The 72,089-nt window shown below is 40.2% G+C and overlaps 1 protein-coding gene across 1 annotated transcript; it reads right to left on the reverse strand.

Annotated features, from left to right (window-relative positions):
• Positions 1-24,411: 24,411 nt before the first annotated feature.
• On the reverse strand, positions 24,412-40,973 carry MED30 (mediator complex subunit 30). Its single transcript, XM_065752650.1, has 5 exons — positions 40,918-40,973; positions 40,367-40,572; positions 39,244-39,402; positions 35,834-35,944; positions 24,412-24,664 (listed from the first exon to the last, which is right to left on the reverse strand). The coding sequence occupies exons 2-5, from the start codon at positions 40,538-40,540 to the stop codon at positions 24,569-24,571; spliced, it is 540 nt and encodes a 179-aa protein (XP_065608722.1). The 5' UTR covers positions 40,541-40,572; positions 40,918-40,973; the 3' UTR covers positions 24,412-24,568.
• Positions 40,974-72,089: the final 31,116 nt, after the last annotated feature.

Genomic DNA, 72,089 nt, shown 5'->3' on the forward strand with positions numbered 1-72,089 from the left:
GTAAAGGCCTTCTTTCTCACCACAAAGAACTAACAGTAGAAAACCTCCATTCTCCTTACATTTCTGTTGGATCTCCATTCATTTAAGTGGATCACACTGGTTTACTGTGGTAACTGGGTGCGGGCTCCATTCTTGTGGTATATTTTTTAGTCTGAATGAAGATGAGTAACATCTCAGAACTAGAATGGCATACGACCAGTCTTCTCTGATTGTGATCTACAAAAGCTTCCTCCTCACTTTATATATGAATATTCTTCCATAACATCAGCCCATGCTATTACAGAGAAGCCTGATGTACCTTGTGGAACATTAACCCAAGTATATCTTTTGAAATAACAGAGATTGGTTCAGAGGAAATACGTGTATCTTCAGATGAATTTCTAGAAAGAGTTTTCCTTCATTCCAGCTTGCAAATTTTGTCAGGTCTGTAGCCTGCATGTGTTCATGGTTCAGGGATTAGGGAGGTGATCAGGGTGAAATGTGAAAAAAAAAGAAAACAAAAAAATCAAAAAACACTAAGTAGGAAGGAAGCTATTGGATATGCAATCAGATCCATGTTCTGGCTCATTATTATTACTTGCAACAGCAAATGTTGATGTAAGTACTGCAGAGAGCCAGTAATTAGTAGGCATGCCTCTCCAACTGCTGCAGCATGTGGTCAATGAGTTCCTGCCTCCAAGAGATGTGCTGTACTGTAAGAGAAGAGATTTATGCTACCGATAAACATAAAGAGAGATTGAAATACAGCAAGCACCCCTGCCTATATGCCACATTAGGAATGAGATTTCTTCTACACCTACACATTGGGATAAACAATCTCAGGCTGGAGTCCTGGTTGAAGGACCTTGGCTGCAAATCAGAATATAATTCTCTCTGGTTTCTCCCCTTCTTGCTCCCAGTAATTTGTTCAGCTGCATCCAGAAGAAAGAAATCAAACCCACGTAACTTGGAATGCTGTCGGGTGGCTCAGTGACATTCATTTATGCGTGTCCAACAGCACTGTCATTATGGCTAATGTCCTCCGCAGATTCCACTTATCTCTTGTAGAGAATTCTGTTATCTATATTTTCAGTCAAGTTCTTTCTGCTACTTGTAGTCTATACTCATTTTATAAGCCCATTAAAGAGGGCATGAACAAAGAAAATGATGAAGTAATGGAATGAGATGGAGTGCTGTGCCTCTTGCTAATGTGGTGTCATCTAAGCAGGGGGTGACACGTTGGCAGGCTAAGCTGGGGCAGTGGTGGGTCTGTGACACGTTGCTTGGAGACTCAACCTGTTGTGACGTACAGGTGAAAGGGCCTAAATTCCCCTTTGTTACTAGCTAGATCCCCATTTGCCTTCAGGGCTGAATGTGGTTTTGTAGTGCAGAGCTACCTTATGGCACATAGCTTTCCTAGCATACTATAAAGCTCAGCCCCGAATTACAGATTCTTCACTGCTGAATGAAGTCCTCTAGAACATCACGAGGATGAAGGACTACTTGTAGAGTTCACGCTCTGCTAGTCACATACCACAGCATAAGACACCCTCGTAGTGATATTTCAGTCAGTTACATTTAAAATAAGTTTGTTATTTTCTTCTGCTAAAATGTAGATCCAGAAATTAAGTCCTCAGCTCACTAGGTAGCTTCTTTCAACTTTTAGTCTAATTTTAGATTATCTTACAGACATGAGTTTTTATGCCAGCAATAGTCTCTACATTTAACTAGCACTTCTCCCTTGCTTGTGCTTGCTTCTCTGATATTTTTATAGAGGACAACCATCTTCTTTCTCAGCCTCCGTTCTGCTATGTTAAACAAGCCAACTTGCTCTAGCCTGCGCTCAAAATACAAATGCTAAAAATCCTGAACGTCCTAGTAGGCCTGCTCAGCTCCATTCTGACTCTAGGTACATCTCATCAAAGTCTTATTTAATGGTGCTGATTTTGTCTTATGCATGTGGGAACTACCTTGTTTGTATATAGTTTAGCATGAGCAATAAAGAACATGGGGCTACAGGCACATGACTGTCCTCCAACTATGAATAGTTACACATTTGCCTCTTATTCAACGCTTGACTAGGGCACCTTTTTTATCTCTCATAGAAAGAATTAGATTTTAAATTAATAGCATACTGACAAATATTTTAATAAATTACATTCTGCTGTTTTGCTTGACATTGGGAATGCACAACTTAGAGATCAGAGAGATTTTTGTGTATTCTTTGTTTGGCTTCCTATGAGCTCATGCTTATGAAAGCATATGCTGCGCATGTGTGCATGTGCTTATGTATATGTGTTACTAATAAATTTTGAACCTCTTGACTAATTTCAACCATATTTGACACGGGGATGGCAATCTCAGAGGTACTGAATCCCTAGAATTTTAATAAAAATATGCAGTCAAGTAGAAGAAAGAGATGCACTGTTATTTCTACTGAAGGGAAGACTACCGCTCCAGCTTTGTCTAACTCTTTCTTAGATGCTAGAAAACCATTATGAAAGAGGGACACTGTGGTAAATCATTACTTGAAGCTCACACATTTTTATGCGCTCTGTAGTCAAGCCAGGACACAAATTCGTAGGAAAACAGCCTCCATTAGTTCTGCTGCTCTGAGCTATTTGCTATATTTACATATTTGCTCTTTCTGAGAGGACTGGTTATCTCTGTAAATTCATATCCACCCTTCTCTTCCTGCTGCCTTGTGATGTGCCTGGAAATGGTGTATACAACAGATATATATTTGAATACATCACATGAAGGAAGTTCTGTCCTTCTCTCTCTCACACACATACCCGTCTGCATCTCTCTGTATTTCTGCTGTAGGAATGCTCCCTGTTTGCATTTTTTTGTCAGTCTACAGATCTTATTGGCAACCACACAGACAATGACAGTAACACCATTCACATCTTCTCCCTCATCACTGCTGGGGAGCAGACCTATAGACGGATAGCTGTGGCCATATACGGGGCACAGAAAGAATGTCAAAATTAGGAGCTTATATACACTGGGGAAGCAGGTGATTTTGTGTCAGTGATCACAGCTACAGCATTGCACTGTTTGTAGCTACCACAGAGGTTCTTACTAGAGGCAAGAGCTGGCCACAAGTCGTATATACTGTTAGTGATAGACATCAGTTAAGAAAGCATCAGGCCAAGTGACTTAATACAATAGCTCTCTAACTGCAGTACTGCATATGGTACTGAGAATCTGTTCCAAGAGCTTTAAAAAAGAAAATAACAATCCTTCCTGGGTGCTCAGTGTTTGCACAATAAAAGGCCATAAATAAAATGCTGCTAGTCGACTCCATTTTCCCTGATTACACAGCTACCTGCCCATCTGTCTATCAATCACACAGTAAATCTCTCTTTCCATGAAGTGTTTTACGTTGTGCAAAATCAATATGCTGTCAGAGCACTTCGCTGCCTTATTGGTGACACCAGCGCAGCATTTCCCCAAGTGAGTGCAACTTCACACAGGAGATAAAAATTCACTCTGACTGAGGGTGTGTTTGGTGGACGTCTGAGAGGCCACATTCCCATGGTCATTTTCTCTCTCTGGGTAGAATTTAGGCACCTAGCTTTAGTAAAAACAAAATACCTTCTGTAGCTGCGTGTGTAAAAATCACAATTTTAGTCCTTGCACAAAATGGAGGGTTAGGTAAGCTCTTCTAGTTAGTGCAGACTAAACTGGGACTTCTGAGTAGTCATGTTGAATTTTACTCTAAGATTTGATGCTTAAGACTATTCAAACTACGGGGCAGACTGAACTGAGCCAGGCTCTGTTTTCTCCTCAGATTGCACTCATCCATGCACTCCAAATTTTGCCCAGCTCTTCACATTATCAGCCAACCACAAGATGGGCTTTAGCTCCAACTGCCTTCTTGCTCAGGGCCCCATCACCCCTTCAGCTAACATAACCCATGGCCCCCACAATCTCATGTCTCACCAAGCTCATCTGGACTACGGTGATGGCAGCAAGCAGCAGTGAAAGAGCTCCTGTGAGCTCCCAGCTCAGCACTCTCAGTGTTAAAACATTTACTGCATGTGCAATTCTCAACAGCTCTTAACTCTGGCAAATCAAAACCAATTTTAACCGGAATACTCCAAGACACTTCTCTGCAATGAGGGCTATCTGTCTGACAAATTCAGACTTGCTTCCCCTAGCTGTTTTGGCATTAAAGCTGTTTAAAAAAAAAAAAAAAGAAAGAAAGAAAAAGAGTTGCAACAATTTTCTTTTTTATAGATGTGGAAAGGAAAAATCATTCTCTTCGTATCAAAACCTGGTGGTGGCCTCATGCCAGCAAGTCAAATGAGATTTCAATTGCAGGACCGGCTAGAAAAAAATTCTGCCAGATCAATAGACATTCACAGCGTTATCAGGAGTTAGCAAGAGGGAAATGGAATACAAAGGCTGGTTGGCTGAGCTCAACCACCACTCCCTAGTCCTCTGTCTCAGGGTATTCCAAACTTTTCAGGGCTGTGGGTGGGTATGGGTTTTGGGGCACAGAAATGTAAGTTGCTGAGGTCAGTCACGTTAGTCCCATGTGTAATGTCAGGAATGCAACCCAGACACCCTCACAACTTGTGGCCAAAGCACCCAGCAATTTTTTGAGGGCTGCAGTAAGCCTGAGACCTGTACAATTAGGCTATTGTTTTGTTTCATAGCTCCATTGCCATATTTGTGGGTTCAGTTTGCATACAACCAGGCTGTGAAAACAGCATCCAAACACAGGAATGCTCTGAGATCTTACCAGCAGTGGACTGGGATTTACTTCAGTGAGGCTATCATCCTCAATTTTAAACTGAAACAGGGAGCATAGCATGGTCATTTTATTGATTGGATTACAGAAAGCTTGAGCTGGCTGATCTGTGCGATGACATTATTGAGTTGCATTTGCAGCTATGACAGAAACAAAAGATTTTTTTATTGGATTATTGTGGGCACAGGGAGAAGAGGGGAAAGAAGAGGTAACATAGAGGTGAGTGGATAAGCTTGGTGCTTTTGTGCTTGGACTCTCTCACTGCTTGTCTGCTGTGTTGCCTACTACTGCCTTTCTAAACACCACCAAATATGTAACCAAATATACACACAATTAGTTGCAGTTTCTTGTGAGTGGATGCTCACATTACACTTTGTCAGCACTCAAATGAAATGACCTGAAAAAAAAACCTAACCAAAACCCAAATAATCAGACCCATTTGGAGACGAACACACTGTTTAGGGGGCATTTTATTTTCACGAAAGCCAGGTGTTTAAAAACTGTGGTGTTGCATGACACCTACTGACAACCAGGGCATATCACAGTCCATGGAATACGGACAGCTGAGTCACTTGATTTATTTTTACTGGTGATCTATTTTTACATTTCTTAAAAGTATATGATTGAGAATGAAGAAAGTGATGCTTTGTACCAGGTGAAGATGTGACAGTGAGTGAGTAACTGACATATATATATGCATATATATGTGTGCTCTACCTTACGTTTTATATACTTCTTTTACATGCTTAGTTTATAGACCAGTTTTAAAACCACTGTGTCCAGCAGCTTCACTGATTCATGGTATTTATGGCTGAGGAAGAATAGGAGTAGCAAATGTTGTAGTCAGCACAAGAGAGCAATCTACAGGTTATGCCTTTGAAATGATAATATATTTTATTTATATGGTGCTTGTCAGTCATAGAAGCCTCCTGTGAAATACTGCTGAAGTGAAACACAGATAAAACTCCATATTAAAATGACACAGTCTGATTCTCCACTGCCCTGCCTGCTGTGCCCCTGGACAGCAGAAGTCAAACCATGTGGAGGAGAATCTTGTATGGAATGGCTCTACAGAATAACATCGACAACATTTTGCATCTGATTTGCTGTGGTGTGTTTCGCCCTGCTAAATGGTCAGTAAAAATTCCGAGCTGTGGCTGCTCTCAGTGCTGAACTCCATCAGCAGGGTTTTAGTCCCAGATCGCACACTAATTGTTTTATCAGCTCTTCTGCAGCCCTGGTACGAGAGTTGAAGGACAGCTGATCGGGGGTTTGGAATCAGAGCCCCGCCGAAGACTTTCACCTTCCTCCCTCTGCCATGTGTCACGATTTCACCAAACAGTTCTTTCGAGATGAAGAGCTCCCACGTGACAGCTCAAACTAACTCAGCATGACAGAAAATGCAGAAGGGAATGTATCTTGTGAGGATCATCAGCACAATTCAAACCTTAAATGAAACCAACCAACAAACAAACAAGCTGCAATTTTATCAGGTGGAAACAGAAATCAGTGGAGCTATTAAGTCTGCAGCAGCTGGGAATCCACTCTTTAAATAATTTCCACAAAACCACTGCTACAACTGGAGTGTTTCTCAGCTCAGAAGGCAGAGAGTGGGCCCCATGCCCAAGGAAAGATATCAACACTGCACATTTTTGGAAACATCATTTCCATGCTGTGAAATTGCCCATGTGCTAGACTTGTATGGATTTCAATGGGAATGCGCACTGTCAAACTGCATGGCAACCAGCCCATAAAGAGCTTTGAAGTGGATACTAGAGGTAGTATCAAAATCACAGTGAAAATGAGTCCAGTGGCTAATGGTACAGCCTAAATTGGTCCCACAATTCGTTTACAGAACTGTCAAAACAAGGCTACAGCTGAAGGGATCTCAAGTGTCATTGTCAGCTGCACAATTTTCTTCTTCTAAGAAGGAAATACAATGGGAAAAAAAATGATTCTTGTGGACAATCCAGTGCTGAGGGGAAAAGATGCACAAAAAATTGCTTCATTAAAGTTTTGAAGCTGACACCTCATGCAAGTGAAGTCCATACAAAACACACAGCTCTCTCTTTAGAAAGGCAGAGCATCCATATGCAGTGGCAACATATTCATCAAAACTCCCTCAACAGCTCTATTTTCTCCAGCACTGAACGCCATCTATGTATATCCTATGCATTTTTCTGACTTTCACAGACAATGAGCACATTATATATATTGACATCCTTGGCTCTGCTGAAGAATAGGCCCTTGATGTCGCTTAAGATGACCCCAAATCAGAAATCCCCAGGCACACACAGCAGCTTCCTGCTGGAGAGCAGTGCCTCCTGTGACAACAGGACGCAGGCCAGCAGGCAGCCCCATGGTGCCCGTGCCACACTGTGCTAACTTTAAAGGCTCCCACTGACACACTGGACACTGGATGAGGTCTTCAAGGACACTGCTGATGGGATCAGGTCCCTACCACGAAGGATGCCAGTGATGAGACCAGCAAAGAGCAGCAGGACAAAGTCTGATGAGAGCAATGTGGACTGAACGTAGGTGGGACTTTCCACAGGTGAGGTCTTAATTGTGTGCTAGCAGAGGATTGTTGCATGAAGCAGGCTGCAGAGGAAGCAGAGCAGACAGATGTGACCTCGCCACGCTCACCTTGCAGGGCTCACCACTCCATCCACTGCACACGGCCACAGGCTGTGCACTTGTAGAGAGGAGCAGTCCTCAGTGGGCTGGGACAACATTAGGCCAGAGATGTGAGTGTGTGTGGGGGTGGCAAATCCCAGGTTGTTTAAAAATTAGACAGACTTCAGTTGTGGTAGTTAATTTAACTAATGTGTTTATTTCCTGGCTCGTTGTCTTCTTGTGTCTGGAAAAGATGACTCATCTGCTACCTGATCTGCTGGTGTTTATTCTGCCCGGTGGGCTCAGTCTTTTGGGGAGTAATGAGGTAATGCAACTTGTATCAGGCCTGTTAATGAGCACACTTTACCAGGATCAGGTCGCAGGCCAGCTGTAAATAAAAATATCCACCTCCTTGCCTGGAGCATTTGATGAATTTCAGGGATGTTCATGTCATCACAGCCTGTTACAAGGCTTCAAAGCCACCACAGCAGCTCCATCCGGTTTTCCTCAGGATAACATTTTAAGCACCTTATCCCTATTTTTAAAGGTCACAAAACAGAAGTGAGGGATTTCACTATTGCTTAGCAGAGCAAAACTCTCACAGGATTTTCTGCGGTGTACACTTGGTGCTGTTCAGGTTCCCTGTAAATTGCCTGGAGGTAGATGACAGTGAGACAGAGCGGGGCTGGCCAGCAAAGCAGAGGGTTGCCCAAGGTTGAGAAAAACAGCGAGAAAGTAACAGCATGCACAAAGTAATTTAAGATTAATGAGGCCAGCATGCTGCAGCCTGGTGGCCAAGCACCTGGTGAAGGTGAAGGACTCCTCCTCTGTCAGTGCTGTTCACTCCTGAATGCTGTTACAGTGCCTGTGAGTGTGTCTGCATTGGTCAACTACAATGTGCCAGGGAGCTTCTAGGGAAACTGATATTCAATTCCGAGCTTTTTTAAATCATCCAAATGGTTTCTGGAAAATTCTTTGACTTGTGCCACCTCTTGGTCTGCCTAAGAGCATGCAGTCTGGGAGCAGGAACAGACTAGGGCCCCTCCAAGCAGGTGAACTGCTTGTGGCATCCACCTCATCAATGCACGTCCCCTGGCGCCAGGCAGCCCCTGTGACAGGGAGCTTGTGGATGTGCTTCATTCACTGGAGTGGCTGTGATTTCTATATTCTCACTCTTATTTGGTGCTCTGCACCAGAGAGGTCTAAAAATTAGCTATTGCAGTGCTTTGCTTGTAGGTGTATTAATCTCACTCTTACTTTCCAGCTTCATGAATTTCATCGAAAGCTTGGTGCCCTTGAGGGTCTGTCTGGGCCTTGGATTTTAAATACCATAAAAATTAAGCATCTAAGGTCACAAGTAAGGTCCCTGCAGACCTAAATGCAATTCATAGAGTTAGTTAAAAAAGAAAGGGTGAAGATTTAACAAATGTCTCCCATCAGTGTTGTGCACTTTAGTATTTTCTGAACTTGTACCCAGCATCCACCAGGTATCTTTGAAAACCTGCCTATTATTCCAGATGAGGTAAAATTTGAAATGGGTTTTGATTTCTATAAGGACATCCAAGTCTGGCCTGAGAGCATTTCCAGAACCCTCCAGCTCTGGGACTGGGCAGTTGCTGGTCTCCACTAGCCAGGCCACTTTTGAGCCACGGTGTGGTCTAGCCACTGTCCCTGGCTACTATCTACTTGTGCCCCCAGTCTGCTCAGGCAGTGTCAGTGCTTCTCTTGCCTGACTTACTTCTTTGTTAATTGTTAATTTCAGGCACTCATGTGGCCCCAGACAGGCCAGAGTTGAGTGCCTGCCCCTTGTGCAGTTACAAAATCACAGAATCATAGAACCATAGGATCATTTGAGTTGGAAGGGACCCACAATGGTCATCCAGCCTAACTCCCCTGCAATGAACAGGGACGATTACCACTAGATCAGGCTGCTCAGAATATAGCTATTCATTGCTTTCCTTACACTAGGATACTACAATGTGCAATATAATGGGATAATGTGCTAAAATGAGATGCCAGGGCTGTCTCTTCTGAGGGGTAGGCTGCCAAACATTACACCCACTGGATGTTAAATGAAGGAGATGACTAAGTGTTCGCACAGCGGCTTTCTGTCACTGAAGAGTTTGGCAGGCTGACGTAAATTGAAAGTCTGCTGTGGGCAGATTTCCTCCTACTATTTTTGATTTCATGCAAATAGGAATTGCAGGACACTAGGCAGCTTCTACCTGTGACTGATATATTTAGTGTTGACAGTTACACACTGTTTTTATATCAGAAAGCGCTGATTTAATAATCCATGTGGGGCAGTTTTAGATTGCATATCTCATCCCAGACCCTTTTCCAATTTTGCTCCTTCCCAACTCCCAGCAGGCTGCATTCAGCAGAGCAGCACAGCTTGCTTTGACACATGCATGGCTATAAAGCCTTGCAGTCTGCTGCAGAGCTGCCAAAGAGAACACAGTGGTGCAATATTTTCTGCTAACAAGCCTTTGTCCTGTGTATTTCACTCTCCAGTTCCACTAGATAAAAGCTTTGCTGTTAAAGGATTAGGGGTAGGTTAGTCAAACAAGCATTCTCCATCTTCCGACTGAATCATCTGAGGATGTATATACTGCTCAAAAACGTTTAAGCTAATCTAAATGGAAGGAGACTCAACAGATGCAGTTCTGTGTGGAGAGGAATGGGGCACTAGCACTCAGTGATGGTGAGGAGCAGCTAGCACAGCTGGTGCAGGCTGCAGTGAGACCCATGGCAGCAGAAAGCAGGATGTGCATGAGACTGAAAAGCTGAAGTGCCAGCTTCATCCATCCAGCATTTGGGTATGTGTGGGTGCTAGAAAAATTGCTTGAAAGGGATCACAGCAATATCCTGGGGTATAAAACGTTCTGCTGTTCACTGTTCCATCCTGAGGCCAGAAGTGATGCAGATGATGCACACATCTGCCTACAGGCATCTCCAACAAGGAGCATGCAGCTCATCCAGTGGCGTGGTGTGGGTTACAACCAACAGCTCAGGGCTCAGCCTCCGGAGACAACAGGCAATACATACTCTAGCATATGACCTCAGCTTCCACTAGGATCTCTGGGGAAAGCTGAGCCTACTTCACGCAAACCCAGCTGTCTATGTGCACGCATCACAGGAATTCAGCCAAAGGATGTAGAATTTCAGTGGTTAATGCAGTGTGCAAAAGAAAACTGTAAAAACCATTAATGATCAAACTACTTATGCCTAGGGACTGATGGAAATATCTTCTTCATGGTTTCATAATTCATAGGATAGTTTTTCCTTGTATTCTTGAGATGGTCAACCTTAAAATAATGACTGAGGGCTAAAACCTCTGATGGCCGAAACCTCAAGAAATGTTTTCATTTTCAGCCCAGCTTCTGTTTACATTCTTCTCCTGAGCAGAGGACATCAAAGTGGGAAAGAGAAGCGGGTGGCCCATGACATGGCTGGTACTAATTGCAATTATGAAACTTCATAAGAATACACTTGACATTCAAACAGATCATCCACTGTTCTGTAGCTTCTCTAAGGAGTGGTGAGGATGCATTTAATAAAAATACTCAAGTTGTCTTTTATCACAGATACATTTATATTCCTTTTGTAAAGGAGTTTAGGACAAATTTCCAGTATCTCCTGAACAAAAATGCCACACTGGATCCAACATTTTCATTACTCCTTTTAATTCACTTTAATCTTCAAGATAAAAGAACATTTTGCACCAATTGCATCTACCACACCAGTGAAAAAAATGGCTGTACCAGGTCACCATGCTTCTCCTGGTTTGTGCAGGCTGTATTCTTCTTTACTGATACCCAAAGCACTGACAATAGTCAACCCACCTTTCCTCAGCTGTTCCCACTAGTTGGCCAACTTCCCTGTTTAGTACACTTTCTAGCACCTACTGCTTATTTTCAGGGCTCTTTGCATCACCTTATGTTTTGTTACATTAATATTCTTCATCTTCTGGCTTCAGTTTTATTTGTAGGCTGTCAGTACATTCCAGATTATTAGGGGTGAAGTGAAAGTTTCACCCCTTTCCTTTACAATTCATTCTATGAACTTGCCTGGTTTGGTAGTTTTGCTTGCAGAAGTTCGGCACACTCCTTTGCAGAGTAATGTAAACCACAAATTGCTCACATTCAAAAATAATACATGATAATTTTGTTCTCTTCAGAAACTGTCACTCTGCATTCACTAAAGGGAGATGAATGAACATTTTGTGAAGAATTGTTTGTCAATAAGAAGTCAATACAAAATCAAGACAGAATTTATACTTTACCTCTCCATAATGATTTATTGAGCTCTTGAACATCATTCAGAGAGAATCTTCCAGAGGCTGAAGAAGGAAGGTATTGATCTCGATAGAGCTTTCTACTTGCAGGGAGATGATAGTTCCTAATACTCATTGCTTGGACAGCAAGCACAGATTACCACTCCTATTGAATTTCTTTTTGAAATCAGGAAATCATGACCTTCTTTCCTTTTCCTTTCTATTTCTTGAGAAACTTCTGGGCATAGCAGCACTGAGCAATCTCTCACAAGGACTTCTGGACATTAATTAAATCTCCTGAGTCTTGTCTCTCCCTGTTTGAGACAAGATCCATCACTTTACCACGTGCAGCTTCCCTAAGGTTCAACCTTGTCATCCCGACAACAAAAATTGTGGTCACATCCTCATCATTTCTCCTCAGAACTAGTAGATCCTCCTCTTCATTTTCATCTGCTCTTTTTGCAAACTATTTCAAAGGCCTCAGTAAATCATCTGCCTCAACAGTGACATCTCTGAATTCTTCCATCATTTTCCTTCGGCCTCTTGCATTAAATTTACGCTACTCGAAGTTTCTTTCAACATTCTCTAGAACAATGCTCTGACCTATAGCACCAGCTGCAGTATTTCCTCCTCCCGTTCCCACTCAACCATTATATCATACCACAGTGATATCTTTATCATCTCCTCCATGCCCCATACCATTGGCAACAACTGAAATGTCTTTTTTTATGCACTTCACTAAGAAATGCACCTCTGTTTTCACACATCCTTTCTCAAGACACACCTTCCACTGTTGACTGATGAACTTATAGCTCTCCCAGCCCCAGTATAACATTGCCATTCAGATAAGGCCAAGCACTGCTAAATCTAGGCAGTGTTATTGTGTACTGACCACTCAAGAGCTCCAGGCTTCTATTTTTCATTCATTTTTTTACAGCCATGGGAGACAGCAGTGTTATTCATCGCACAGTGCCAACCTACTTCTAGACTTCAACAACTAATAACATGTAGAAGTCTACAATTAAGCACTATTATCCTTCACATTTTACAGATAAAACAGTGCTATGTTTTTCAAATCAGAGAAGCTTACCAGATGCAAAAAAAAAACCAAACAAACAAACCCAAAACAAAACAAAGTAACACAGAGTGTAGATTTAGGTCTCCTGAGAACTCCATAATCCCTAACCAACTTGCTAAGGCTAAGTCCGGGACACTTTCGTTTTCCTGACATAAAGCTTCTTCACATGATTGTTCCTAGCTGTCTTCTTCCCTTATTTAGACCTAGAAGACGTGGCACTGCAGGCTCATCCTTCCAAGGACTGGTGGAGGATCTCAGCCAGCTATTGGAGTCCTGTCAGGCATCACAAGTCTAGTGGCTTAGCCAAGAATGCTTTTTTCCAATGGTAACAGATTTTTTATTTTATTTTATTTTTTCCAGCTGCAGAAAATGTGAAAAACAGAAGCTTAGGTTTGCAATTTTATATGTGCAGCTGTTTTTATACAGGTATGTTTGTAGTGAAAAGAAGAGTTATAGAACTCCGCTTTTTATGTGTTGGTTCTGAATGCATGAAGAAAGTGTAAAAAAGAGGATGTGTAGTGTATTTATTTTCTCTAATGGAGTATTTTCTGACACTTTAGCAAAGATCTGGTGAAAAGGTGTTGAGGCCATGTCTTGGGCCCAGGCCTGTAACTGGAGAATAATTCTCATAGTGAAGGCAGTGTTACAGGACCAAGTGCAACGGTAATGGATATTCCAAAGACTGCAGAAAAAGCCCCTGCTACCATGTGAGCAGTAACATAGATTTAAGGACCAATATATCTGTACTGCTCTTCGACCACTGAAGCAGTTCACTGTACTTAGAGGCAGTTTGAAGGCGCAAATGCTCAGTGCACCTTGCTTCAGTGGGCCTCCTTACAACACCATCTCTCTCTTTATCCTTTGGCAGTTGCTGCTGTAGCTAAGGGGAGTAGTTGCTTGGTTCTCATTGTGTAGTGTTTTTAACTCTTTCTTTTTCTGGATGCAGCTGTTTGATTTCTATTTAGGAGACGTATCTTCCAAAAAAATTGAATGATGTAAATACTGTGTCATCTTTCCATTTTCATGAAATACTTAGGTGCAATCTAGAGCTCACAACCACTCAGTTGTGAGCTCAGTGGCATGAAGGCTTAGCGAGTGATTTCCTGTGAGCAAAACCTCAGCACTTCATTACAATAATGTAAACACCTACAAGGTGAAATGAGACTTCAGCACAAGATTTATAACAAATACTGCCACTTCAGTTGTTGGACACAGCACTCAAAGAGCTCTTGGAGCACTCAGGTTCCATGTACCCAATATTTGGCTTGGCATTCAGGTGCATTATAAAAGCACAATCCACTGTGTGCTCAATCAATGCTAAAAAAACAATGTAATTGCACATGTAAATGACCAAAATTATCTACATTTCATTAAATGCTCTGTTATGAACTGATGTAACACAACATCACAATAATCGTATTTAACAAATCTTCCCCTTTATAGTTTTCACTGTGAGTTGTTGGTTAAGGGGCAGCTTTCTGCCATGGAACAAAGAGGCAGAAACTTCTCTATAGAAATTTTAAAGGAGGCTCTTGCTTGAAGGATTTTGTGTTTGTAGAATATTAGAAGATTAGGATGTGTTTCTATTCAATGAACCCTTCATATCACAACCATTGTAGGATCAGGAAAATGTAGAATACCCCGAGTTCTAAGGGACTCACAAGGATCATCAAGTCCAACTCCTGGCTCCACACAGAACCACCCAAAATTCAAACCCAATCTTTGAGAGGGTTGTCCTAATGTTTGTTGAATTCTGGCAGCATGGGGCCGTGCCCACTGCCCTAGGGAGCTTGTTCTATGCCCACCACTCTCTGGTGCAGAACCTTTTCCCAATTGCCACAGTTTCTCAGGGAAACTGTTCCAATGTCTTATCACCCTCAACATAAAAGATTTTTTTTCTCATATCCAAATTGAATCTACCTTCTTTCAGTTAAAGCCATCACCCTGTGTCCTGTTTCTGCAGGCCCTGGTAAAAAAAAACAACTCTTTCATCTCTTTATACATTGAAGGGCAACAGTAAGATCTCCCAAGAGTCTTTTCTTCTGCAGGCTAAATATCCCCAACTCTCTCAGCTTTTCTTCGTAACGGAGATGTTCAAGCCCTCTGGTCACTTTTGCTGCTCTCCTCTACGCCTGCTCTAACAGGTTTGTGTCTTGTACGTGGGCCCCAGAGTTGGATGAAGTATTCCAAGTGTGGTCTCAAGAGAGCAAAGGGAGAAAGTTATCTCCCTTGAACTGCTGGCCACGCTTCTTTTTGTGCATGCCAGGATACTATTGGCTTTCTGGCCTGTAAGTGTACATTGCCAGACCATATACAATTTTTCATTTATGAGCAGCCCCAAGTTCTTTGCAGGGCTGCTCTCAATCCATCCATCCCACACCCTGTACTGATGTTGGAGATTGCCCCAACACAAGTGCAGGGCCTTGCACTCAGCCTTGATGAACATCATGACGCTCATATGGGCCCACTTCTCAAGCTTGTCAAGATCTCTCTTGATGGCACCCTTTATTACTGGTGTTTCAGTGTCAGTAGTCAGCTTGGTGTCTTCTGCAGTCTTGCTGAATGTACACTCAGTGCCCCTATCTTTGCCATTAATGAAGACATTAAATAGTATTGGTCCTAGCATGGACCCTCGAGGGACACCACTCATTACAGGTTTCCATTTGAACATTCAGCTACTGACTGCAATGGATATGGCCACCCATAGGAATTAGCAATTCCTTTCCCCTCTAATAGTCCATCCATCAAAGCTGTATGTCACCAATCACATATATGCTTCCTAAGCTTTGCCCTTCTAGCAAGTTTGAGGAAATTTATGGGCCATAAAAGTCAACGTTCTTGGACACTGTTAGGTCAGAAAGAGAGGCAAAATCCAGAACTGAAGACTCATAAAGTTCTAAAATATTCTGGTGTGTCCTTCATTAAACTAGAAAGTAGCCAAGTAGGACATTCTGATAATCTCACATGCTTTGATGCTATACAAGCAGAGATCATTCCTAAAATGTACAAGATCCTGCCTACAAAGGCCACTTTCTGCACTCTCTCTGAAACAATCTTTCTATCAATTAATTGAAAATTAAATTCTATGGCATTTGCCACCAGCCTCAGTGGAATAAGGCTTTCATCCACTTTATATCAGCTTATAAGGTTTCTTTTCTGTTTTCCTGTTTGTTTCTGGCGTGAGCCAGTCCAGAGAATAGCTGCAATCTGTCATCTGGTAGTAGACACTGAATGTACGTCAGGGGAAAAAAAAAGAATTAAAAAAACCAACCACAACAACAACAAAAAAACAGCCTGCCAACACTTACAGCCTTAAACCTTTGGTGCAGCACAAGGCTTACAAGATGATTTAAAATCTGCATGTGTAGGAAATGAGGAAGATGGGCTGACTCTACACAGAAAATGGGTTTGGGACAGACTGAGATTGATGGCTTTGTGACAATGACAGTAAAGTTAATAGCTGATATACTCAGACAACAGACTCCATTTTAAATTTAAAATTGAAGTGTATACTGCTGACAGCATCATACTGACCATTCATTGCTAGACCTAATTTCTATCTGGTAATGACTACAGCAAGCTGAATAGATAATGATGTGCATTGCAGAACGCTTGGGAAATGGAATTAACTGCTTTGCATTTATTGTATTTTTTTTTCTTGTTTTAAAAACAACTGTGTAATGATTAGTAGAGGTGGCTATCCTTGAGAACTCCTGAAGGGTAAAGATTCGTCACTCCTCTGGGAACATCTTTGTCGCCTCTATTTCCTTTTGCCTTAGGAGACAGAAGGGGTGTAAATTTTGCTTGCAACAGAGTGGGAAGGCTGACACTGTTAAAATATAAGACTTCAACAAACCCTGGAGATGATGTATCACTGTTCTCCTGGGCAGTTGCACTCCATGTTCAGATTTGCACTCTGCAGATAGTTTGTGTCTTTCAACAGCCTGAATTCAAACTCCAAATGAAGATGGTCTTGGATCTGCAAATAGGAATCTGCATGGGACAGAAGGGATGAGTTGTTCACGTATTCAAATAAAAACCTGACATACAAGAATACCTGGAAAAAAGGGAAAGCAAACCTCTTCAGTCCTTGTATAAGCAGTTCTTTGCTCTACTACTGTCATTATTCTTTCCTTCGTATCCAGCTGGCTCCTCAGGAACAGAGACACCCACCAGTTTTGTATATCTTCACCTGTACAAATAGAGACCTTTATGGGCACACCTGCATAGACCTGATCAAAAGAGACTTGCATTTACTACATGATCAGTGGTTAGTGCCTTTTAAAAAGTACACAGACCACAGCACAAAGGGCTTTTAAAAATTGACACATATGATGCATGGATCTATCCGACTTCAGGAATGAATATTTGTACCTCAGAACAGAATGAGGCCATGAGTGCACGCTACTGAATTATGCTGCCAGTTTGGGTTCTCTCCTAACAGCTCTGTCTGGTAGGTGCTGCACTAGCAGGTAGCAAAAAGGTGGTACGTTTCGTAATCTGCTCCTCAGCTGTATTTTGGAGTATCAGCAGGCTGAAATTTCCCATTTTCCTTGCTCCCATCTGTGATGTGAACATGCAGAGCTGAAGGATTTATGGTTTCTCTACGTTTATTTTTCTTCAGCAGGAAAAATAGCCAAACTGCTCAAGTTCAAAAGCTCAAATCTAAAAGCCATAATCTCTTCGTATAAATTAATTCTAACTCCATTCTGGTTTTGTAAAGATAATTTAAAACACAGTACTTTCTGCTACTTCAAGGAGCTGTAAAATAAATAAATCTAACTGTATTTGCCTTATCTACCTTGCATCAACTTATTACTTTCAAAATGCTGCAGTGGGGCTAATACTTTTTATGAAATCTAAGTTCTAAGCGAAATGATTATGATGAGACTTTGGGACTGTAGCAATAGTAAACACATGGAAAAAAACATTTTCTTCTCTGTGTGGAAAGTGCAACGCCTATATTCTATTTCCACCCTTCACTCAGTTTCTGTGATTGCTGGAGGGCATTTTAGATGCAGCTGCTCCAACTATTCAAGACCTTTTAAAAAAAGTTGTCATTTCCTAGAGAGTAATTTAAACCTCCCACACTGAACAAAAAACATACGTGGCATATGCAAATGCTGTTCAAGCAGCATGTGGTTTACATAACAATTTATACAATGATAGATGCTTTATAGCTGAGGCCAAATGCAGTCACATTTTACACATGCTCAGCTCACCCTCTGTCTGTGCGTCACAACAAACATGCTCTCCCAGTGTGGACCGTGACAACAGCTCACGTTGCACGGCATGGAAGTGCTGCAGTTGTTTTTGATCTCAGCTGAGGAAAGATGGATAAATAGCCACATGTTTCACTCGAGTAAATGACCTCACAAGTTCTGCCGGGCCAACAGACGCTAATCAGGAATCAGTTACTTCTCCAGCTTTGTAGCAAGATCACAGAGCAGTTCTTCACTAGGAGACGATCCAAAGCTAAGGGCGGGAGGCTCGGGATGTGGAGTAGGGAGGTGGGGAAGCTACTGCTTCATTTCCTTTTCTGCTCTGATTCATCTGTAATAGAAATTCCACGAAAACAACTTAACCTGAAGGAGAATTTCAGCAACAAATCATCACAAAGAAGCCATGAAAACCCATTTAATGCTTGCAGGTGGCACGCAGTGCAGGTGATATCAGGAGCTTGTCTGTGTGACAAATAGTCACCTGATGGACAGATGCTTTACAACTGTAGAATCTAAAGGTGGAAAACTGAGCAAGGTCAGTTTAGTCTACCTCTTACTTCACCCAAGGCAAGATTTTGTTTACATTTTCTCCATGTGCTTTGCTTGTCTTCTTGTGCTGATTAATTTTAAAATTGCTACATAACCCAAGAAACATCTTCTAAGCTCCTGGGGAAATTAAGATTTTATATCTTAGCATCAAAAGTTTTCCCATCCCCCTGTTAGTGCCTCATGAAACAAATAAAGCAGTTGCTTATCTTCTTTCACTATTCTGTACTATAGCAACTCCAAATTACATTAAGTAATGATCTCCCCTATGCATTCACCCAAGAATTTCCATATTTGAGCCTTGTTTTGGCTTTCAGAAGTTATTGTATTGATTTTTTGTACAGTACCACATTGGTATTCTTCTCTTTCACTGTGTTAGTAACATGCTGACCCCAAAACTAATGCAGTATTTCATGCAGAATTACTGGACTCAGGGCAAGAGCCCTCTCATTTATACTCCCTACTATAGAGTATTTGGTCATGCATCCTGGAACTTCAGTGGCTTTTTTCCCCTCACTGCATCCCAATTAACTCTAATGCAAGTTTAAAATATGTTTTCCCAAATCCTCTTTCCCTAACACTATTTTAGGGCCAATTTATGCTCACCTAACCTTTGATTATTGCTGTTCTATTTTCTTTGTATTTTCCCTTTATTTAAAAGTCTTCCCACTTCAACATTGTATTTCAGTAATGGGCTGTTTTCATGATCTTCTTTCCTCTCTCCATCACTGTAAAGTGATGATAAAAGCAGCTGCATTACTACTCACTGCTATTCAGTTGACTTTAAACTCACATATCTTTCTATTTCAGCAAATCTGAATTTATTTTTCAAGATTTCATGAGAAAGCATTTTGTTTAATATCTTTATCAATTATATTGATGAAAGAGTTGAGTGCACTCTCAGCAAGTTTGTAGATAATGCCAAGTTGGGCAGGACTGTTGATCTTCTTGAGTGCAGGTAGGCTCTGCAGAAGGACGTGCACAGTCTGCAATGAGTTGCATTTAATTGTATATATTCAATAAGACTGAATGCCATGTGCTCCATGTGAGTGATAGTAACTCCAGGCAGAGGTATATGCTCAGGGAAGAGTGGATGGAAAGTTGCCTGATAGAAGAGGCCTTGGAGGTGCTGAAATCTTGAACAGAAGCCAGCAGTGCACCCAGGTGGCCAAGAAAGTCGATGGCATCCTGGCCTGCATCAGAAATACCATGGTCAAAAGGCCAAGGGAAGTGATAGTCCCCTTGTATGTGGCACTGATGACACCACACCTCAAGTACTGTATCCAGTTTTGATCCCCTCAGTTCAAGAAAGATATTGAGGTGCTGGAACACGTGCAGAGAAGAGCAACGAAGCTGGTGAAGGGACCAAGCCAGGTGTAAAGCAGCTGAGAGAGTGGGCTTGTTTAGTCTTGAGGAGGATGAGGGAAGACCCCACCACATTCTTACAACTACCTGAAAGTAGCCTACACTGGCCTCTTTTCTCAGATGACGAAGAAACAAGTGGCTCTGGGAGAGGTTTCAACTGGGTATCAGGAAGAATTTATTAATGGAGAGGGTGGTCAACCATTGAACAGGCTGGCCAGAGAGCTGGTGGAGTTGCCATCCCTAGAGGTATTTAAGAGATGTGTGGATGCAGCAGTTAGGGATGTAGTTTATTGGTGGGCTTGCAGTGGTATGTTGTTGACTGACTTGATCTTGAAGGTCTTTTCCAACTTAAATGATTATCTGATTTTATTGTAGACATATAACACTCTTTCAGCCACTCATTTTCAGTTCTATTTCAGAACATTACTCCACAGCCTCGTAGGAGGGGCAGTCATTTGAAAAGGAAAAGTGAGAGGATGAGGAGCTAAAGAGGGTCAAGCACATCAGGCTTCTTATAGGATTTGGGCAGAGGAGCACAGTTTATATAACCTCAAGAGTGATTATCTGGTATCAGCTACTAGGGACATTTGCAGAAGCAAAAGTCTAAGCAACTAGGTAACTTCCAAGTTGAACACGAAGGCATACAGTGACCTGAGATGGTCCCACTGTTAAACGCACACACAAAAATGTGCCTCTCTTTATTGGCCTCAAATATGTCTGTGATCTTCACTGGATCTAGTCCAGGGAGAAGTGCTGTAGAACAGGTATTCTGCTTCTGACCACATTCACATCAATGCAAACACCGCTCACATCTCCTAGTAGTGTTATTTGCTGCGTAGTGTTATTACAGATCCCTAATAAAATGTAAGAAAATTCCTTAAAATGTACATAGAAACTAGATTTAATATAAAAGTTTGACTATACTGTGTTTAACTCCTATGTTATATCCAGTTATCCATTATGTTTTCTTAAATAAAAACTGGCATTGGTATATAACTTTGTCACTTTCATTAACATCAATCAGTACATATCAGCCAGTTTGCTGTTTTTGTGCATAAAAATAGAATAACCTTCCAATTCAGCAAATGCTTTTCTTTGAAAACTCACAAGCTCTACCATATTACTTCAGTATTATTAAATAAGAACAGGGACTACTCGCTTTCTTCCTCAAATATTTTTCTGCACTGATGTATCTGTAAATTACTTTATAATTCCCCATTTCCTTTGTTAGCACAAAGTAATTAAACTAATCCCTCCCCTGTAAACCGCAGCTGACTCGGTGTCCTTTATTGTCATTGCTTTTTTTTTTTTTTTTACATTTTTTCTTAACATCTAATCCTCAGATCTACATCTGAACCTTTTTTTTTCCACACCAGTTGTCAGTCATCCTTTGGCTGCAGTCTTTTTTGGCTCTTGCAGCCATCTAGCACACTGATGAAATCTTGGTTCTTACAAAATCAGACAGAAGGTCTCCACCTAAATCCATTATTTACAGTGATGAATTTCAATAGCACTTGCATACAGTCTCCAGTTTCTCATTAAGTAAGAAATACTACGATCAGGAGGGGTTTTTCTGTAGGACAACAGTAACATTATTAAAGCACTCTGGATGTGGCCTTGCTGCTCTACAGAAGTCAAAAGGAGGTGAACTATATTTGCACCTTTCCTGAGCATGGTACAAACCTGTACTGCACTCGGTCTTTGTTATGTAGATAAATCTTGGACCCATGCACACTGCCTAGCATGTTGTGCTGGGTCCATTTCACCTACTGACTGGGATGTTCAGTATCTGTTATGTTACATACACAGATGCAGGATTAATGGTTTCCTGTTGAGAGTGTGTTAGCTTGGTGATCTCCCAGAAACAAGCTACAAAGTATTCAACATTCCATCTTCCGCTGCTCCTATTCCTCTCCTGGCAAAACTGGAGCCCTAAAAAACCCCACCACAACCCTTTAACAGTATTCCCTGTTTTTATAATCCAACAACAGATCCCTCCTACATTTTGGTTCTGCTCCCAGGACTGCCTGCGTGCTGATCCAGCCTCTGTCTAATCTGGAACACAGGAATAATCTGACAGCCACTGACGCAAATACGATTTTGAAGCATCTATATAGATTTTGTTTTGCTGGTGTTTGTAAATTCTACATTTGGTGCCATTTCATTGACTAGCAATTAAAATTCAGTTAACATTAACTAAAACATTAATTTGCAGCACATGCTCATGACCGATAATTTAAGTGCTGTTACAGAACCACCACTTTTCCTACATCTGTCGTCTTCCCCACCAAATCCTACACTTACTCATAGATGTGGTAGCAAATGAATTATGGATACTACCTTTACTTTCATCTGTGTAAGTCAAAGTGTATGGTTTTGGTCTTACACTTTGTGAAGTTCCTGTTTTGACAGTATTCCCTGTGATAATTTACAACTCTGTCAATTTCTACGCTTTGCAATTTAGCTACTGTGCTATCTATTCTGGTAGTGGTTTAAAGTGTTTTCTCATCTCTCCCAGATGAAAAATTGTAGTATAAACCTTGGCTACTGCCAGCAGCAGCAGTATCAGCTGAATATTGTACTGGCCTGACATCTACTTGCCACACTTGCACTCTTTCCCGTGTTTTAGGTTGCTTTTGCACCCCTGAGACACAATAAAAAAGCCAACAAAATCTAAAAATGATTAGTGAGAATACAAATATATGATACAGGCACTGGAGGAAAGTATAGACCAATCTCAATTTCCTATAGTAAGTCCAAAACTAAAACAAAATACTGAGAATTTTGCCTCACAATTGAGCTGTTGGTTCCATTGCATAATCCACTTGAAATTTGATTTTGGCTGAGTATATGCTTATACATACACTAAGTAAAAAGCTGCCACTATTCTTTGCATATACAAAAACGTGCCTGCATCCTAAAGAACAACAACAAAAACCCTCTCCTAGAAGCTTTCCTCTGCTTTTAAAGGCTTTCTTTAAAAATTTAGCCTTTTTTTTTTATTACTTACGAATAACAGCATCTCCCATAGTGGACGAAATTAGCCATCATTTCTGACCAATAATATGCTGTTGTGGTCAAGCTAAGTGGGCAATGAACAGTTCTGCTGCAAACTTTGGCACTGCACATACTATCCACTCTCCCACGTGTTATGTGGGTGAGTAACAGACCATACCTGGTAGGTGTTTTGAGATCAGCTCACACCTAGCATTTGTCATAGGCAGCTATCACTTTTAACATGAGGTAACCAACCAACACATTTCTTAAGTGTGCTCATCTGCAATGATACAGGCAAGATTGGACATCCCTTCATCTGCCTTCAAAGGAAGAAATAGAAGTCTGTACCTAATTGCACTTGATTACAGGATAAAGTTGTATATTACTAAGCAAGTAAGCAGATTTAATAGTGGATCAGAACTATTACATGTCACTGATTTTTACATCAAGGAGTAAGAAAATTGAATGAAATTAGTAAAAACCAAAATAAAAGACCGATAGAACAGACCAGTCTAAAGTTTTTAAAACCACACATCTCTAATTAGTAAGGACTCAGTACCAAAAACCGTGTACCTCCTAAAAGAATATCTTTTAACTAGGCTCTTTAGAAGGGTCTGTGCAAATCGTCCAAATAAAAGTACTAGGGAATGTAATTGGGTATTGAATGAGAATTTAAGGTTACGTGCATGAAAACAAGATATGAAGATTGTCAGTTTTCAGCTTGACAAGTACTAAAAATCAAACTGTATTGAAACTTTATTACTTCATATTTGTTGATAAAGAGATACATAGTGAAACTGCAGCATCTCTGGACAATAAGAGAGTACCAGAATAGAACAACAAAACATGAAAGTTGACAGAATAACTCAAAATAAAGTCCACATACACTCCAAAGGTTTTTGCGTCCAGAATTCCAAGAGAAGGATTAATAAAAACTTTACTCAGTGCAATACAGTAAAGGAAACCAAAGTTCTGCAACCATAGAGAATGCTACAGAAGTATTAGACCAGACAACAGTTGGAGCAGTATTCAAGAAATGGTAACGTAAAGTTACAGAAGGAGCTAAGGTCAGGGATATAAGTGGCAGACAGTCTTCATTTAAAATGACTTAATAATACCTACGAGAAGATAAGTGATTTTATGTAGGTCTTGATTTTGCTCTAATTTATCTAATGCTACCAACATAACAATGATAGGATATGGGATAAGATGAACTCCGGAAGTGCAGAACCTTGTAATTCATTCCTAAAATAGGAAAATGTTCACAAGATCTGATAATTTATTTCAGTTCTGTAGCTTATTGAAGCTACTCTCTTGTACTGCAAATACTCCTCTCTGTAAAAGTCAACTGCACTATAGATGGAATGCAAGCAGCAGATTACATATTTAAAGCGTGTTTTAATGTATTATTAAAAAAAATCCAGAAATGTTTATTTTACACAGGCCCAACTTGCATAACAATCTGAATTATTACTCTAAATTGTAAAATTTATTATAATCAATCTAAGTGAATTGTTCAGGTACAGTCTGCAGGATGAGTCCTTTACAAAAACAATGCCAGCACCATTTAAGTTATCATGGAAAAAACGCAAGCATTTTACTCTTGAAGATAATTCAAATACTGCTTCCACAGAGTTGTAGGAAAAAGATATTTATTCTCAAAATGAAATAAAGTATATTCAAAGAAATTTGTCTCTTTTCTGAATATGAACTTCGATTTTCCTTGTTCAGTTCCGCATTGCCAACATGGCATTTATGTCCCAAATGAGATTCCGTAACTGATCCATGATCTGCTTCAGTTGCTGATTCTTCAGTTTCAGTTTCTGTGGGAAGATTTTATGAGAAGATTTTTGCCATCAGTGGAAATAGTACACTCAGAATTTCAAGAAAAGTTAGTGTTATGGAATGCTATACATATCCTTTTGTCAGCTGCCTGTAAGCAGTATTAGATAATACATCTACTTTAAAGCATACTCTTAAAATACAAAAAAAGAAGTTAAAGATCATTGTCAGAGGGTAATGCTATTTCTTTTCAAAGCAATCTTTCTATCAAAACATTTAATCCATTCAACAAGAGCAAGCCTGTGGCCATCGGCCCTCTTACCGAAGTCCAAAAGACAGCACTTTATACAAAGAAAAGGAATTGAGATTTGAGACCAGAAGAGCTCAGGGAACAGCTAAATTTATGCTAATATGCATCGTATAAGTTGGGTGCTCAGAAAAAGTGGGGTACTAAAAGTCAAAGTCTGAAAAAACCCTAAGTCAATCAAACTTCTCTACACCTTCTGCCTACGTCAGTCAACTCTGGTCAGCTACGTGATCTGTGCTGAATTCTTTAAAACTCTGTACTTGCTTTTGTGAACTGCAGAAGCATCTGAAAGGACAGAAGAGAAGAAAACTCACTTTCATTTGGTAACCAGAACTTAAAAATTATGTCTCTGCAGAATAAATATCAGTGCATTAAGACGCTGTAGAAACTTCCTAACCTTTCATGTTTCATAGTAATACAGATACTTATCCAATTTATTCATTTTCCTGCTCAAATCAAAGCTGTCAAGAACTAAGTCACTGTGCATTATTAACAACAAGCCCATGTCCTTCATTTCATTCAGATTTGATATAAAGTCAACCTCCTCACATCAGAGATCAAATTCATACGGGAGGTCCAGGTTTCTAAGTAAAGCCGAAGCACGAGAAAGACCTGCTTCCACTCAAAACGTTTCAGGTTTGACATAACCTTGTTTCCTTCTGCAGTACACAAGTGGCAAAACATTAAAAGAATAACTCAGTTTAGTAACTAACAGAAACAGTGACAAAAAGAAGCAACAAAAGCAACAGCATACTTAAAATCAGAGTACTGACTTTTAAGGCGAACAATAAACCAGTATTTTTTAAGAGCTCAGCTCGTCAGGCTCAGAAGTCCAGAAAAATAAAGAAGCCTACTCACTTCAGGCCTGTAAAACTGGTCTTAAGTAATACAGTAATTATGTTTAGGAGAACACTGTACTTAGAGAAAGGGAAAGATTTCTGAACACCCTTCAGTAGACATGTTCCCTGTAAGCAGAGCCCACACTGACTCCTTTCTGACTCCTGAGAAGAAGGTAAAACAGATGTAGGACTGTTCATGTGCACTAACTCAGAAGTTCTAAGCAAGCAGTTGATTGATTAAAAATTATTTTAACAGTTACAAAGTGCATTTATCAAATCCTTTTCCATTTGCTAATTCAAAACTGTGCCACACAGAGCAAAGATTCAGTTCCAAAAGACAAAAGAGAACTGAGAGAAGAATGTAGTGATGACAACATTTAAAAGACATAATTTCATTTCCCTACAAAACGTAATGACGTAAGATCTTGATGCTTTACAGAGTACAAGAGATGAGATAAACAAGCATGTTCACACCTGTGGCATTTAAAAACATATTTCCATTTGCCACCCGCAACATTTAATCTCAGAGAAATCAAGAAATGTAACATCAAAACAAGTAGCTTAATGCAAGCTGTCACTCACTGTTACCAAGGGCACGTCATTTCATGATTCTTCAAAGCCTTCACCAAGAGAAATGAAGGCTGAACAGTCAGTGATGATTACGTGTTAGACAAAGAAGAAACATTAACCTCTGGTGCTGCAGACTGTTTTCTATGCATCCTTTTCTAACTGTGTTGTTATATGTTTTTATGTAGATATGCCCATATGAACTTATGCATAAGTTACATCCAAAAGATTCATTCTATAGCACAATAATTTTCATTTCTTGTGCAACTATTATGAAACAAAACTTCTTGATCTTTCTGCTAGCCAAAGGAACCTTCAAATTGGATTTCATTTAATTTCAAAGTGTTTGTAAAAAGATGAATAATATCATTTTTATTACATCTATCTGGAGGCAATTTAAAGTCCATTTCTTTGGCATTTCATTTTCTTAGCTCTTCTACTTTTTGCAGAGACAGAAAAAACACCTAAGGTGAAGCACCATCTCTGGATTGCAAGGAATATTATCTGGAAAAAGGAATAAACAGCAAGGGGGCAATTTCCACTTCATAGAGGACAGTATCCCAGCTAAAAGCATGTAGTGATCTTCGTTACATCATAGACTGGTAACAAAGATCACAAGAAAAATAAATAGCATGTCTTATGCCAGCACTGGCAGTACGGTCTCTGTTTAAGGCTTTACTGAACCAATAAGGACATGTCCACTTTGCCTTAGAAAGAGAGGCGAAATGGCCTTCTTGGGAAACACACAAGTTCTGAAAGAAGCTTCTTGCAGAGATGACAAATTTTCATTTGAACAGATTGCTTACAACTCGCCTCCCACGCCTTCCTCCTTCTCCTGAAATGACTTAGTTGAACTCCGGACTGTTTCTCAGGATTAATGGTTGCATGAAACAAGAAAAGGCACTTCATCCTACATAAATGCTACAGCTTCTGCCTTTATCTGTTTTAAGATGATGCACGAAAATGATCTTATTTGAGGTAGTTTATAACGAATTTAACTTCCGTACATTCGCTTTGTATCTGACAGGCAAGTTTCTGTTGTTCACCCTCTATCAGAAAGGCGATCTGACCAAAAACCAGTCCTGAGGGATCTTCTCTGGCAATACTTATTTCCCCTGTGATTACCTCTCCACTTTGACTGATGCTCCAAATACTAGTGCCAGCACGAGGCAGCTGACAAGGATTACACCCTTCAGCAGCAAAACAGACCTTCACAGGCTTAGGTCAGGTAAAGCAGTTGTGAAAACACGCAAGTAAGTACAGAAAGCAGTAGATGAAAAAAGAGGGAGAACCATAACATACACCCAGACAGTACCTATCTTTCAAGGAATGCACAATAAGGAACTTGACATAGTTCATACAGATTTGGATGCAGTGGGATGCAGTAATTTCAGTTTTGATCGAAATCTATTTCTGACTTAAACACATTTTTGGTTCGCTTTCATTTCATTTGATATCAAAGCTGTCTAGACCAATCTACAAACTTCTTTCAGAGATGTATCAAAACTTTCTTTTGTGCACTGATCCCATCTCTCTCTCCATGTTAAGCTCAGTTATCTTGCACACTTTAAAACCTAAACATCACAATGAGTCATTACCCCACACTTAATTTATTTGTTAAAATTCTCTTCCTCAGCCTAAGGTAATGATGTGGAAGAGTAAGACTACATTCCAACTGATGCCTGTAAAGCCATCAAACGTATGTGCTTGTGCTTTAAAGACATCTCTTCTGCTGAACAAAAAAAAAATACTATGCCAGCCATAGTTTCTACCAGCATTGTCAGAGACCTTTTTTTCAAAGAGCCCTTCATAGTGAAATCTCTTAAGGAAAGGACGTAGGAAAACAGTTTTGTATTCAAAAGATTTGCAATGTTATGTGTGAAGGGAAGAAAAAAGCTGTAAGAGAAAAAAAATGAATCAGTACTTTGGTCCAACTCTCTTAAAGCTTTCAGGTGATGTTCTAAATTATGGCTATTCCATTTATACTGAAGAACACATTATATCATAATAAATACACACATATGGCTATTCGTATATTTTTCAAATGGTTCAAAAAAGCATTCATTGTTAACACTTCTGGGCAATTAAGTATAATGTATTCATCATTTATAATCCACAACTTTTTCTGATCTTGTTCACAGACAATTGTTCTATCCTTATTGGAAATGAGAAACTAAGTTTCAGCCTCTCTCCTAGCCTTATAGTGAATAAGAAAATTGCTAATGCTCCTGAAAACAGCAGGAGCACTAGTGGCAGCCTGTGTTCCAATCCATGCTTTATACACAATATATAAACCTAGATTCTTATAATGTAATTTACCACAATTCTGATTCAATCCAAACAGTGCATATCTGTGGTTGGACTCAATGATCTTGAAGGTCTTTTCCAACCTGAGCAATTCTATGATTCTTTGCTGTAACAACAGCAAAATAACTCAAGGATTCTTCAAGGAAGGAAGGGTAGTGAGAAGAGGAATAAAATGTGATAATAAAGATTGTAAAATATGCATTCATATGGGGATAAAAGGGTATAATTGGGACTGCAGTTTAACTTTCTCCTAACTTTTCTCAACTCTGTAACCATGATGATGTTTTGATATAGGAATCTACATGAAGAACATTGCACTAAAAAATATATGCATATTAAAAAAAAAAAAGGGTTATATGGAATAAAATCTCAGAATCATCGGAGCTGGAGGGGAATACTGGGGATCACCACGTTCAATCCCCTGCTGAACCAGACTCCCTAGAGCAGGTTACAGAAGGAAGCATCCAGGTCAGTTTTGAATATCTCCCAAGGAGGAGACTCTACAGCCTCTCTGGTCAGCTCAGCCTGATCCAGTGCTCATCACTCTCAAAGCAAAGTTATTTCTCATTTCAGATGGAACTTCCCATGATCCAATTTGTTTTTGTTGCCCCTTGTCCTCTCACTGGGCACCACCAAAAAGAGCATGGCCTCATTCACTTGACACCTCCCCTTCAGATGTCTGGAAGAATTGATAAGACTCCCTCTGAGTCCACTCTTCTCCAGGCTGAACAGACCCAGGTCTCTCAGCCTTCTTCATGAGAAAGATGCTCCAGGCTCCTAATCATCTTTGTAGTCCTCCACTGGACTCCCTCTAGAATTACCTGTTTTTCCTGAGTGGAGAAGTCCAGAACTGGACACAGTACTTCAGATGTGGCCTCGCCAAGGCAGAGTAGAGAGGAGGAACACCTCTGTGCCCTGTTGGCCACACTCTTTAATCCATCCCAGGATACCATTGGTAGTCTTGGCACACTGCTGGCTCATGGTCAACCTCTTGTCCACCAGGATACCTAAGTCCTTCTCTGCAGAGCTCATTAGCAATGGGTCAGCCCCCAACCTGTACTGACGTGTGTAGTTATTCCACCCAAAGTGTATGACTCTACACCTGTCCTTGTTTAACCTCACAAGGTTCCTCTCTATCCCGCTCTCCAGCCTGTCTAGGTCTCACTGATGTGCAGCACAGCCTCCTGTTGTGTGTGCCACTCCTAATACCTTTGTATCATCAGCAAACTTGCTGAGGGTGCACTCTACCCTTCAACCACGTCACTGACGAAGATGTTCAACAAGACCAGACCCAGAACTGACCCCTGGAGGGTATTCCTTGCTACAGGCCTCCAACTAGACTGCACCACTGACCACAGTGCTCTAAGCTCTATTCTCAATCTACCTCACTGACCACTCATCTATCCCACACTTACTAAGCTTACCTATGAAATAATACATCTACAAGTGTTGAGAACTGGCTGATGAAATTACAAGACCTCACAACGTTATTTTTTTCAGGTGCTATTGGAGGTTGGGAGATTTTCCCAATGAATACAGAAACATCACAAGTCATCTTTAAGAAAGGCAAGGAAGGGAATCCAGCAAACTAAGGAAACTAAAGGCTGGTCAGTCTGAGCTTTAATGCAGAAAGATTATGAGGCAAATCCTTCTGGAAGTAAGGTCCAAACACATGACGAATGAGGTGAATGGGAGCAGTCTCATAGTACCTCTCATAGTATTAGTATCATTCTTAATGTTTCTCAGGATTGATAGTAGGGTCAATATGTTTTATAGCCTCATTAATCGTCTATTCACACTTAATGACCTAATTAGCATATCAAGTTTGTGAACTATAACAAACTGGGGAAAGTGGTCAATACACCCAGTGGCAGAAATAGAGATCTCAACAGGTGGGAGACACAGGCTGAAGTCCATCTCAGGGATTTCAACTAAGGTGAACGGCAACATCCCACATCTAAACTCATAAAACAGCACAGGTCAAGAGCTCAGAGAATAAAACACAGCTTTGCAGAAAAGGATCTGACAATTCTGTTAAAACTTTCTGACAAGTTGGATGTCATTTAGCAGTGGATCCTTCTGCAACAGTGAAGACTGACATTGTACTGCTATACTAGCAAGAGTCAAGTGAAAATATTCTCTCTTTGTCTCTGAAGAATGATCGTCCAACTTGGGACTCAATACAGAACACTACTATACTGAAGAAAGTTTAATGGAAGGACAAGAAGATCAGCAGGCTAGAGCATATGACATGAGAAGCTGATAAGGTTAAGGCATTATCTTAATGGTGTCTTCATCTACCTAATAAGGATTATAGAAAAGACTTGAATGGGCACAGCAGAAGGAAGAGGAGCAGTAGATAAAAATTCACAGTTACTGGATATACATCTGCGTAACTGGACCTGTAACAGTTGGCCCTGCTTTGAGCTACAGATTGAACTAGACACCGAGCCTGAATTCTCTGTCCTTGCAGACAGCCAGTTTGGGTACCCAAACAAGCATGAAAACATACTCACTGCAGACTGCTGTACTGAGACAGTGTCCAAATAAACAATTCTTCCTCTCTTGCTAAAGTGTTCCCTGGTGCACACTCATATCTGGGGTGAAAAGGATCCCATTAATACAAAATAATTAATACATGCAAATACTATGATGGATAGTTTTAAAAGAAATCAAGTTTACGGCATAGAGGAAAGTAGTTTTCAGGCAAAATTCCTCCCTGAAGAGATAGACTAGTTGCAGATTGCTGTCATATTAAAGGACTACTCCACAACACATTGGTTCCAGTGCACAAGGGTTTCCTTATCAAGAAAGCCATGAGGTAAATTCATAGCAACTTGACTCAAAAGGCTGTAAGTTGTCTTTTTGCACTCTTAGCAAGATCACAGTTAGCCAGTCAGCAAAGATTAATTAAGAATATCAAACAGGATTATTTTCAAAAGGGTCACCTGAAATGTCTCAGTAGTATTTCACATCTTTTCATTTTTAGCCAAATGCACTGAGACCACTAGGTTGTCCTATTAAATATACTACAAAACTTGAGCCTGACATCTGAAAAATATTATAGGTAAGGCTGTACTGGAAGGTAAGAAACCTGTAGATATAATATTAAACACAGACAAAAATATGAAGGCAATAGAGAAAAATTTTTAATAGCTGCCCAATTACCATTTGCTGTTGCAAACAGTAATTATCTTCAGTAAAAACTTATAGGACTTGTATTTGTAAATCAGTGCAATACTAAACTGACTCTGGAACAGTAAACTATTTATGACAGAAAAAAGAGTGAAATTTCTCACCAATTTCCAACTCTGGAAAGCAAATACTGTTTTCTAGAATACTGCGTTCAGGCTTTGGGTTCCCAGCACAGGAAGGATGCAGAGCTGTAGAAGTGAGACCAGAGAAGGGCCACAAATCATAGAATGGCTTGGGTTGGAGGGGAGTAGTTCACCTCGCTCCAACTCCTCTGCTACTGGCAGGGACACCTACCACTAGGCCAGATTGCTCAGAGCCCCGTTCAAACAGATCACAAAGATGATCAAAGGGCTGGAGCACCTCTACTGTGAACAAAGAGGGAGGGAACTGGGCTTGTTTAGCTTTGAGAAAAGAAGGCTCTGAGGAGACCTCACTGCAGTCTTCCAGTACTCAAAAGGAGCTTATAAGCAGGAGGGAGCCTGATTTTTCACACAGTCTTATAGTGTCAGAACAAAGGAGAATGGCTTTAAAATAAAAAGGGAAAAATTAGGTTAGATGTTAGGAAGATGATAGTGATGAGGCACTGGTACAGGTTGCCCAAGTTGTGAATACACCATCCATGGAGGTGATCAGGGCCAGACTGGATGGGGCCATGGGCAGTTTGATCTAGTGGGTGGCAACCCTGCCCACAGCAGGGGGTTGGAAGTAGCTTTCCTTCCAAAGCCATTCTACGATTCTATTATAAAGGAATAACCAATAGCTGTGGGAAGTGCAGGAAAGAACTGTTCCACACAAAAGGAAGAGTTAGTGGGTACCAACTATATGCTTTTTTTTGTTTTTCTTACAGCAGTGGTGCACAGTTATAAGCATTCTGTTTAGTAACTTCTTGTATAGCTAAAGTCCCTTTTGATTTAAATCTAATAGGTTTCATTTAAACTTACAGTTGCTAGATATTATTGAATTGCTAGGACAGAAATTCATTACTTTGTAAACTGATCAATACTTTTAATTAATGGACAAGTACTTCTTAGCCAATATTAGGGCATTAAATATTCTGACCTAAAACTTAAGTCTAATTGAGCAGATTAAATAAGATGTCACTGTGTTAAATTGATATCAAAAACAACGGCATTGTTTTAGAACTCTGCTATGACAACTTCTTCTACCCTAAGAGTGAATGGTAAGTAAAGGAAGTACAGGATAGTTCCCACCTCCTAATGTGAGGCTCCCCTTCTTTCCCAGACAGCTGCTGTAGCAAACTAAAATTATACAGTTTCAAGGCAGTGGTTCCTGAAAGGAGGTAAGTCTTTGTAAAAGCACAAAACAAACCTTTATATTATCTACTAGTTTTGTTTGTGTTTCTCACTAGGAGATAGTGTTCTTCACACACAAACGGGTGCCACCAGAAAGATCAGACTGCCTAAGTCAAGCAAGGACTTAAACAACCCATGGAAGGTCCAAGAATTCAAATGTCTCAATAATGCCAAAGCAATGGGTTATGCAATAATACTTTTTTGGTACCAGAAACGTGAAAGTCCAAAATGATACTGTCTACCACAGCAAACAGAGCCAGATAAGATCAGGACAAACAGCTGACCAAAGAAAAGATACTGAATGAAGAATGTAAAAAGCTTCTTCATCTGTCACATTGGTTTCCTTGTCCTGGCATTTTCATCAGTGCTTTATATCACTGAAATTTTACTCAAAGAAATGAAGCAAAATTGAACTGGAGATGAATGTTACAGTTGCAGAGGACTGAAAAGCTATCAGGAGTGCCAGTAAAGCAACAGAGAAGGCTATTTAAGTTCGGTAGCAAGAATTAGAAGTTAGATTAATGTGATTCTATTTTCTTTCTTTCTTTTTTTTTTTTTTTGTGAAGATATGGTTTGCTTTATTTCTAGTTTTAAAAAATTAAGCTTTTCCTGAACTGTAGTATATTACAATCTGAATTCTGAAACTAGAATAAGGAAATAAATTTTAAAAATTAAGTGCAGTTTTAAAAACAAGAGGCTTCAATTTCTCTTGCAGCACATAAGCATTTGTTCACACAAATATTACAGAATGTTCAACTATCTTCTTAAAATTTATTGTTGAAAATCTGAAAATTATGTTGAGGCACTTACATGCAAATACTGGATTTCAGACCACATTTAAGCAATGGTTTGAATACATTTTTAATTACCGACTTACCACTAATGCTCCTGTAACATCATTAACCTTCTAATGATTTAAAACTCATCGTAAACATTTATGAAATGCATTTCACAAGATCACACCAGGGAGGTTTAAAAACACATTAGCATACAAGTACAACAACAAGGGCAAAACATGTCATAAAACTATCAAAAACATATCAAATATGGACAGCTAAGCTTATTAGCACTTAAAGATTGCAAATAAATGTGCATAAATTCTCAGTGTAACATTACATAGAATATAATGCATACCACCCTGCTACATCAGCACTGAACACAAAGAATATAACAAGAGAGCAGACAACTGCTTTTCTCCAAACACACATAGCACTCATTCTTGCCTGTACCACACGCATGAATTTTTCTAAATATATGGGTTATGAAGAATTTGATACATCTTTAATTGTTGAACACAAATGTAAATATTGGAAATAATTCAAAAGCTGTAAATCCAGTGATAATTCTCTCCAAAAATAAATATTTTAGACACTCACTTCCTTTATTCAGTTCTTTTTGTAGATTATGCCTGCTTTTACCAAGCACTTACAGATATTACTGCCACACAGATACTTAGTTAATCCTATCTTTGTACTTTACAGATGGCAGGAACAATGTTTAATATTATGATCTGTTAAAACTACTTATATTTAATCTCAGTGCCATATTATCATCTACTACAGCATATTTATTTTTAGATTTATATCTGTCTATATTATTTGTACTCAATTGTGTACTGCCACTCAAACCGAAAATTTAAAAGCACCTTTATCACATGGTACTTTTTTTTTTTTGAACGTGTCAAGATTCAATAAATGCTGTACTTAACAAAAGAAACACTCTTCCTCACATTGTCAAAATACACAAAGTAGCCCAGAAAATCCTCTACCAACACACATCATAATTGTGATAACACTTAAGAATCTGATGTTTTAAACCCATTTTTCAATGTGCTAGCCTAATGTATATTTAGAAGCCAAGGTACCTTATCTCCATCTGTATTGCCTATACCTAGTGGGCTAACCATAACCTTAATACAAAATATTCATTGTCACCCTCTACTTTGCCCTAATAAGACCCCATTTGGAGTACTGCATTCAGGGGCTCCCAGCACAGGAAGGATGCGGAGTATAGAAGCAGGTCCACAAAGATGAGCAAAGGGCTGGGCACTGCTACTATGAGGAAAGATTGAGGGAGCTGGGCTTGTTTAGTTTTGAGAGAGAAGCTCTGAGGAGATATCACTGCAGTCTTCCAGTACTCAAAAGGACCTTATGAGCAGGAGGAAGCCCAACTTTTTACCCAGTCTAATAGTAATAGAACAAGGGGGAATGGCTTTAAACTAAAAAATTAGGTTAGCTGTTATAAAAAAATTCTTCACTAAGAGAGTGGTGAGGCACTGACACAGGTTGTCCAAAGAAATTGTAGACGCCCCTTCCATGGAGGCCAGATTGGATGGGACTCTGGGCAGCCTGATCTAGTGGGTGGCAATCCTGTCCATGGCAGGTGGGCTAGAAGTGGATGATCTCTTAGATCCCTTCCAACCTAAGCTATTCCATGACTCTGTGAATACTCAAAGAATACAGATTGTTCTAAAAACAATCACAAGTTAAAATTGTTACAGTACCTGAAATCTCCAGTAGTCAGTACTACAGCTTAAAAAACTGTAATTCTAAAATACTTACATGCAAGAAGTTTGATGACAGTCATCTCACATATGGTCTTTAGTACAGCAGTCAAAAACCTAAGCTTTGTAATGTCAAAGTGACATTTTCGATTTCATGCAGATTAATTTCAACTCCTTACCTTATTTACTTCCATGATTTCCCTTCTCTCTTCACTAGCGAAACGAAGCTGACTAGCAGCACCACGATCATCATGCTTAGAGCCATCTTCTTCAACATATGGAATAAGTTGCTATGAAGACAAAGAACATCAGCTTTTAAAAAGAAGAAAATAGGAAGAGAAAAGAAAAGAAACACCTGAGAAGGGAAGGTATTAATATTTCCTTCAAAGTTTCAATCTTCCTGAAAGGAAAGAAGTGCAGACAGGTACACTTTGTCACCTCAAAATCAACAGCCTTATAATGGCCTCAGTCAGTTCTGTGCTTCCAAAAGACACAGTAACACGTATTACCAGGCCTAGACTGCAGGCAGAGCTCAGTATTAACCTTTTAAGATGTTAATCACAGGTAATCCTTGCATACTTGAACTCTACTGACTTCGATTTTGAAGTTTACTACTCCACTATGAAATAACACAAATGTGAAGTTACTGTTATTATCAAGTATTTCAGTGATGTATTAAATATAATTTACAACACGCTTTACACATGGAGATTAACTACTTGGATAATACCCTAATTAAGACTTGCTGTTTTATAGGTCTTCTGTTAGGCTACTCTTGAGATCAGGCCCACAATTATCTAATAGGAGTTTCTCCACAGGGATTTTCCATCACAATCTCCTCAAGCACATAATGCACTGCATTTTTTTCATAAGCTTTACCAGAGATTCTGACTTCTCAAAATTTCTAAATGAACATAAATATATGTTATTTTCCTAAAAAAATAATTAAAGGATCAGGAAATGTACTAGCTATAAAATACACACATGCTTTGTGTCACAACTCACCCAAACTAACATCTTATTCAAAAATAATTATAACATACATACATTTTAAACACAACATACACACATGAAGTCTGTTGAATTTTCTGTCCTGAACTGAAAAAAGCTAAAGCTGATTGCAAAACTACACCCTTGATCACGTATATATACTACAAATGAAATACTATTAAGTGATACGAATGTGCAAGACAGTTCAAAAGTCAGAGAACAGGTTGCTCATACAATGCATATTAACTTGTTTCTTAGGTTGGGGTGTAATATGAAGCATTCAGCAGCAACCTCCAGCAATCTGCTGAAAACTTCTGACTTAGCTCTGAAAATCACATTTTCTTCTGTACATCCTTTTGGAGGCCACACTCATTAAGCTTATTGAGATGGACAAAAAAAAAAATGCCATGTTAAGCTCTGCCCTGTAAAGTAAAAGCAGCACAGCTACTAAATACTCTTGGCAAAAGCTCCTTCTCTCTCTCATAGAAAAACAATGTTCTTAAAGTAGGACGTCTCCTTGAAAACCTCCCACCTTAAGAAAAAGCTGTGAATTCAAATAAAGAACTACACCTGATGCAGAAATAAAACATCTCTCTCTAGTGAGAGGATTTTGAAACTGTATCTCCTTCACAATAATCTTATTGCTTATTATGCTGGCTAAAGGGAAGTTGATAAGAACACCTATTAAATTAGCAGTACACATTAATTAAAGAAACGTAGTATCTACATACTAATAATAACAGGCTAAGTAATATTAGTAGACATTGACTTAACTGATGGAATGTAATAACAATTTCTTGCCATAAACAATACGAAAGCAGGAAATAAGACACGGAGAACAACAAAGTGGCTTTGGCAGTGCAAGTTAAGAAAAGTGTAACATCTATGTAAATTTTATAGCCTGGGCATTCACTGTACTCACCTTGGGATTTCTGCATTAAATGGCAGCAAACTAACAAACTGCTGCACACCATTTGCAATACGACAGATAATATACACATATATGTATCCCAATGCTAGCTCATAAAAAGTAAGGAGTTATCTTCTTATATCTTAACATAAGTACTGAAGTGGGTACCTAACTTAGCAGTTACTATCGACTGCTCAGAATGGAGTACAATGACAATACTGTCATTCATTAGCTATGAAAATACACCAATTGTGCCCTCACAGCCCAGAAAGCCAACTGTATCCCGGGCTGCATCAAAAGAAGCGTGGCCAGCAGGGCAAGGGAGGTGATCCTGCATCTCTGCTCTGCACTGGTGAGGCCTCACCTGAAGTACTGCATCCAGGTGTGGAGTCCTCAGTACGGAAGAGATATAAACCTGCTGGAGCATGTCCAGAGGAGGGCCACAAAAATGATCCACAGTATGGAACATCTCTCCTATGAGGAGAGGCTGAGAGAGCTGGGGCTGTTCAGTCTGGAGAAGAGAAGGCTGCAAGGCGTCCTGATAGCAGCCTTTCAGTATCTAAAGGGAGCTACAGGAAAGGGGACAGACTCTTAAGCAGGGTCTGTGGTAAGAGTAAATTTAGGTTAGATATACAGTAAAAATTTTGTACAGTGAGGGTGATGAGACACTGGAACAGGTTGCCTAGTGATGTGGTTGATGTCCCATCACTGGAGACTTTTAAGGCAAGGCTGGATATGGCCCTGGGCAACCTGATGTAGCTGCAGTGTCCCTGTTCACTGTAGGAGAGTTGGACTAGATGGCCTTCAGAGATCCCTTCCAACTCTAAGGATTCTGAGAATTGCTAAAGGATTAGATCATGAGACACAGAATAACTGCCTGCCTTGTTCAGCGCAGTATCACTAAGAAGGCTAATAATTGGCAGTAAAAAAAATTTAAACAGGAGAGAAAAGCAGCATTCATATGTTCCTTTAATGGGTTAGAAATCAGGAGTCAATTAAGTAAAAGAAAAAAGCCATTAAGTAATTTGACTGATAAAAAAGAAGTTTGTCTATATTCATTAAATATAAGGTTAAAACGTTAGTCACTTAACAACATGATTGAGAATATCACTGAAAATTTGAAGTAAGAATTTAAGATGGAGGATCAAAAGAAACGATGTGACATTTTCACTTACCCTGTCATAAAACATGAGGAAGTGAGCATTCTGTTAACTCCACAGCAGCAAGTACTACGTTGGTAAAAGGAAAAAGAATTGCAACTATTCACAGAGAACTCTGCTGTGCAGATGTTAACACTGAGACCTTAGAACAAAAAGGTTGAAAGGGACTACTCCTTGTACTCATGGTAAGACCTTTTCATTCTGATAAAAAAAAAAAGAAGAAAAAAAAGAATAAAGAATATCTCCTCTCCATCCCAAGTATGTGTGAAAATAAAACTCATCAAAAGCTTCTCAAGAGCTTAAAATATTCAGTCTCTGCACACATAACAGGAAAAGGGGGCAGTTTTTGGTGTATTTTTCGTTTTGTTTAGCCACAGACTTACTCCACTAAAACAATCTCTTTCAGAAAAACTTCCCCCTGACCTTTTTTTTCCCTGGAGGAAATAAACTGGTCAGTGCACAAAGAAGCCTGAGGTAAACAGCTAAGATTTTAAACCAAGTCTGATTTGTAATCTGTAGATATACTTACTTCTATGGGAATAGGATCAAGTCCAGCACAGTTTTCATTACACTTGTCGTAGACTAATCTCAGTTTTCTGAAGAGTATTGATAGCTGGCGGAGATGCTCCTGTAGTTTTCCCAGTCTGTCTTGATACGTTCCAGTATGATAAGTAACACCATTTGGTAACTGAGGAGAATCAAAACACAAAAGTGCTATTAATATTATTTTCTCTTATAGGAATTAAATACAACAAATCAGATTTTTTTGTGCATTCTAAGACCATCACACGATTCTCACTGAAATTTCTACTTACTTTATCAGTATATATGAATTCTGTTTGCTCATCTCACGTGCCAAATCACTGCTCTCAAACAGCTTCATGTCTTCTACATCCTGGTCATTAGCAAGCTCTGTACCTTTCACTGAACCCCTTAACCCATGCTTAAGCATGGCTGAGACTCCTTATGCCTGAAGCCCAGGTCACATTTCAGACAATCAAAGCAAATTGAAATACTCTGAGTACCTATACCTAAAATAATTACAGAAGGAAACTTCAGGAGACATGGAAATACAGGGAAAAAGGAAACAGGAGGGATTATTTGCATGTTTATCTCTGAAGTTGAGTGCATGCTGTCAACAGAGAAACATGAAAGAAGTCTGTATGCTCTCTTCAGTAAGTAACAAACAGGATTCTGTCCACTTCAAAAATCAAAAGAATGTAACAGAGTTTTAGACGGAGAGAGTTTTTAGACAGAAGAATGATGTCACTGATCAATGACAACCCCTTTAAAATTACTCCCTAGAGGTTAACAAAAACAGAGAAACATAAACGTCATATAAATACACTTCACTATTCATAAAGGGGAAACTGACACCACGTGTATTTGGAATATGCTTATTGTTGTAGAAATGACAATTCATTATTTGTGAATGTTCTCTATGTTCACTAAAAACACATGAGCAACCAAATGCAGTTAGAGTTGTATATGTTTCTCCAACCAACTCCCTTTTTCAAGGCAGTTTGGCCTAGTTAGGTATGTAAATGTCCCACACTATCTCCATGTGCACATAATCACTTAGTGGTAAAAACACCAGAAGGGAACAGATGACCATCAACTTAAAAGGAAAAAAAAAAAAAAAGTTTTCTCACCTGCATGTTCCTCAGTAACTGGAAGATTTCCATGGTTCGAAACACAATGTCCTGCACGGTCTCCTGGCCAATACGGCAGAGAGAAGCTGTATTGACTTCCCTAGCTGCCTGAGCCTGTGTCCCTGAGAATGCACCGGGAGGCATCCCCGCCCCGGCCAGAGGTGGGGTTGACATCTCTGGATGCCAACGGGTTCCACTGATCCAACCTGTAAAAAGATCAGACGCTGATTAAATACTTGTTTCTAGCAAACAAACTTCAGCACCGTGGCTATACGTGCGATGCGGAAGGCTAGCTGCCTGACTTGACCACACGAAGCTCTCGGCTCTACCCGCACGGCTGCGGGCCCCACGCCGGACCAGCCGCCCCTCCCTCGCAGCACGGCCTCCCACACCGCAGCCGGGATCCAGGTACCGCTCGGCGGCCGCAGGCCCGTCCCGGATAGCAGGCGCACCGGCGGCTGCCCATGCAGTACGCGAGGGACCGCGCGGGCGGGTCGAGATTGAGCCAGCGATAAGGCCGCGCTCGGCGCCAAGCGGAGGCCGCTACTCACGGGCCCGGGGCGCCGCGTTGCCGTGGAAACGTAAAGGCGGAAGCACTGTGCCACGACCGGAAGTGCGGGCGAGGCGAGGAGGAAGCGACGTCACGGCAGCGGGGGGTGGGGGGAAGGGGCGTAGTGAGGGATGCTGCGGGCTGGGGGTTATGGCGCGTCTCTGAACGAGCTGTCCCAATGCCTCGCCACCCTTAGCATCCTCATCACCCTTTTTCCTTACATCCAATCTAAATCTCCCATCTTTTAGTTTGAAACTATTTCCCATTGTCCGATCACAGCAAGTAGTGGAGTTGGTGCCGTTTGAAAGTGCAAGGGAAAAGAAGCTCCGCCTAAAAGACGCGGCAGAGTTTGTGAGGGCTGTTGGGCACTGAGTTCTCGATGCACTACGTGGTGTTTATTGTCTGTCTTTATCATGGAAAGTAAATTTCTTTGCAAGCCAAAAATAGAGTCAAAGTTTCTCTCCTGATGTCTTACTAAGAAAACTGATGTTGACAATAAGTGCCTGAAATGCAGAAGAGGGCATATAAAGTAGTTGTGCTATATTAAAAAAATGATGTTATGAGTGATCTTTAGTGCAAAATGCATTGCGTTTGTAGTGCTGTAAGAAAAATAAAACCAGAAATGACTCATAATATACGGCTCTTGTAAAGAAGGAACAATGTAGCCAAGGAACATTCAGGGACAGAACCATACAAGGTTGCTTTTGGAGGCAATTTGCTGCAGAATGCATGTTGGTTTTTTTCTTCAGATTAATGAGGGGAAACACCACCCCATTGCCTAAGGTGAAGCTTTGTTGCGTGGCTAAATTCTCTTTATAGCATGCTCTTTAGCCAAGGCACAGTGAAAATAATTATGAAGTATTTTAACAAAATTTTAACATTAAAAAAATACAGAAGGAGCTTCTTAGACTAACTGGAAAATAAATTGCTCATAAAAAGGAGAGGGAGATATTTTCAGACAGCAAAAGAATATCCCACTGTGTCTGGCTAGACAACGCATGGGAAAAGCAGCCCCCAGAGAATTTGTAAGGGCTTATGTGAAGGCTTGCATCTCAGTTTACTGTACATTAAGGAAATGATGCAAGAACTGTTCAAGAGCTGAGCACAAAGGATAATGTTTTCCTCTTTTGATTGTGTGCCCAAGAGGTCTGTTCACACTGCTTAACTTGCTGCTCCAAATCCGATGGCGTCTTAAGTTCCAGAGAGTAATGAGCGATTCAGACCACCTACTGTTCAGTGCTGCCAGACACAGGCTCTGTGTACAGTCAAATACTAAAGTATACGACTGCTACTTACAGTAGGCAGTTGAAATGCAGAGCCAAGTCTGAATGCAAAGAGTGCTGAAGAACGTTGCTAGGGGGCTTCAAGCTTTTCTTTGCCAATCTGTGGAACCATTAAGTCTGATTTTTCACTACTAGGAAAAGGAATCTCCTCTCAGATAAGGAGTGTTTTTATGATTGGATGAGAAAAAGATGAATTTACATTTTGCTTTCTAAAAAAATCAGTTAAGCTGTCTTTTGTGTGTCTTCAGTTTGGTCTTGGACCAAGCTACTTTCATCTGGAAGGTGCCCAAATCAGACAGCACATCTTTCACATCCGTTTCAGTTTCTGTGGCATCAGTTCAACCAGTGTCTTAAGATGCTGCCAACTACTACACAGCGTCAAGTCCCTGTTTTCTCTCTTCCTACACAGGGTTGTAGAGAAGCTAACAAAAACCTAACAGAGAGCATACATCTACACAGTATCTTCTAGTGCTATGAAGTTTAAACCAAATTGCTAATTAGAACTTTTTAAAGAGTAACTAGTTCAGTGATTATCATTTTCATATAAATAATAGCTTATGATTTTATAGTATTCTAAGAGATTCTAACTCAAACCATGAATAACTACAAAGTTCGTGTGGCTGTGTTTTATCAAGGAAGCAAAAATCCTCAGTAGGAGAATAACTTGTTTTCTTTAAGACAATTTTCTGTAAAGCAGTCAGTGTGCTTGCAAGGCAGTCTGAATCATTCTATTTAAAAATAAGCAGAAGTGGTGGAATTCCTGGATCATCATTTGTTTTGCTTGTTTAAAGAAAAGTATGCTCACTCTCAGGTTCTCCTCATGTTATTTCTTAGCAGCAATGCTTTGATACTGCTTCCAGAATGACAGATGGGCTTTGGGGAAATGTGTTAACCAGGAAAGGACTTTCATTCTCAGTCCTGTCCCATTCTGTGTTTATGTGTGGATTCAAGGAAAAATAATGGGACTTTCTGGAAGCTTTGCCAATGATAAACAGGCAAGGCACAATTTTATCGTTACCTAGCTGTGATAGATAACAGCACATAACTTTTTTAGTGTTTGTGGCTAACACAGACAGTAAAACCGGGTGGAGTTTAATTCAACAAAGATTACCTTTATAAGCCAAAGAAAACATTTAAGGTCTGTGATTAGGGGAAGTGGATTGTGGAGTTTTCGTGTGTGTGATGTGAGTTTGGAGTTTGGTTATTTTTCCCACAGTGTTGTTTTCTTCAGCCAAACAAGTATCTCCATCAGCTGTGAAGGCAGCAGTTTAGAGGGAAGCGGGACCATCCATGACAGTGCTAGATTGGATGAGATAAATCAAATCAATTCCACGTCTTGTTTGATAGAGGATGGATACAGCAGTTTTCTGGATGGAGATGAAGGGATGGAGAAGAAGCTATGGATCGAGCAGTTATGACAACTCTTCCATTGTGTGATTCTGTCATGCAACCCTTTGGTGCTGCAGTTGGTAAAAGGACTGCAAGAGATCAGTGTGGAAGCCTCCCTGCTTGCGTCTTTTCTCCTTCATCCTCCATAGTATCCCATGTGTTCATGGAAGGAACTTCCATGAATGAGCTTATCTGTATTTGCTCTGTGTTGCTGATTCATTCTGCTGAGGGTGTGAGATGCAGGCAGTAACCAAATGCAGTGGTTTCCGTAGCCCCACCTCTGGATGTTCACAGAGTACACAGAATGATTTGTAAAACTCTGAATTTCAGAAGGGTGTTATGATCTTCCCTTAGATATCATCAGGACCTGCATTACCTGCATAACTAAGCCACATCCATTTCCCATAGTATGAAAACATGGTAAACTTTACAAGCTTTGTCAGATGACAGCTGTCAGGTGTAGCATGATAGATCAGTGTACATTTGGTGGGCTGAACACATAATGTAGCTTGCTTTCTTTTTGTCCTTTTGTAGCAGGTACTGAAGTTCCATTTCTTAATCCTGGCAGGTCTGTTACATCATATATTCTCTACCTCTCCAAACTTTTCTTTTTGACCTTCACTTTAGAAATATCATCCTTGGTCTATTTCATGCTTCTTTAAACACTTGTAATCACACTGCGGAAAGTCAGAAAGTGTTATTGTTGGTATTTTACAGCACCTGAAAACTAGTTTCATCTTCTAGTTTTGGTGTGAAGACTGTTTAGATGGCAGACCATTATGCCCAGTAGTCTGTATTCTCAGCGTAATGGTGACAGAATTGTAAAGAAGGAATTAAAAGTAAGTGATCAATCATTTTGCAACCGTTGAGTTGCATGTCTTTGAAGAGACATCTTGGATTCCCAACATGATCTCAACATTGTGACATTAGACCCAAACCCACTGGCAGGCCTATCCTGTCTATGTTGGTCTCTCTCTACCTAGCTCCTCTCCCACAGCCTACTGCTATATCAGTGATCCAAATGCTGACACCACAAATTATTCAAACACAACAGCATCTTTTTCTTTTCTTTTTACCCCAAAATAAATTTACGCAGCATATGACTTCCTGTGCTAGAAATTCAGATATTTTCCCTGGTACTATTTTTTCCTGAGCAAATGGTATCTTGTGGGACTAACTGTTTGGACAAGGAGTTTTTCCAAATTGCACTTTATATAAACTGTATGTCTTCATCAGCCAGATGTGCATTAATGATGCCTGTGGTTGGATTTTCAGCATGCTTGTCTGATGGCTTCTCCTGGGGCTTGCACAAAAATGGCTTGGAAATGGAACATTTGCAAAGAAGCAGATGCTGGCAAAAGAAAGCATTACAATGAGATGCAAAATATGAGCACTGTAATTTATACAGGCAACTAGCTTCGGGAAAACTTGACCTCTGTCCAGCAGAGGACAGAAACCTATCCAAAGGGACTGCCAAAGCAGTGACTGGTACCAGTGGGACAGAGGTGGAGGGGCTAATTATGTTTTTGCAGATGTTACTCTGATGCTGGAAGTATGTTGATGACAAATGACTTTGTGGTGGACAGCACAGTGTTTAAAACTGGAGAAAAGTTAGCATACACTGTGGTTTGACTGCTTACGTGCTATTAGCATTATAATCAGGTACACAAGGGTGACTATTCTCTTTAGGGGTCACTGCTAGTGTGCAGTTTCCCACTGATCCTCTAGAGTTGGAGCCACAGTTCTCATTAAGGTGCTGACAGATTATATTCCTGTGGCTCGCTCATAGTAGGAGAGAGAAGGATAGTGCACTATTTCACAACATATGTCCTTGTTGCATGAAATATCCATGCTGTGCTCTGTAGTAGGTGACGTTTTGTCCTAGACTCTGAGAATCACAGCAACCTGGGGTTCCTCTCTTTGTCTGCTTTTAATGGTTTCTTTCTCTCTCTGACTGTAAACCACTGGTAACAGGTGAAAACTTTCTCTGACTTTACAGGAACAAGTCCATGCCACTGTTGGGGGAGGAAGGGGTGCCACCTATCCATCACCTGTCTGCAAAATATATTTGTATTCTTTAAGTACTGTAAGCCTCATCCTTGTTTCTTTTATATGTGGCAAGATATGTTTTCTTTCACCTATGACTTCATTTTTATCAGCAAAATTAATTGTTATTTATTCTGTGTCAGTCTATTCAGATTATGTGGTTTTCTTTCTTACAGGTTCCACAACTGTTCCTGCATGTGAATCAGATATTGTCTGCACACTTGGCATATAAAACAGATATTAACAAGTAGTAAGATGGGTCCTTCTAGTGCTACAGATCTAGTCCTGGGAGACTTGTGTGTTCTGGTCAGTAGCTCCGTGTGTATGCCTATAATCATTCATTGAAGCATTCTGCCTCTGTTACATCCTCATTTGGACACTCATTCACATCATCTATTCATCACAAGATGCATTTTGCTCATCTAATTTTCTTATTGGTAGCTTTAGAATGATTTAAAAAGAAAACGACATGTTATTTAGTAATGGCAAATACATTCTGGTAGCAGTAAGAAGACTCCAGGGAGAACCATAACATCATTCTACTGTGTGAATGCAGAGAGCAGTCCCTGTCCTAAACAGTTTACAATTCAGAGATTGTGTATTTAACAGCAAAGAAGATAGATTAAAGGAGGAACTGATAGCTTCTGGGTAAGTTGTTTGGAGTGTCCTAATTTACCATGAAAGAAGTCAGCAGTATAAATGGTGCTACAGGAAAAGTTATAAGGACATGAAAGATATATAGTGCGGAACCTGTCCACAAAAGCCATCATCTCTCAGTGTAAGTCAAATGTCACTTGTGTCTTCCCCATGATATAAGACTACATGAACTAGGAAATGGAACAACAGAAAAAAAGCGTAGCTGGAGGCAGATGTCTGAACACAAATCATCCCTCCAGACTGATGCACTATTGCAGGGTTCCTGGATTGACTCATTGACATTATTTATGCAAAACTTCTGGCCATGTTCCCTCTGTGCAATGTATTACAAGTGATACATTACAGAATTGGATGAATTTCTTGTATTTCTCCAGAGTTCTCTATCTTGTTCCTATACAGCCTTCTATATATATCTCATAATTACTCAAAGCAGTAGTTTTCTTATAATAGCCTGGAAGCTAAATGCAACACCTGTCCATTTTTCCTGACCACATTCCCAGCTATTGCAGGCTTAGGCAATGACAAAATCAATCATCTTGCCTGATCTGTAGTAATTGCACATGAGATTTTGAGCTTTTCTACTAATAATATATATCCTAATTTTATTGTGGAGTGTAGGAAATTGTTTTGTAACTTACAGGATATGCCGTGTGTGAAACAGATGTTCAGTAGACTCTATATGGCTGCAACTGTCCTAATAAATTTTCACTGGGCTTCTCTCTAGGTGCAAGGCCAGTTGGCATGGAACAGGCCACGTACATACTGTCTGACTCTTTAAACTTTGCAAAAGAGTAGCAGTGTGCATACTAACTACCTGCTGGGAATGATCACTCCTTGCTGGGAATGATCACTGTCTCATGTTAACTTCTAGACTGTTGGTGGTAGAGTGCTAGCTGAGCAGGGCAGACCCGGAATCAGATGTTTGCAGAATTAAAGGGGTTGGAAAGGACCTCTGGAGATCATCTTGTCCAACCCCCTGCCAAAGCAGTTTCCCTACTGTAGGTTACACAGGAAAGCATCCAGGCAAGTTTTGAGTATCTCCAGAGTAGGAGACTCCACAACCTCCCTGGGCAGCCTGTTTCAGTGCCCTGTCACCGTCAAAGTAGGAAGTTCTTTCTCATTTCAGGTTGGACTTCTTGTGTTATAGTTTATGCTCCTGCCCCTTATCCTGTCATGTGGCACCACCAGAAAGAGCCTGGCCCCATCCATTTGACACCTGCCCTTTAGATATTTGTAAGTATTGATAAGACTCTGTCTCAGTCTCTGCTGGGCTGAACAGTCCCACATATCTCAGCCTCATATCTTACAAACCTACTCATATGTGAGATGCTTCAGCCTCTTCATTATCTTCACGGCCCTCCAATGGACTCCCTCTATAAGTTTCCTGTCTTTCTTGGACTGGAGAGCCTGGAATTGGAGCAATACTCCAGATGTGGCCTGAGCAGGGCAGACTAGACGAGGCGAACCGCCCTTGACCTGCTGGCCATGCTTTTATTAATGCACTCCAGTCTACTTTTCTTTATGCAATGCAGTCTCACCTTAAAATGTACCCATAATAAACATTTTTTAAAATTTATTCTTGTAACCAGTATATTTGAAATGCAAAATTAAATGAAAGAGGAAGAGGCTATTAAAGAAGAAAGCTCATTATCTTCTAATCCATGCCATTTTAAAAAGGGAAAATGGAATTTAGAGGAGTTTAGTTCTGGTGTTTTCATTATTATTATTATTTTAGGAGGTCTTTAACATTAAATGTAGCATGAACATGAGCAGTATCCATGAGCTGTGTGAACTGAGTGAGAAATCTTATGTTACTTCATTTTCAGAAGTTTGTCAGTGTCTGGAGGAAGGATTCTTCTTAAAATGCAGATGATAATTAATGATCTGAGATCTAAATGTGTTCTGAGGTTACAACTCAAAAAATCTTATTAGGAGAGTGAGCATAATATCAGATACAGTGTGATAGCATGAGGGTTTCTGAATGTGCTAATATTCAGAGGATTCAGAGGATTCCTACTTCGGATGGGAGAAGCATACTTTCAGTCATTCAAGCAGACTTGACATCAGCCAGTAGCAATACTTCTGCTGGAAATGATGACAAAAGACAAAAGCGAGTCTCAGCCACACAGAGCTCAAATATCAATCTCCTGGCTGCTCTATCAGACTGTTGTGGATGTGCAGTACAGTGCTGTTCCTTTAAAAGGACTTCTATAGATCTGCTGTTGATGATGCTCTAACAGGGACAGCAGAGGAGCTTTCTCAACCCTAAAAACACTGTCATGGCTTAGTGTGTCTTTATAGATATGCAAAAAGCAAGAATGCAAGCAGATAGATTTTAAGGATAGAAAGATGCAGAATTCTTTAAAATTTCATGGGACCATAGCAAAGGATTCTGAGGAAAATGCAACTGTTCAGTGGGTCAAGATAATTGAAGATCCAATTAATTATCAAAGGAAACTGAACACAGAAAAGGGCAAGTCCCCCATTCCTGTTCAGCCTTACTGCTGCTTCTCCAGGTGGATCTTCAGCTGCTCTGCAGAGCTAGCTGAAATATTGCTGCTTTTGTGAGTGACACAGTACTATTTTCGTATACACTGGCAATGCTGACAAATCACCTTGACTCCAACAGTGAATACTGTGACTGTTGCACTGTGGTGGTACCGTGGTGTATCTTCAACTTCAGAACAGCCATTGTGGGTCCATTTAGCTCGAATTGCATGCTTCTTGCAATAACAAGAAGGTTTGATTTGGATTTTAAAAGACACCATTACAGATGTAAAAATAAAAATGGCCATAAATTTAGGTCTTATAAAAACCTCTTTATGCGCTAAATGTCAGTGAAGATGTTTCCACCACCCATTTTCAGATAGAAACTCAGTGACAACTGCAAATGTGATGTAACCAAATAGAAATGGTTGGAAATCATGTTCTTCTCGTTATTTGTTTTTTGTTTTTTTTTTTTAACATCTGAAATCAGGGGGAAATGTCTTTCTGAAAGCACTCATCTTTAAGAGGAATAGCTGAAGACATTCAGCTGAAGGGAAGCTTTTCATTAAATGAAAGATTTGGATGGAAAATCTCTCTCCAGAACAATGTCTGAATGACATATCACATAGATTTGTGATAACAGTAAGAAGAAAAAACTATCACTGTGAAACAGACCAGAAAATAGCAGCATGAAAATAAGCTAATTAATTTGATTGCTCAAAGGAAAAAAAAAAAAAAAAACAGAAATAAAAACATGATAAAACAAGCTAACAGAATGCTATAAAGGTGTTCTTGGCACACATGGCAATAACTGTAGCTTTGGAGGGAGGAACTGGAACTTTTAAAATGTTATTGTAACGCTCACCCCTTAAGAGAAGCCCTTTTGTAAAGCATTAGGAAATGCTGCCTGTGTGGTTATCAACTGATGAAAGGCTCAGACATTAAAACAGGTATGGTCTCTTGATATGATGCTTCTACCAGTAACAGTTTATGCAGAGTTCTAAGATGAAATAAATGTGTAGAGGAGCAGTACTTTATTGTATAGAATTATTTTTCCATTTTTAATTTCAGCAGATATTACCTTTAGGTCTCATTGCATGAGCCAAGGACCTTCAGACCTACATGTCTTTATTTCTCATATGCAGATGCCAAATTCTCATATGTAAGTAAAACATTAAAAAGTTACATTTTTTTAATTCAGAAAAATCTGTGAAATCCTTTTTGCAGCTTTAATAGGATGTAAGTCTGTGTGTTTATGAATGAAATGAGTGTTTATAGGTGAAAGTCAGAGCTATGTTGCTACTCCTGTAGTTGAGGTGAAAAGAATTTTTAGTTTCACTTAGAACGATTACAGTTTTCTTTCATAAGCTCCACAGACTATAAGAAAATTCTTCCTCTGACCAGAACATACAATTCTTTCAAGTACTCATTTTTGTTCTCTCAGCCTGAACACATCTTCCCAACAGAGATGCAACTTGGCCATCCCAACTTTCTTCTTTGTCTGAATATTCAATGATAGAAATGTATTAGGGATGCTGCTTCTTTTGGTGCCAGAAGTGATAGAGCAAACATACAGTATTAAGAGAGCGTGGGAAGAGGTCCTTCAGCTGATATCTGCTGAGTAATAGCTGCAGGCATGAGGAGAATTAAAAGCTTATCCTCAAGCATGAAAAGAAGAAAACTACAGTGCAAAGGTCAAGTCAGTGTTTTATCATTTGTCATTTAAATTGAACTGTTTTTTTAAATCCATATCCTCTGATAGCATGAAGTGTGAAGATTTCTAAGTGACTTATCTTTTGACTGTATGGCAGTATATGACAGCAGTGGCAGTATCTAGTGATTTATGTCTTTGGGGAAGTGGATAACAGGAGGAAAAAATGTATATTGGGGTTGATGGAAATTGTCCTGGTTCCACTGATATCAAAGAGCCCATTTTCAAGTGGCAGGGCAAATTTACATGAGCTGAGGATCTATGCCATCCTGTGTTTTGTTAACTAACAATCCTGAGTCTAAAACTTAAAAGACTGGATACTTGCAGATTCAAAGTGTGATCTGCAGAGTTTAAATCTTGATTTGGGAGATTTGGAAATGTGGGATTGATGAGCTTGGTCCAACTCACAGTAAATAAGGAGCTGTTTATAAAATGTGTATTTTTTCTGAGGTCACTCTTTGAAATTCAGTCTGAGAGTACATTCTTCTCATATAATCTAGAGAACACAAGCTTAGTGGAAGGATTGAGACTTCTTGACAGGAAACCTAACCACTGGTGAGGGTCCTAATAACATATGATAGAGAAAAGTCTCTCTCTTAATTTTAATTTATTTTATTTTTTAAATATTTTTCTTTCTGGTTAAAATTCTCTAAAATTAATTAACCCCGTATTTCAGCCTTCTGTGACCGATGTAGTTTAAAAGTTGTAATATATTGACCAGATTAATTAACTCAAGCCCAGGCAATGTATTTCAGTTGTTAATCACATCAAATCCACATACTAAATGGGAAAAAATGACATTAGAAACAGGAGTACTGATATTGAAGCAAAGAAGAAGATTGCATTGAGTCGCTATTGATCTAAACATCAGGTCTGAAATAGCAGTGCTTTTCAGACTCATAATCCCAGAGGGGTCAACAATCTTTCATCCTCCCAGAGTAAATATACCGAAGAGTCTGTAGTTTACTATGCCTTGGTTTCAGAGTTAGACTTTAACTCTCATGATCGTGTGTTGCATATATTCTTACACTGTACATATACAAAATTACTTACTGACTAACAGATGCTCCTACAGATGATCCTGTTGCATCATTCCAGCTGTGCTTCTGTACCATCTTTTTGTTTTTGGAAGAAACTCCGAATTGGTTTCCATCAGCATGAAAACATTTTTGCAGTCTGTTAATATGGATGTAAATGATAGCTGTAAACTGATATGGAATAGCTAATACTCAGGACTTTGTCTCCCTGCTCTGCACCTTTCATCATTGTTTGGGGCCACATTAAGGTCAGTGAAAAGCACCAGCAGTCTTATTTTTACTCACTGTCTTTAGAAACACGGTCAGGTTCCTACTGGGATGCTTTTGGCAGATCCTTCTGCTGACCTCAGCTTCCTGCCACATCCAGCAGGGGTAGTTAACAGTGTCCCTTTTCTTCTCTTAGTTTCTATCCAGCTTCTCCGTGTAATCTGCTTAAAAAGCTTCAGTGACCATTTCCACGCTAATGATTCATAAGTCTACCTTTAATTAATCCCTCATCTCAGCTGGTTTTATGGGCTCTGATCCAGGGAAGTACTTAAGCATGTGCTTAGCTTTGAGTTTATTGATGTCCCAGACTCAGGCCAGCATCACAGTTTTGAGAGCTGTCAAAATAATAACTAATTTTATTATTGAAATTGCTGTGTTTTGTGCTCTAAGGTTGACACAAAAATTGGATTAGTATTGACCCTTCTAAATAAAGGATGGTAGAAAGTCATTCAGCACACAAGTGATTTCTGAAAAATTGAAGAAACCAGCTACATAAATACATTTAAAATGAATTATATGCAGCTGAATGTCACATCTTAAAAATGTATCCGACACACAAATCTACATTCAGGAGAGTGAACTTATAAAAACTTACAAACCACATATGATGTATTACATATGCTGTATCACATGTTAATGTTTATATGTGTGTATCTGTATCTGTTTGTATACACCTGTGTATCCCTATGAAATGTATAAATCTGTCATCTGTGTATCGTAGGTCACCGTATTCAAAATGTAGAGGAAGAAAATGAGTCTTTCTGACCCCTTACGTATTTTGACTGACTAAAATTCTGAGAATTGTCTGAACAAGACTGTGCCCATCTGTTTTCACACTAAGAGAATGATAGCAACTTGTCTTGCCTTGTCTGCTGGTTATTTAATAAATGTCAGCAGTTTAATTGATCTATAGCATGCTACTGCTGGTAGTGTTCCGTATATATACCATGAGAACATGCCAATGTGTACTGGTGTGTTTATAATGAGGAGAACATTTTCAGAATTATCTTAACTGAAGTGTTTCCTAGCTAAAGGAGGAGGAAAAAGTAGAAAATATCTTCAAATGAAACATTCCTTAGGCACAGATATGAGCCTTATTTGGCCATATATGGCAAGACCCAATTTTGAACACAGCCTTCATATGAGTGTGAGATCCAGGAACAGATTGGCTTCCTGGCAAAAAGTAAGTGGATTACTTCAGCAGCCTCTCTTCATTATATTGTTCCTGATGCCATAAACTTTGTTATAGTGATAATTGCTGCTTCTGAGTCTGTAATTCTTCTCAACACTGGATCAAGACTAGAGTTCAGCTCAGGCCAAAATTCCTGGGGCTCTTGATCGTTGTGGCATTAACCTTTCCTTCACTGGAGGCATGTGCACTCCCTCTTTTATTGGACTGTACACTCTTCAAACACACAATAAGAAAATGTTAATATTTTATTTTCTGAACAGAGATGGCTGGTAACAGATGGAAGAAGGGCATCATTGTTATTAGCACATTAAAGACCTGGGACGGAGAGTAGGTGGTGACAGGATTTCCTTATAAGTATTATTCATCTGGAAGCGGTGGTGTGCAGAACAAGCTTGTCCAGACTTTCCCATTAGCCACGGGAGCTTGAAAGACACCTGCATAGAAAGATGTCCCCAGGAGTGCTGGAGATGCAGTGGAGAACATCTTGGAGTGGACAGCTGAGTCAGGAAGGCAAATCCTATTTTCAGCAGCAGTGGCAAATCTACTGGAGAAGCATGAGGCATAGTTAACAATTGGAAGCAGATGTCCAAAGTCTGGTGTCTTAAGTGCAATACTGTTCTTTGTTTTGAAAGATGAATGTAAGGTGACAAAGGGATGGAAAGGGAATTTTCCTTTCGAGACAAAACAGAGTTGTTGATGTAGGTCTAGAGCTTATTCCTGAGAAATCATATCAATTTCAGAGATCTGAAATGCATTTGAAGGCAGTAGAGAATGTAAAAAAGTGAAAATGTGGCTGTGAGCCAGCCAAAGTGTCATTGGTTAGCAGACAAGAATGTTCTAATTGCAGTAGAGAGCAGAAAGTGACAAAATAGACCATCCCCCTCATCTTGAAAAGGTAGCCTACCGTGCCATATGACAATGGCAGTTAGAGAAATCTCATTTAAAATAATATAAATTGAGAAGCAGTCTCTTTGTGGTCTGACTGATAAAGCCACTGAGAAAGCAAGACCTACTCCAAAGGGGATTTGTGATTTAAATGCAAGGCTTGGTGGTGCTTAAGGATAGCAAAGGTGAAATGCCCTCATGCCGAAGTAAAAATGACACTTTGCTATTAAGTCTTTGTACTCAGAATGAATTTTAGGCAAGGGAAGGAAGAGTCAAGATGTGAAAAAAATAGAATGCCAGTAAAAGAAAACGAAAAGAACTGTAAAACCATTTAGGTTCATTTGTGGTGTAATAGAACCTCTTTACAGAAAAATCTACAGCAGTCTTCTTTAATCTGAAAAATTGTATAGCCGCGCATGAGTTGAAGTTAAGAACTTGTATCGGAGTGAGATGTGGGTTTTGTACAGGGACATTTTCTCTGCCACTGTTTTGTTCTGTCTTCTGGTGCTGTCTGCCTTGCCATGCACATACATTGTATTTTGTTCTCTGTAGAATAACTTCTTCACTACTTGTGCCATACTTTCCCTTCACAAACCACATCACAGCTGATGGTCCTTATATGCAGTATGGATTCGTACATGAGTACTCTGCTTTGTTCCAGGAAGGGTCCTTAAGCACAATGTTCCCTTTACAGTCTGTCACTGGCAGCTTTTTCAAACTCTCCACTCATAACCTAAGCAGAGACTTCACTTTGAGATGCCCACTGTGGTCTTCACACCCACTGCAGGTCCTTCACTGCTCTTGCACATAAGGATGAGAGTGTGTAGGTAAGTCTGCATTACTCTAACAAAAAGAATATTATTTGCAAAGAGGTCTTTGAGGATACAGTTGAATCCATATTAGAGAGTCCACACTATCTCCCTGTTCATTGCAGAGGAGCTGGACTTGATGACCTTTAAGGGTCTCTTCCAACTCAAAAGATTCTAGGATTCTACGACAACTCTCTAGTACATGAAAGCAATGTGTCAACAAAACTTTCTCAATACAACCTTCTAGTGTAGAAGAGATGTTGACAGCAGTGACCTGAATTGCCTCACTGAGCATGTGGACATGAAGATCTTATTTTGATCAGGGTCATCACTAATACCTTGTCCAGGTTTCATTTCATTTCCCCCATCTTGTCCCAAAGCTTTATCTGTCTCAAGGGTATCCTAAGGTGACTAATGATACGATTCGATTCCACTGTAATATACCCAGCCTAAAGTCTCTTTCAAGAAGTGCCAGGCTCTTCTATAAACATACTATCATTTTGTGAAAAATGCCAGCGGTCGGAGATCCTGAAATCAAGTAATTCTAAAAGCTAAATCACTTCTGAGAATTCTGCTCTTTGTTGGTTTCAGAAATTGGAAGAAGTGTCTCTGAGCTTAGGTCATTGGGTGCTAAACAAAGGATACAATTTGTGTTATTCAGCATGTTTGCATTGTTCAGCAGATAGGCCTGGCAAAAGCTGACACTCCCCCTCATCTCCTGCCTTGCCTCCCTGCTGTGTGCTTTCAGTCCTGGACAGGTAAAGATTCAGTTTCCATTCCCATGCTCCCCGTATTGACAGATGAAAGAGACAAAGCAAAGGGAACAAGAATTCAGACAAGCAGCTTGGAACAACAAGAGATGCATATTGCCAAATGCCCAATCTATCACCATCAACATCACTGAATTCAACATCTTTCTGCGCTTTCAAATCATCACAGGCTTCATAGATCTCTCTCTCCCCCACTTTCTGAATCTCTTTGTTGTCTTGTATCATTTTTCTTTTGAGTGGGTATTATTTTCTGAAGTTTCTCTTTGCTTCCACACATATTTTTATGCAAGTCAGAAAAGATGTTTTGTCACCTGGAGCTAAGCTGCCAACTGAAACTGGATGGCGTGTGTACATTAGGCCAGGAATCTGTAAGCTTCACTGGCTGCTAATAAAGTGGTGGATTGATGTTAAGATTGTCTGACTGTTAAGTCCCTACGTATAGAGTCAGCCTTGTTAGCCTTATTATTTATTCATATTGTACTGTGGGTATATGTGGCACTTTACTAACAAAGAGGAGATGAAGTCCCTGCACCAAGCCACTTACAGGCTAATTTAGGTTGCTATGATGTATAAAAGATTAGGGAACACATACAAGCAAATAGCAGCAAAGAGGAACTGAGTCATGTAAGGCTCTGTGAAAGCAGCAGAGATTTAACACGGATGGTTTTAAGGACATGCTTCATTGTGACTGTGGAAAAGTCTCTGTATTGCAGCTCCATAGAACTGAATTCAACAGCTGAGTCCTGTTCAAATCATCTAGGGCTTAACAGTGCATATTGTGAACTGCTCTCCTGCTTCAGAATAAGGTGTTAACTGTGTGCTTAGTTTTCATGTTTGGCATCTCGATTTCAGTGGCCCTGTGCCAGCTTACATCAGCTGAGGATCCATTCCTAAAAATAAAAATCTCACTGTCTTCCCACCTTAGCTGGGTTCTGAAGAGATGGCTGCAAATCCTTGTGCTGTTTTATCTGATGTCACCGGGGTCTGTTTGTTCTTCATCTGTCAGTATAAGGTGGAATACATCTTGCATACTGTTTCCAGCAGAGGTATGTCAGAATGTAAATCAGTGTTAACATACTTCATGTTTTTCAGTGTTAAAATGTATTTTGTTCTTATTGTACAAGACACATAATTTCAATTCCACCCCCCCCTCCCTTTTTTTTCCTCTTGACTTGTTGATAAAGCAGTGAGCCAGCTCTAACACTGATCTCTAAGGTATGCAGACATTCTTTTCAGCAGGCGAAGGATTCGTTTATGACAACCTGTTATTCTTATCCCATTGTTCCACTTTCTGCTTTATCTGTTTATGCTTCTTTCTTCACATTAGACATTCATTGCTGGTGGGCTATGTTATCAAGTGCTGCAGGACATCTTAGCTAAGGGATGCATCTCTCTCGAGTAGCATGTCTGAGAGATCTTCAAAGAAGTCTTAACAAAGGATGCATTTGAAGGCAAGAGGAGCCCGGCTATTTTAACTATTCTTCCTTTTGATCTCTGAAAGTAGATTGTGAGTGTGACTGCTCTGTATTTTCCTGTCGGATCCCTTGACTCTTTTTCTAAAAGGTTACGTTGGTTGCTTTCTAATCCAAAGGGACTCTTTCCCCAACTAAATGCATTTCTGAAAATGTCAGCTGAAACTCCCCCACCTTCTATTCCTGTTTGTTTTTAATACTCTCATTTCCATACTACTTGAGTCTTACGGCACCATCAGTTTTCAGATCTTCCAGAATTTCCAGAGAAGTTTGGTGCTATTGAATGTCATATCTGTCCTTACCACTTGCTGTCCAATTCAGACAATGTTTCACCTTTTGAATTTCGGGATGCAGTTTATCATTTCACTGTCTGCTTCTGTTTCCCCAGGACAAGAAAGACAGGGATCTCCAGGAGAGAGTCCAGCGGAGGGCTACAAAGATCACAAAGGGTGTGGAGCACCTCCCTTATGAGAAGAGGCTGAGAGGCTTGGGTGTGTTCAGCCTTGAAAAAAGAAGACTCAGAGGGGATCTGATCCGCATTTATAAATATATAAGGAGCAGGAAGCAAAGGGATGAGGCTGGACTCTTCTCTGCAGTGTGTGGTGATAGGGCAAGGGGAAATGGCCACAAACTGAAGCATAGGAAGTTCCACACAAATATGTGTGGGAGCTTCTTCACAGTGCAGTGACAGAGCACTGGCACAGCTGCACAGAGAGGTGGTGGAGTCTCTTCTGGAGATGTTCAAGACCCACCTGGACGCCTACCTGTGCAACCTGGGCTAGGGAGCTGCTTTGGCAGGGGGTTGGACTCGGTGATCTCTGGAGGTCCCTTCCAACCCCTACAGTTCTGTGATTCTGTGATTCCCTACAGTTTCCACTGCCCCAAGCAGCAAACAGGCTTGAGAATCCCAGTGCCAAACTCTCATCTCTTACTGTTCTCCTTTTTCTTTGCTTTAATTAAAAAGTAACAATGGCCCATTGCTTCAATTCTGTCTCAAGGTAGGCTGAAATAGAACTTATTGTTTAAGACTGGTGAGCCGAATGAGCTGTTATAGTGGCTGTTGTCTATAAATTGCCTGCTGCTGTTAAATTAACATAACTAGAAATGTACAGAACAGAATTACTGCAGATTTTAATTTTCCTTTTGAAATCCCAATAAAACAGAATGGTGAATTAAGAAAAAAAAAACACATTAATTAAGACATTGTCTTCTTGGTCAGCTGACACTTTTTTTTTCCCACTGAATTCAAAAATTTGATATCTTTTTTGACTTTCTAAATTCTCCAAAATTAGAAAGTAAAAGTGGTTTAAAAAGCGGAACTAATGCATTTATTGCTCCAAATGGGAAAAGTTCTGTTTTTACATTATATCTAGGCTTTTCTTTTTTTCTTAATTGTGCCATCTGGTCTAATGAAATGTTGCATCTTTGTACAAACTGATTCTGTGATGGATGTGGGTAACATATATTTAAAAATCTGAACTAGTAAGCTGCTCATAAAACTGTTACAGTTTTCTCTGTGTGATTACTGGGATGACTGGTGTCAAGAAAGGTGAGAAAGAGAGATGGAATTCTTAAAAGATGAGTGTTAGTGAGGGATGCTGTAACACAATGTGAGAACTTCAGAAGGAAGGCTAAAATGGCTGTAGGAGTACAAGAAAGTTTGTTTGCTTCTCCAAAAACTAAGAACTGAGGTAGATTTCTTGTCTTTATATTAACCATTTTTGAGATGGTTGGTGACAGCACCTGATGGGAAAATCTCTTGATGGCTGTACTCTGCCACTTTGCTGTAGTCAGGTACTTCCCTGGGACTGCTTGATTCCATTTCTTCCTGCTTCAGACATCAGAGACAACGTATCAGCAATCTACATGGGTGATGTGGTTAATCCAGCCAGAAGGGAACTGAGAAAGATGGGAGGAATTTTAATGAAAGATTTATTATTCATAATACAAGTAAATGTCGTTTGTTCTTTTTTATTACGGCTTTCTAGTCAACCTTGAGATGATTCCTAGCATAATAAGCTGGAATAGTGACCAGTTTACACAGTAAAAATTAGACACACACACGCCAGAAAATCAATATATGAAACTGAATCATATTATAAGAATCTTCAATAGGAGAGAGTTTTAGCTCATCCTTCCTTGCATTTGTATGTTTGTAGGGAAAGAAATGATGAGGAACAGCTATTTTTCCACTTCAGCATGGAGAGTTTGACATACTCCCCAGATGACAGCATAGATAAAGGGTGGACTTGTACAGGTGTGATTTCTTGTGCTCAGCATAGCTCTACATGGTGTAACTGCACAGTAAACTGCAACTTTTAATCCAGGTAGCCTTGGGCTTACATATTGTTAAGGAGAGTCTCTGCCTGTACTGTGAAGCTGTGTGTGCATTAGTTAATATCTCAAAGGCATTTTGAAGTACAAGCATTCTAAATGTTCCTAATTTGGGATCATCTCACTACTTGTAGCTTCATGTTGTATTATTTAGTCTCATTTCCATTCAGTCGTTATTTTAGAGAGAAGGTTCCAGACAGAACTGCTTCACCAGCAGCTTCACTTCAGGGAGGGGCTGTGCACTTAACACAGAGCAGCCGACACAGGGAATGTACATCTGGAACTGTTAGTTTCTGTGCCAAGAAGAGCCTAGTGCTGGAAAGCTGCTGCATGAAAAGGAGAATTCTCTTCACTGAAAAGATAATTAAGCTCTTTTTTAACAAAGTCACCAACAATGCAAAAGAGGTGATGAGGATCTCAGTCTGAAAGCCTCTACCAAGATTTAAGAGGATCAACCAATACACATTTTAAATAATGCCAAGAATAAGGATTTTAACAATGTCTCGGTGAATTCTATATTTCCATCCAGGGGTATCATGGTCATCTAGTGAAAGGAAGATAGTTTTAATCTGAGTAGACTCAGAAAATTATCTTGAAATTTCCATGTTACAATATGAAAAATGTTCAGTTACGTGATGATATGTAGGAATGTTAGACTATGGTGTTCATGAAATGTGATTATTTTCTCCTTTGGTTCAAGCCTAAGTTTTATCCTTATGCCCACAGTGTGGGAAGCTGTTGCACGTATATACAACGGAGTCTGTTTCCAAGCAATTTCCAAGGGCTAGAAGAAACAAACCAAGCCAACCAGGCATGTACATGTCATGTACAGAACTGTATCCAAAGGGAAAGACAGAAACTCTTTACAAGACAAAGGAGCTTCTTCTTTATCCTAATCCGTCTTCCGAATGTGAAATCTGAGGAGATGAATGGGATGCAATCCAAAGGGTTGGTTGCCTTTAGTATAAATGTATCTGAGTTAACTTGTCAAGTTTGGACCTGAAGAGCTACAGTTACCAAGTGTTTATGAAGAATTTTGTCTGACATAATGCAGCTAGTACCTTTGTGCAATGTGCTGCTGGAGAATCAGAGTACAGTCCTTATCTCACCTAACCAGAGAAAATGGCTCTAAGTGGGACCCTGATGAGTCCTCTATCTTTCCTCTACTGCCCTTCCTCCTTAACCAATTTGTCCAACTCATTTCTGAACAGGGTGTGATGAAGCCCTTGTGCACTCATTTCTAGTGCTTCACTCACTTTGCTACAGCATTTTATCTATTGTCTAACCTTGTGTCAATTTAAGCCCATTACTTTTTGTCTTATTTGGGATGAATGCAAACAGCAGTGTACTTTATAAGAATTTCTTACATATCTGAAAACTGTTAGTACGTTTCTTTTCTCTAGGGAAGATGATCCTTAAGAGTAACACAAAAAGAAATAGTAACAGTAATAATAACTATCAAATCCTATTCACTGACATATCTTTCCAAATCATCTACTTTGTGTATCGTGTGCCGCACCATGGGATGGAGTAGTAATCTGAATTAAAGTACAGGTTCCTGTCTGATCGCCTTTCCAGAATATAAATGCCATTTTCAGTGATAAGAACCCCCACAAACCTGCCCAGAAGTTTCCCCAGAGCCCCGTCCGCTCTGGCAGAGCTTTTGTTCCTCTCCCGGTGGTTGCCTTGAGAACAGCAAGATGTGAGTGCCACCTGGTGCTCACACTGCTGCCTGGCAAGGAAGCAAATGCCACAGGAGCTAAAGAGAACGCAGAACTTTCTGCAAATCACCGTCAAGCTTGTATTAATCAATAAAAATAAATTTCCTAAAACAATGTATAAAGAATCTCACTGCTGACAAGAATTACAAAGCCTCTTAATTATTATTATTTTAGTGGTGGGGCTCTTCTTTGTGATCTAAGCTGTGAAAGGCTTTTCACTGAGATAAACAGTTTCCTACCTATTTTAGAGTAGATATGAGATGTTTAAGGCTTGAAACAAAAAGAAATCTTTAAGTGTAATGTCTACCTCCCACTCTCTGATGTTAGGGTCTTTTTTAAAATGAAGTTAACTTGACACCAATTAAGCAAACAAACAGCTGAGGAATATGAGAATTGTTCTGATATTGTTGTCTGTCTCAGTGAAGAAGACTTCTAAGAGGTTTGATTGGATCTGGAAAATTACAGAACGTGCATGTTTTTTAGCTTCATCTAAGGGGTCATGGGTGAGTCAAGTTTAATACCTGGTATTCAGGTTCCAGCTGCTGTTTCTAAAGGAGAATAAATTACTGTTGCTATTGACAACATATCAACGGAGGAATTGTAAAGGCAGTAAGTAGAGTTGGCCAATAACTTTTATAAGAAAATGCTAATTTGAAGATATAAAAATGCTAATTATATGTATTGGTTGTTCATTGTGTGATGAAAAAATATTGAAAGATCAAATTCTGGCAGAGGTGAAATATTTTATATCAGACTCATCAAAATACTTATACATCATTATATATTAGGAAATGTTACATAAAAGGGGTGAAGACTACTTCACAAATATTGGAATAACTCGCTGAAGAATCTTCTCAGTAATGTTTTTCTATATTTCTGAAACTTTTTTTTCTGATAGTTTCTTCCCCAGAAAGTCTGTGTTGTGTCTCTGTTCTTGCTTAATAAGAAAGCAAATTCAGAAACACTGGTTTTCCCCACAGAATGGAAATTTCATCCTCTGATAACCTGTCACTAATGTGACTGCCTGCCACTAATGTGATCAGGCACACTAATAGCATGTATTTCTTATCACTGTAATCTTTCTGTGAGATCTATTGATGACTCACAAAATCACTGCATGTTGATCTCAACTAGTTGGGCCAGCTTGTATGTCTGTACTGGCGTTTCCTTGCAGTGAGGATATTCCAAGATTTTTAATATCTTAATCTATGTAGATCACTCCAGAAGTAGTGCCTCCTATTTACTATCAATACCAGCTGGGGTATGAAAGGATTGAGTACAGACTTGTCGAAAAGGACCTGGGTGTACTGGTGGATGGCAAGCTGGACATGAGCCAGCAATGTGCCCTCACAGCCCAGAAAGCCAACTGCATCCTGGGCTGCATCAAAAGAAGCGTGACCAGCAGTGCGAGGGAGGTGATCCTGCCCCTCTGCTCTGTGCTGGTGAGGCCTCACCTGGAGTACTGCATCCAGATGTGGATTCCTTAGTGGATGAGAGATATGGACCTGTTGGAGTGTCCAGAGGAGGGCCACAAAAATGATCCACAGTATGGAACATCTCTCCTATGAGGACAGGCTGAGAGAGATGGGTCTGTTCATCCTGGGGAAGAGAAGGCTCTCGGGAGACTTAATAGCGGCCTTTCAATATCTACAGGGAGGTTGTAAGAAGGAAGGGGACATACTCTTAAGGAGTGTTTGCTGAGATGGAACAAGGGGAAATAGTTTAAAACTGAAAGGTTAGATTTAGACTGGATATAAGGAATATATTTTTTACAATAAGGGTTGTGAGGTACTAGAACAGGTATTGAGGTACTAGAGAGGTATTGTGATAAGACAAAGGAAAAGAGTTTCAAACTAAAAGATGGGAGATTTAGACTGGATGTAAGGAAAAAGGTTGTTACGATAAGGGTGGTGAGGCGCTGGGACAGGTTGCCTAGAGGGGTGGTGGATGTCCCATCCCTGGAGACACAGAAGGTCAGACTGGAAGGGGCTCTAGCAGACTGATCTAGCTGTAGGTGTCTCTGTTATTTGCAGGGGAGTTGGATGGGATGGCCTTTAAAGGTACCTTACAAATCAAACAATTTTAGTATTTCATTTATTTCCATGGAAACTACAAGAGCTATCAAGAGCACAATAATAGTATTCAATAGAGCAAATTCTTAACTACAAAACAGTGTTCTTCACCATAGTCACCACCATTAGCTGTGCATTTTCACCAGCTATGAACCGGAGCCTGCATGCCATGCTCTAAAAGTCCTACACTAGCAGAGTTGACCACTGTTGCTATCACCACTGCTAAAGAGCACCATCCACCACCTCACTGTGCTCACATCTGCTGTTTGGTATCCATAAATGTTCAGCAAACATTTATGAATGTCAGTGGATGCCATTTTTTCTGTATGGAGGAATTCAGTGACAAACTTTTGCTTCATACATACTTCCATGTCAGATACCATCTTGTAAGGCTGCTCCTCAGCTGCTATTAGTCACATGGCAACAATATGTAATGGAGTATTGTTGAGAAGGTTCAGCCTCTACTGCCACACCACCAGCATCTGCCTCTGATGTCATGGGCCAACATCACAATATAGGAGGCATTATTTTTGGAGTAGCTCTCATCTCTAGTCAAAGTCAACATTTGTTTTTTGTTTTGTTTTGTTTTTTTTTATTGCAGAAAACTGGGAAAGTGGGAATGGTAATTACTGATGGCAATGTGGACAATTGGGAATTGAGCTGCATAAAGCAGTAAGACAGAAAGGACCACAAGAAATTAATATGCTGGGTCAGAGAGCTAAATAAGTGAAGTAGCAGAGGAGGGAAGAAGAAACAAGATCATTTTTAAAAGGTCATGAACCTTACTATTATATTATATGGTGACTCAAAATCTCTTCATACATTACAGTATATGAATTTTACATTAGATTTACCCAAGTGCTTTTTTTTCTTTTTAAGAGCCTCATCCTGTTGCATTTTTGCTGTTAGGTGCATGCAGCAGCAGGCTGACAGGGGAGGTACGTCTAAAAGGTTTCATATCCAGCTATCCATATACCTGCACTTATTGCCTAGAAACCGCAGCTTGCCCGTTGTCATGTCACTGACTGGCCACCTGGGGCACCCTCAATGCAGTAGAGTTAGCACACAAGAATCTAAGGAATGCCAAATCTAAGGAAAGCCTCCTGGCTTTTAGTCAGGAGCAGGAAAATACCAGCTTAGCTGCAATAGGAAAACTACCTGGGCCACCAGCTTAAACCTGACGTGCCAGACCATTGAGGCTGCTGTATCTGCCATTCACTTTAGCAGCTAGGAAGACTGTGCAACAGCTGGACACAGCTTCACAGAAGCTGATGTTGCTTGTCCTGCTGTCAGCAATTAAAGAGGTTTCATCAGCAGATACTGCCATTCAAAGTGATTTTTGTTATGAAGTACACTGGAGTGCACCCGTGTGAAGGGTCTTCCATGAAGATTAATGGAACTAATGGATGTCTGATTGGCTCTGAATAAGATAGATTTTGTCATGTATCAAAATAATTTGTGACATTTTAGAAGTACTGGAAAGTTAATTGTCTGAAGATAAAGTTATGCAGCAACCCATGAGTTTAAAACATGACATGTCAGACAGAAGGTGATCCATTGCCATCGCTGGAATTGTACTGCTTATTCGGATTGTCTGACTCCAGGCAAGTGCAGTATGCAGGAAGCTGGTCTCACTAGCTCTTTTAACCTGATCACATGCTAAGTCTTAACACTCAATTCATCTTGAAGTGTTTGCTTCAATCTGCTTCTACCTACATATATTAGTTGCCCAAATGGTAGCTGCTGTATGCTACTCATCTAGTCTCTGTCTGCAAGCACCTACAAAGGGAGATTGGAGCATCTGTGGTATATTTCTGCTGAATCCTTCACAAGAAGCCTACCTCCATTAGCAGTGTGAGAGCACTGGGAACTAGTCTTATGGTTTGCAATGGCACATAGATTTACTCAATAAGAACCCCTTCCTACTTTATGACACTGTTTCTATAACTGAAATCCTTAGAAAGTGATAGTTTTTAAATTTTAATATGAAGAAGAATGGAATGTCTCAGCTGGGAGCTCTCGTGTATCCAGGCTGACCAGCCTCCAGATCTCTTCAAAAAGTACCCCTGAACTGATGCCATCTCAGATCTGTTTCTTTTCCCTGCCTCCAAACCTTTCCACTCCCCCAGGCTAAATTCCTACTAAAATGCTGAGCCCATAGCACATCTCCAAAATTAATTCCCCTCTTTGTTTTAATCTCGCCCCAGGTGCTGGTCTTTAGTCATTTCTTAAAGTATCTTCTGTAGTATCTCACTACCTGAACCTTGTCTCATGCGAAGTTGACTTGCCCAAGGATTGTAGCACATAGGACGCCACTAGCTTAATTATCAGCTGTTTTTTTCCTCCCCAGTAGCTCACAGCTTCTTCATTTTGATGCTTGTGGCTTAAACAGAGCTGAGATGAAAAGAAGTCTCATTGCAGGCCATGGGCTCTTTTCACTTGAACTCCTCCTTACAGAATCCCAGGATGACTGAGATTGTCAGGGACATCTGGGTCCCACTAGCCAACCCCTGCTCAAGCAGGGCACCCAGAGCAGGGCGCCCAGGGCTATGTCCAGGTGGCTTTTGAAGATCTCCACAGCCTCTGGGCAACCTGTACTAGTGCTCCATCACCCACACTGCACAGAAGTGTTCACTGGTGTTCAGGAGGAACATCCTGTGTTGTGGTTGGAATATACTGTCCTGGCACTGAGAACCACTGAAAAGAGCCTGGCTCCATCCTCTGTGACTTTCCTTCAGGTATTATGGACAGTGATAAGGTCCCACCTGAGCCTCTTCTTCTCCAGGCTGAACAGGCCCATCTCTCTCTGCTTTTGTCTGGGAGATGCTCCAGACCCATGTCCATTTCTGTGGCATTTTGCTAGGCTCTCCAGTACGTCCATGGCTGTCTTGTACTGGGGGCCCAGAACTGGGCACAAGGCTCTAGGTCACCTCCCTCGAACATGCTAGCCTACTGTTCCTAATGTTGCCAAGAATACCAGTAGCCCTCTTTACAACATGGGCACTTTGCTGCCTCATCATCTACTTAAGTGTCCACCAAGACCTCCATCCACATCCTTTTCTACAATTCTTTCTCTCTGAGTGGCCCCTAGCATGTACTGGGTTTGTTTCTCCCCAGGTGTAGGAGCTTGTTCTCCTTGCTGAACTTCATGAGATTCAGTCCATTTCTCCAGCCTGTCCATGTCTCTCTGTGCAGCTGCATGACACTTTGGTGTACCCACCACTCCTCAGTTTTTAGTCACCTGTGGATTTGCTGAGGGTATGCTCTGCCCCATCATCCATATCATTCATGAACAGATTAAGCAGTGCTGGACCCAGTACTGATCCCTGAAGTACACCACTAATTACTGGATTCCAACTAGACTCTTTGCTGCTAATCACCACGCTTAGGGCTTGACACAGTACCACTCCACTGCACTGTTCCTACCCAAGGGTATGGGAAATAAAACATTGGTCCCTTACTTCCTCAGTCCATACTGAACCATGATAGTATTTTTCATCAATTTCATTAGCATACATTTCATTCTTGTTCAGAATGGGAGCATAATAATGCTTTATTGTATGAATAGTTGCAGGAAACAGATTTCTTACACCTTCCTTCCCTCTTGCCATCCTGCCCTACATATCTCCACTACTCTTCAGCTTTCTACTTCGGGCAGCTGGCAAACCTTGGGCCCTGTGGCTGAGATGAAACCTGCAAGACAAGAAGATGTTGTGCCTTTAATTGGTCCCTGAAGCAATGTGCAGGAATCCACAGGAGGATATTCTAGTGATTACATGGCTTAAACATTTGGTATCTAGAGGATTGCTAAGGTGGTTTTTTTATAGTTTTAAATGGTAAACAGACAGTTCTACAAAGTGAGGTTTGGCTCTGAGGGGTAACTGAGCTTTTATCCCATATTCCACATTTTTTTATCTCCATGGCTTTCCATACTGAGTTTGCACCTGCTTTCAAATGTTTTTCCCCTTCAGCATTACATCTGAAGCAAATCAGCCTGAAATTTGAGTATTTGACATCTGGGGCTTTTCTGCCTCCTCAGCAGTGAAGCTGGTGAGTTACAATCACTCATAACTCAAGCTCAGTGTGTTGACCATACAAGCATGGTTATCATCATAGCTAGTTTGGTTAAGCTCCACATCAGCTGGGAATCTTTTCCTTCTGTAGATGTGCTCTTGGGCATACACACAGAGCTGATACCTGAACGAATGCGTTTGCCCACGTTTTTAATTTTGGGTTTCATGTTATGGCTCTTTGTTTTTCCTCACAGTTTTAGTTTTACTACATTAACTTTGAAAGAGTTTGTCCTGATGTGAGAACAGTCAAGCTGAGTATTTCTAATGACCTTATTATTAGAGAAAAGATGCCACTGGGTATGTGACATGAAGATGTCAAGTAGATATTAAATGCGGTCATACCAAGGAAGGTTTTATTGTCTATGTTATTCAGCTGTTACAGAAAGTTACTTGCTGCTATATAATTAAAGAAAACACTTTGAATAAGCTCTCTGGTATTCTAAAACCCTAATGCGTGAATCCAAGAATTAAAAAACAACAAAATATAATTCTGATAAGTCTTAGAGTGCTTCACAGCAAGGGTGAGAGTAAGCACTCCTGGAAAAAAATAAGATTAAATAATATTTATCCTGAAATGACAGAAAATACTGTACCTCGTGCTGTTTAGAATAAAGTATTCTTAAAAAATATATTTTTTCCATTTCATTTTTCCTACAGTCCTTCCCTGTCTCATGGAGGTAAGCATAGCATAGTGCAGAACACCATGAAGATGAAGACAGCAGCCAATCTGGGCTGAAACCAGTCCAAGAAGTTCCTGAAACAGCAGTAATGAGTAAAAAAACATTAATAATGCAAAGAAAACATTTATGACATCAGAAAATTCTTTTCCTCATTCGTGATGAAACAGAAGGTTTCATTTTGTATTGGAAGAAGGAAAACTTGTGGGGCCTGAATGCCTTTTTCCCCCATTTACTTTAGAAACTGGAATAAAAACTAAAATATTTTTACTAAATAAATATTATGCTATTATGGTTGTATCGTTGTATTTTGAAATTTATTATTAATATATTATTAATATATAATAATACATTACTTTATTATTTATATAATAAAACATACAACAATACCTTAATTTATTATTCATATTTTATATTTTCATGCAGATATGTTGCCAAATAAAGAAAAGATATAACATATTTAATAGAATGCAAATATGTATTTATTTTAACATAATATTGCATAAAGTATAGAAATCTTTTAACTGTAAATATGTATGTATGCATTTATTCCTTAAGCACTACTGCTTCGTCTCATATCCCCCTCTATACAATGCAGCTCTGCCAGTTTGCTCCGCTCCCCATCCTGGGATTTCAGTTGCTGCAGTAATGCAGGAGGTCAGCAGGCAGGGGAAGCTGCAGCCCCACCAGCATGGTGGTTGTGGTGTGTGGCCATCTTGGGAACCAACGTGAAGGGCAACACATGCCAAGTGGGATGAGGATGTGTGCTCTGCAGGCAGAGCTGAAGGGATGGAACAACACGAGGCTCGTGAAGGTCACCCTGCAGCCCAACAGCATGGAGGTGTAGGCCATGCTCAAGATCCACACAGGATCAGGGGTCAGAGCTGTGCTTAGACACAGCTGAAATGGCATTGCAGGATCTCTTGCAGAGGGCAAGGGTGCTCCAGGTGCAGAATCAGCCTTGTTTTGTGAGTGGGTAAAGTCACTGTGCTTTCTACCTCCACACCTTTCTTGAACATCTGCTTAGGCTTTACTCCTGCAGGAATGATGTCACCAGTTATAGACATTAAAATTTTAATGTCCCTTTCCAATGAAATGTCCCTTAATCATTAGCAGCATCATTATTTCTGCTGTTTCCTTGACCAAAACCTTCTCCAGAACATATGCAGGCCTCTACCCCATGTCCTTCAACCTTCATCATGAGTATTTGGCATGGTTGCTCGAGGCCTCAGGTTGTATGTGAGTGGTGTCACACTGCCTTTCCACGCAGAGCCAGATGTATGCCACCCACAAGCACCTCTGTGGAAAGGTTAGAGGTAGTTGTCCATCATGACAACTGAAAAGTTAAACTCCACAATAGCTGTATAGAAATAGCAAGTCCAATTAAGGTAATCGCCAGGGAGCAATTGAAGGAGAAATAAAATTGTGGTGCTCTCATTTCCATAAGCAAATGAAAATAATTTAGATGACTTGTATCTAGATGAAGGAGAACGCCTATGTAAAAACTAATTACCCTCTGTGCTAATTACGACAAAGAGGATAAAGGACAAACCTTTGAAAAATATCCAAAGATATTAAATGGAGTTTTATTAATAGATGAAATGAGCTGAAAATGAGAGTTGTGATATATTGTGTTAGGGCTGAGATTCAATAAAAATTCTCTCTGGCTTCCGCTTCACAGCAGCCCCATAAAATCAATTTATTATAGGAAGCCAGATGGGTCTTTTATTGAACCTGGACCTTATTCATTAAATAAAAGTAATTACCATCAAATGTAAAAGAACCGATACCTGCTGCTTTATGAATCAGTCACTATCCTCATACATTTAACTGATAATGAGAAAGAAAAATATATATTTAAATCAATAGACATACAGTTCATCAAATAGAAGAGCAGGGCCTGTAATACATTTTCTGGTTTAATTTGTTCCTAAGCACAGGGTTTGTTTAAATCATAATATCTGCTTCAGCTGTTGAACTCGGATCAGCCACCAGCACCAGACACGCTGGGCACGATGGCTCTTCCTCTTTTCCTTCTAATGACTCCCTGGTCCTCTGTTCTCAAACACGGGACAAGGACAGGGACTGCAGACAACAAGCGGTGGTAGCAAGCACAGCTCACCTTCCTGTTTGAAAGGAGCTTTGTTGTAATACCTGTGTTAACAGTGCTTTGAGCCAAGGGCAGCTTCCTCTGACTTCTCAAATCTTCTCTGTACCTCCAATGTTGTTCTGACATTAAAAAAAAGCATGATGCAAATCCAGGGAACCAGTTTGTGTCAAGTGCAGTTATCTGGGGGAATCGTACCTCGGGTGGGCCATGAATGCATACCAAGGTTTAACAACAGAAGGGTTGTAAGATGAAACAAAGCACACTACCTAACCTATTTCTTTGACAGCGAATGAGAAGTGAACACACATGGGAGAGCTTTTGCTTTGTACAACTGAAAATGTCACAGTTTGGAAGAACTCGGAGGAAAACTTAGGGAAGAGCAAGCCAGCACAAGGGTCTGATGAGAAGCATGATGTTTTGGGAAGGCAATAAAACTGAAGTCAGACAAGGAAGAATGTTCCCAGTAGTGCTGGTGCTGTTTGCACAGGCATGATGTACAGGCTTTTACATATGCCTGTTCACAGACAGATATAAACCAAATGGAGTGGACAGGCTTTGATTTCAGTACCTTTTAATACCCAATTTTTTTAACATGATGAAGTATGGCATATTGGCATACTGAATTATGTCATTGCCAGTACTGTTTGTATGAATCAGTGAGTTTGGTGACTGTAATCAATTTAAGGCAATACTAGTGACAATAGCATAATTCAGTATATTATTACTTAGAACACAGGTCTAGAGATCCAATTCATTGTCTTCAGCTGGAGTTTGTAATACAGTGCCCTCCCCTGCTGCACTGCAGGAGTTTGACTTTGCATTACATCTGTTCAGTTACATCTTAACTGTGTGTTTTATATCATGCAGAGGACAAAAACTTCTGGCAGTTAAGTTGTGGCTCGCTTGAGTGCAGCCTCTGGTTTAAATCTGACCTGGAAACAGGCTTCCCTTTTCTATTTAGTTTCTGTCTGCATTTTTCCCTCTGTTTTTCAGGATGATAATAATGATGATTTGTGTTGCTGCTATCCCACTGTGTCAGCTACTCTCTGAACACTGAACAAAAAGGTTTCTCTGCAGGACATTTCTACTGCTTGTTTATGGCCTTTATTCCCTGGGTAGCAGCAGTAGGATTCCTGCTTGGCAGAAGAGCAGAAGTGCTTATCTGGCGGAGGTGTAAGTTGATTTTTCCTAAAACTTTAAAGCGCTCAGTAGGGTTAGACCCTGAGCACTAGGAGGTAGCCCAGTCATACAGTGAATTCTTTAAAGGCTGACAAAGTAGATCAGTTTAACCACTTGCCAGAGGAGTCCCTGATGTCTTCAAAAGAGAGAAATCTCAGAGACTCTGCTCCTTAAGGCTGCTGAAATGGATGTGCTTTGTACTTGCTGAGTCTTCCCCAGCGTCTTTGTTCACACCACAACTGGCAAGGCCCTTCTCTGGCACTTGAGTTTCTTCCCTGACGTGAGCTGGCCTAGTCCTGATGTACCAGATGATGGCAGATGGCTGAGCTGTGGAAGCACGCTGTTGACTCAAGCTCTGCCACCCCATGCTCCTCTTTTTAATCTCCCATGTTTTCCTCTGAGCTCTTACCAACTTTAAGACTGTGTCCATGTTTGATGACTAAATCTGTTTTCTAAGGTGGCAGAAATGGCTCAGTCCTCCTTCAGACCTCCAAAGGCTTAATCTGGATCAATAGTACCCAGAGTATATGGAACATGTCCAGCCTCAGGAGCTGAAGCCCACAGTCTTTGTTCAGGTATATAACGATATATAAAAATCCTGTACAGTTATGGATAAGTTACTGAAAATTCCTTGTGCAGAGCAGTGAGGAATGCTGAACAAGCCACCAGCAACCAATAACACTGGGATGCTCCCAAAATCTGTTCTCTTTCTGTTCCCTTTTGGAGCTCTGCTTGGTAAGAGGGAAGCCAGGGCCCAGAACTGGCTCCTGACAGCAATTGTGAACTTCTCTCAAAAGCAGAATAGAGCTCAAAGGTAAAGCACTAAGGATTTTCGTTCTTCAGTGCTCAACACATATTCCCAAGAAGATCTTCTTCTCACCATGCTGTTTACAATAAGCCAACACTATGCTAAAAATTCAAGGGGGTTCCTTCATCCACTCAACTAAGAAAATGAAACTGTAATGCTACATTATTTGGAGGTGGATCCTGTTGTACGTTAGT

The sequence above is a fragment of the Cyrtonyx montezumae genome, unplaced genomic scaffold, assembly GCF_038088225.1.
Source record: "Cyrtonyx montezumae isolate F1298 unplaced genomic scaffold, pur_monq_1.0 scaffold_8, whole genome shotgun sequence".
Lineage (NCBI taxonomy): Eukaryota > Metazoa > Chordata > Aves > Galliformes > Odontophoridae > Cyrtonyx > Cyrtonyx montezumae.

Excerpts from the sequence above, each read along its gene's own strand:
- MED30 (XM_065752650.1), bottom strand. The coding sequence starts at position 40,540 with ATGTCAACCCCACCTCTGGCCGGGGCGGGGATGCCTCCCGGTGCATTC. Across the intron at positions 35,945-39,243 it reads TTGATCCTATTCCCATAGAA|CAACTTATTCCATATGTTGA; the intron begins GTAAGTATATCT and ends TTGTCTTCATAG. Across the intron at positions 24,665-35,833 it reads AAATCATGGAAGTAAATAAG|AAACTGAAACTGAAGAATCA; the intron begins GTAAGGAGTTGA and ends ATCTTCCCACAG.